The sequence below is a fragment of the Bactrocera neohumeralis genome, unplaced genomic scaffold (genome assembly GCF_024586455.1).
Source record: "Bactrocera neohumeralis isolate Rockhampton unplaced genomic scaffold, APGP_CSIRO_Bneo_wtdbg2-racon-allhic-juicebox.fasta_v2 cluster10, whole genome shotgun sequence".
Lineage (NCBI taxonomy): Eukaryota > Metazoa > Arthropoda > Insecta > Diptera > Tephritidae > Bactrocera > Bactrocera neohumeralis.
Genome location: NW_026089623.1, coordinates 13,683,339 through 13,755,427, shown reverse-complemented (window position 1 = coordinate 13,755,427; position 72,089 = coordinate 13,683,339). Strand labels below are relative to the sequence as shown.

The window sequence follows — 72,089 nt, the reverse complement described above, 5'->3', positions numbered from 1 at the left end:
TGTAAATATGTTTGTATTTTTGAGTAAATTCCCGCTCTTTTGATTAGGTTTTTAGTTTTCTTTTTTTTTGTTTTTCTTCATTTCTGCACTTTATATCACTACACTTTGTTTTTTGTCACTTCACCACTCCTGTAACACCTCGTGAATACATGTATATGGGTATTTTTGTGTCACTGCACTATTTATCTTGTTTTTGCTTTATTATGTGAGCACAAGTGTTTTTAATTATATTATACATTAAAAAATATACTTATATAAACATGTGTTTTTTTTGTTTTGTTTTTGGTGTCACTGCTCTTTTTATGTTTTCTTATTACTTTACTTTATTTTTGTTTTTGTTCACACAATTGGTTTTAATATAATTAAATCTTATATCTTTTAATGTAATGTTTTTTCTTCACGAAAATCCGAAAGTGCCTTTCGGTAAGGCTCGAAGGGCCACGATTAATTTGAATACAAAATTTCTTTAGAGTATACGCTCTTAAATAAAAATGAATTTTATTTGTATGTTAATGATAAAATTAGCTAAAATATAATATGTAACATTATAATAGTCTTGAATTTTAATGTCGATTAAAATAAATGTCGACAAGCGGTGCGGCGAGAATCCACTTTCTCGAAACGGCAGCCGGTGCGTCAATTTTTCGTTGGTAATCTTATCGAATGTATGTGACGAAGTGTTGATGGTCGAATAGTTGACGTGCGAAAGTATGTTGATATGCGACGGGTGTGTGACGAATTGTTCAAAGTACAACTGACGTATCAATTTAAAGTTCGCCAATATCCCGATTCCACTCCAACTGATCGAGTATAATAAAAACATGCACATGCGAATAAACAGATGTGCGAAGCGGTGTAAAACCGAATCAGCTGTCCAAACGAAGTTATTGCAAACGGGCGGGATGAGTCGCAAAACGAAAAGTGATAAAATGAAATGTTGAATGTTTCCCGTTTTCCATCCTTTTTGAGGAGTTTGTTAGTGTATAGGCATGGTCAGTTGTTTTGTGGTGTTCTCAGCTGTGGTGAACTAAGCTGTCTAATTAGGGTGCGCCAGTTTTTCCGGGGTTGTTTCAAATTTTTATTAGTGATCTGGCCGTTCCAGTCATTCCAATTGCAAAACGTCAAAACCTACCCAATCCAGTCAACTGTCAAAGTTCTGTAGGTGAGCAGTTCTCACATTTCCAGTGACAAGAGAGTTGGGGATCTCTTTATCTCTGGCAGAAACATCGTATTTCGCTACGAGCGGCAAGCGTTTTGTTCTCGTTTTTATACGAACAATGTTGCCATTACTCAATACGCATATGTAAACTAGTAAAACTAGTTTATATATTTATAAATAATAGTATTCGACTCTAATTTTGAGTTAGTTTAAGAAAATTTCGAACATATTAAAGACATTTTTTATAATTACTACAGTATATCGAGATTGGCAACCCTGCGTTGTGAGAGAGCAATCTGCTGACGCGTTCCTACGGGGAAAACCCCAAATCGTTGGAAATTCTATGGTGAGCGGGCGGTAGAAGCGGTGTTGGCTTATCATTCACATTGCGTTCCCATAAGATTCATTTGGGCATATGTGTTTGAAGAAACAGTGGTTCATAAACTGAAGTTATTATTAAAATTACTTTTTATTAAGAAGTTTAAAGAAATAACTTGGTTTGAAACTTTTTGATTCGAAAATTATATCTTTGTTTGGAAGTACCTACACTTGTGAATAATATTTTTCAATTAAGTCGAAATTAAACAAACATTAAATAAGAAATAGGTTATCTGGGGTCGAAACGTTACATCCGTGCACGGATCGGCAAACATACGCAGTGGCGTAGCTACAACTTCGGGCGCCCGGGGCCAAGGATGTTCTGCCGCCCCCTTTATCTACCTACCTAAATATCTTCGATATTAAGTATAGTATAAAATTTAGGAAGGCCACGCAAATTCTGAAGTTCCAAAATTCTCACAATACGGTTTTTGAGGAAACTGATAGTAAATTTACAAGACATCTTATTAAAAGCCATAAAAAACCCATTTTTTGTTTTTAATGTCAACTAAAATACAAAAATTTTGTTCATATAAATATTTTTTTTTTTTTATTTTTAATGAGATATTCCATTCATTGGTTTCTTATTTGTGTTATTAATTACTAAAAATTATAAAAAACATAAAATTTAAAAAAATTTGCTCACATTTCCATAAATTTGTCTATTACGATTGGTAATTTGCGTTCGAATGACGATTCGAACGAACGGATACTTTTATATACTCGTTCACGTTTGTCATCATGCCAGATTACGATAGAAGCGTTACGATCACGTATATAAGCGCTACGATCACGTATGTCATAATACGAAATACAGACTTTTACGTGACGAGTGATACGTTCACGGATGTAACGATTCGACCCCTGATTTAAATTTTGGTACAATAATGCGTGTAGCTACAGCAAATGAGATTAAATCAAACATGGAATTTATTATTTGAAATAAACTTAATTAAATGCTGTTATAAAAACATAATAAAAAAATTATTACTAAAATAAAATATTTATTATACTTTTTGTTATTTGTCTTACATTTTATAAATTTATAGTAATTACAAAGAAACTTAAAATTGTTAGGCAATTTTACAGTTATTACCCAAAGTGCAACTTCCAATATATGCGCGCGCTCTCATTTGTAAACATGGTGTGGCAAAATACATTGCTCTCATTTGTAAATATGGAGTGGTAAAATACATTGCTCTCACTTCCCTCTTCATGTTTGCCCCTCATCCAGCCCTCAAAATGTGCACTCGTGCCCGAATAACGAACATTTTGTTCTATATACATCAAAATTACAAAATCTTTTTGGAGATTCGCGGGTGTATATTCTTTATCTGGAGAGCCGCCTTTATTCTCTACAGAATATCAAGGGTATTCTCTTGCTCTTGAAAAACGCTTGCACGGTGCACGAATTGCAGAATTTCCACTTGCTGCAACGTCACAACAACAAACACACGCAGACAATTACTTGCAATGACTGTAAAATATTTCAGAACAAAACCCATGTTTATTTTCGTGCAATGGCACGTAAAAGTATGATTGCGACGCCGTTTTAGATATCAATTTACATAAAAACATATTAAGCCTTTAAATTGTTGAGGAAAAAGTTTTAAATAGATTTTGTAATTTCCACTTAAATTATAAAGATTTGTTACAGCTTTTGGGTAAATTTTAGAATAGCATCCGCCGGGGGATGAAATTGATATCAATGGAAAGGTGACGTTTTCCAAATCACGATATGTAGCTGCCGCTGACTTAGTATTTAAGATATTTGCATTTAATTCTTATAAAAAATTCATTACTTTGAACTTGATAATTTGTATATTGTGAATGACTTTTTCACTTACATATGTTATGCACTTTTCACTTATTAACACTTCACTATAACGTTTCCGTATATTAATTTTTTTTAATATTTATTGGAAATAAAGCTTTAATTTAATTATTTTTATGTGCTTCGCTCGGGACACACTTCCAACCTCAAGTCCTCGCTCCCATCCTCTACCATGCCCAGTACCCAGAGACTTTCAACTCTTCTACTTGAAATATGAGAAAATAAGTGAGTACGTAAAATTGTATATACATAAGTGTTATTACCTTTGTTGTATTTCCGTTTTCCAAATCTTTTATCGATCTGAACAATTTTTCCAATTTTCCCGAGTCTCTTTATGGTCTATTTGAAACAACACAACGACTTCCCGACAATAGCTGTACCAATCACAGATGGTAGCTGTTGATAAAAAAAAGCTATAAAATTATTTGTTCGCACTTCTGTTTGGCACCAACGCGAAGCGTAAGCGAGCATGAGATAAAATATTTGAGGCAATGGTAGTTTCGCATTTTCGAACCAGGTACCTTTGGCCCTCGATATAGCAGCCAGCGAACGGCAATTACATTTACGGCATCTAAACGAACCCAGCGTATTATTCCCCGCTAGAGTTGGGATCATGCGCGTTTTCTGTTTACGGCACAATTTACTGCTTAAAATTAAGCCCTCTTCTTCCGCAAATGAAATGCACTTCTTCCTTGTGCTAAACGTTTCCACGATGTTCCACATTTTTTTTAGTTCTGCAAAGGTGAAAACATTCGATGCACTTGTACTTATACCGTTCTTCGAAATCTACAGAGAATACTTAATTAAAAATTTGGAAATATTTGATAACATACCAGGTAGTTTTGTACACATTTTATTATTTTTTTCTTTTTAATTAAAAACAAGTTAAGTGAAATGGAAAAATTTAAAAATCACTGACTGAACACTTGCTTAATTGCTTCGTCAAATTTAAAAGTAAAAGGGAGGAAAAAAAGAAACTTATTTCTTATTGTTTATTTTCTTTCGTTGACAAATTCGCAGGTATGGCAATACCATTTATTTGCTAGAATGCAACCCTTTTGCTATTGTGCAAATGCAGAGAATTTAACTTAAATACACTTATTAAATTAAAGCTTTATTTCCAATAAATATTAAAAAATAATTGATATACAGAAACGTTATAGTGAAGTGTTAATAAGTGAAATGTGCATAATATAAGTGAAAAAGTCATTCACAATATAAAAATTATCAAATTAAATGTAGTTTTTTAACTTTAAATGCAAATATCGTAAAAACTACCTTAAACCACATAACGTCACCTTTCCATTGATATCGATTTCATCCCTGAAATCGGGGGATGCTATTCTAAATCCCATCCCAGTTTTTTGTTAAGAATGAATGCAAAATGTGCACCAATTCGCAATAGTCATTATCAATAAATTGGTCGACTAAGCAGTTCATATATCACTAGATTCTGCAATGTGTGCTCTCTTGGCCTTGCATATTTCGGTATAGGATTTTTGTATTTTGTGTCATCGTGCAATATTGCAAGAGCAAGAGAGTCCCCCTTATCGATACCGGTACCGATCCATGTTCGCGAAAATGTTTGATTTTTTACGATCAGTGCGCGCACATGTGTGTTGTTTTTTTTTATGGAGAGATGTAAAAAAATCATCAAAAGACACTGTTGCCCTTACAACAGTAGTGTGGGACTTTAACCCACTAAAAACAACATCTCAATAACGACACATAGCTTTGGTGAATTGCCCTGCGGAACTATCGATTAAGTATTACATCGCAGAGCAAGCTAAGCCTATTGACTATAACGTCTCAGGGTTTTTCGAATTGATTTTGGCTGTTTGCCTCGCTATATCGCAGTCGCTCTAGTCTTCGCTGCTCTTGAATAACCTTAGCGGCCCAGTGCTTCACATGGTTCCACACCTGCTTTGACCGCAGCATATGTGGCGCTATGTTATCTGGCATTATTCATTCAGAAATTTCCGTTTCTAAAAATGTGCTATCCTCCTCATATTTTGGGCAATGGAAAAATATATGTTCAGCATTCTCTTTTCCATAATCACAAGATGAGCATATTTCTACCTCATCATGGCCATATTTGTGGAGGTATTCCCTAAAACAGCCATGACCACTTAATAGTTGCGTCAAGTAAAAATCAACGTCGCCATGCTTTCTGCTAACCCAGGTTTCCACATTTGCAATCAACCTGTGCGTCCATCGTCCTTTGTGCGCTGAGTCCCACATAGATTGCCATTCTTTCAGACTCTGCTGTCTTTCTTCCTCGCGCTCTCTAGCTGTTACTGTACACTCTCTTTAACTCACTAGCCATTATTTCAGGTGGCATTATGCCTGCAATCACTCCTGCGGCTTCGTGAGACACCGTACGGAAAGGCGCTGGCAACTCTAAGCGCACTTAACCGAAACAAGGACCTTACCGGTTTCGCATACGTTTTTTGTTTTAGCGCATTAGCCCACACTGGTGCTGCATACATGACTATTGACTGAGTCACTTTTGCCAATAATAGCCTTCGGCTCTGACTTGGCCCTCCTGTATTAGCCATTATTCGACTTAAAGCCGTGTTAACTCGCGCCGCTTTTTCACAAGCCTTCTCTATGTTTGTTTTGTAGTTCATCCTCGTATCAATTATTACGCCTAAGTATTTCAGGAATGACTGTGACGTTATTTTATGCCCGTCAATGTCCAAGGTGATGACCTCCACTTTCTTCCTGCTTGTTATGAGCACTGCTTCAGTTATGAGCACTGCCAGTTAAAGCTTCGCTGTTGTTAGCCATCTCTTTATTTTTTGTGCAATATTGCTGCATAAGTCCTCGATTTGGTGCAGTTCTTTTGCCACGATTGTCACCGCTATATCATCCGCATACCCTATTATTTCCACTTCTTTCGGTGTTGGAAGTCGAAGGATTCCATCATAGAGGATGTTCCATAGGAGTGGGCCTAGCACCGATCCTTGTGGTACTCCACCAGTAACTGCATACCGCTTTACCCCTTCATCCGTATCACACAACAGTACTCAGTTCGAGAGGTAGCTACTTATGATACGCAGAAGGACCGTTGGCGTTTTAAGAGCCTCTAGTGCTTTCAGTATTTGGGCCCAACTTGCGGAGTTGAATGCATTTTTAATGTCCAGCGTGACGCCGGCAGAATATTTTTTGGAACCGTACATCCACCTAGTTCCCTCGATGGCTTTGTCTGCAATTTCGGTAACTTTTTTGATTGCGTTAATTGTCGAGCGTCTTCTGCGAAAGCCGTACTGCTTGTCAGTTAAGCCCTTTATTTTTCAAGGTGTTTTTCTAGCCGATCACTTATTATCCATTCGAGGATTTCACCCATAATATCGATCATACAGAGGGGCCTGTATGAACTTGGGTCATCTGGCGGCTTGTTTGGTTTGGGAAGCAGAACCAAACGCTGCATTTTCCATTTATTCGGGAAAACTCCATCCCTCAGGCACTTATTGAAGAAGTCCGTAAAATATTTTGGTTTGACTTTGATGGCAGTTTTTAAAGCCCTATTTGGAATGCCATCCAAACCAGGTGCTTTTGCGTTACCAAAACGTTCCGAAGCTTTTACGACTTCATTGTCATCCACAGGCAGAAAGACCGGATGCTCTAAGCTATCTAGGTCTACTGTTTGCGTTTGTTGTTTTGGAAACAGAGTCTCTACTATCTCCTTAAATAGTGTAGGGCAGGTCGGCATTTCTCGTTTGTCACCTCTAATCTTTGTCATTACCGCTTTGTACGCTGCATCCCATGGATTTTCTTCCGCTTTATCGCCGAGATCTTTAAAGCACGCAGCTTAGCTTTTCTTGATTGCTGGTCTAAGTTCTTTCCGTCTTGCTTTAAACATTTCGCGTAGTCGCTCAAATTCCAAGGTCCCTCTACTTCTTTGGTATCTCCGCCGGATTTTGTTGCAGTCACTTCTTAAAACAGCAATTTCACCATTCCACCAATATACTGGCTTTCGGGTGTGGTTGTATTTTTTCCTTACCATAGTAGTATCGCAAGCTCTGCTAACATGGTCAGTCAAAAATTTTGCTTGTTTATTCGCGTCATTTAGACTGCTTCATTTTTCGTCCATCATTATTTTAAATAAGTCTTCATCTATTGATTCGTCTTTCCATCCTCTACTTTGACCTTTTTTCGGCAACCCACTTCTCTTTTGCATTTATTACTATTGCAAGTGTCCATTATTATCGCTTGGTGGTCACTATGTGTGTATATATCACATATTTGCCACTTCGTCTTTCCTGCTAGGGATCTACTCAACAACGCAATGTCGATTATGGAACCATATCCATTTTTTTCAAATGTATTTTTGTTTCCCGTGTTTAGCAGCACCACATCAAGTACCGAGAATGCCTTGAGCAAGGCATTCCCACGTTGATTTGTTTTTCTGCTTCCCCATTCCCAGGCCTAAGCGTTGAAATCCCCTGCAATTACATAGATTCGGAGTTGTCGTTTGGGCATCTCTAACAAGTTCGTCAAGAATTTTTTCGTACGCTTCTAGCGATAAACTTGGTGGCAAGTAGCAACTATAGATGTGGGTACCACAAACTTGTGCTCTAGCATAGAACGATCGGCTAGTCAGTGTTCTTTCTTGCACCACCTTATCGCCGCAGACCCATATTGCCACTTTACCTGTGCTATCTGAGACCCATGTTCCTGTCTTTAGACTTTTGTATTGCTCGCATATTATTGCAACATCTATTTTCTTTTCGTACACTGTTTGTTTTAGCAGTTCCTGCGTTGCTTCGCAGTGGTTTAAGTTTAATTGGAGGATTTTCATTTCCTATTGCTGCTTGCTGCTAGGTAAACTGGGCATCTTTTACTGCCGATTTGATGGTTTGTATTCGGCCTTCCATTGATTTTGCAGGATACACAAAATGGTTCCTTCACACATGCTTTAGCAAAATGTCCCTTTTCTCCACACTTCATGCAGCATTTGCTTCTGTCTTCTGGGTTTGTGCACTTGCCTGCTATGTGGCCAGGCATCTATAGCATTTTTTGAGGTTCGCAGTTTCCCGTACTCTGTACACGACCCAGCCAATCTTGATTTTTCCTCAGTCTAGTAGACGCCTTGCCTCTTTCTCTGGAAGGCATAAAACTGCTGTTTGTGTTCCTGCATACGCTTTCTAATGTTTCTAATAGAACTCTTCTCCACATTGAGTTCTTTTAGCTACGACCGAATTGCTTGAACTACGTCGTCCTTTGTAGTTACACCGTCTAAGTCCCGAATTTCTATTAGTTTCTCGTGCGTTAAAACTCTTATTTCCATCTTGTTGCCTAGAACTTTACAAATTTCTTCCTTGTATCCATTGCTGTTTCCTCTTTGATCCGGTGCCAGCTCCAGCAGGATTTTTATTTGGCTGTTTTTTTAATACATGACACGTTTTCGCCCAAATTTTGGAGAGTTTCCTCTTTTTTAACCGCTTGTAATATCTCACTATAAGACATGCCCCCAGTTTTCGTGATCATCAGCGCATCCGGTTTCGGAGGGGCCTGCGAATAACTTTTTTTTGGAGACAGACGCTACCCAGTATGCCGCTCACTCTGAGTCAGACGCTTCCGGGATTTTTGTTGGTTTGACACCTATTTATGGGCGGTGGTTATTCGCCCCATCACAAAAACTTCGTCGGGCAGAGTAGCTTTTTAGGCTACACTGGGGGCCACTCAACTACCCGCCACCTGGTGACCCCACAGTAGCCCAAGCTAGCACATGTGTTGTCGTGTATGGCGCTGTGTGCGCACAAAATCTCATTTCTCTAGTGTCGCCGAACAGTGCAGATCGCGGTCGAACAGTGGCAAGTGTTAAGGGGGGAGCCTGCTTTAAAGGCTTCAAAAAATCGAATTTTTGAAGGATTTTTTTGGGAGGAAACAAATAATTGATTTAATCGAAATTTCTAGGCTTTATAGTTATATAATTGAGCACCTTTCACAAATTTTTTGGATACGAAATCTTTGATATTCTGCCTTTGGGAAGCAATTGCTCCATTGCATCTCCCATGTGCATTTTTCGGACGGCGGGAAGGATGTAGGTCGCAATTTCTATTGGAAACAAAAAATTCAAAGAGATTCATATTTTTTATGAATTTATCTTCTAGTTAAACTAAGAAAATTCCAAAGAAAGTGTAAAATTTTACAATTTTTTTTAAATTGAAAAAAAGTGGTTGTTGAACAAAAAAATTTTTTTTATGTTGTTCAAAAATATGTTCAAACTTGACTTAGTTTTGTTTAGCTTAAATAGAAAAAAAAATTTATGCCAATAATAATAAACTTTGCCCTCATTGCATACGACGTTTAGTTTTTTTTTCTTGCCCGCCAATTAAGAATAATCGTAAGAACAAAAAACCGAGAAATCACGCTTTAAAGTTTTCGCCTTTTGCCCAAGCGCTCATACATATGTATATCTGCTAAACGCTCGGTCACTATTTCCCTTCTAGCTTCGATAATATTTCGAACTCCCATCTTTAACTTTGGGACATATTCTTAGATAATATTTAAAGAGATTTAAGCAAAAAAAAAATCGATTGTTTGAAGCTTTTAAAGCAGGCTCCCCTTTAATAGAAATTTCGTATCAGAATTTATTGATCTTATAAAAAATTAATTAGCAATTTGGCAAACGAAAAGTGATAAATAAAAAAATAAAATTGAGAAAAATTAAATTTGGAATGACTTATTAACAAAATACAAAGAAATAGATAAAAATGCTACATTAGAAATAAATTCCAAGAAGTGTTCCGCTTGCATGTGCGACATGTTAACTCTGTGAAGAACATTGTAGAAATATACATACATAAATACAAGTAACAAAAGAATCATATGGTCGTCAACAGCTGAGATCACCTAATCGAAATAGTTGATTTTTCGGCACAGAGATTTTAATAAAAGGACTTAAAAATAATAAAGAGGTTGCAGTATAGGCGCGTTACCGATATTTTTTTTGGTATTAGGGTCCCCCGGAAGCCTATTTTCACCCAAATAATATATACAATACTAAACAAAACTTCTTCTTCTTCTTAATTGGCGTACACACCGCTTACGCGATTATAGCCGAGTTAACAGCAGCGCGCCAGCCGTTTCTTCTTTTCGCTACGTGGCGCCAATTGGATATTCCAAGCGAAGCCAGGTCCTTCTCCACTTGGTCCATCCAACGGCGTGGAGGTCTTCCTCTTCTTCTGCTTCCCCCGGCGGGTGCTGCGTCGAATACTTTCAGAGCTGGAGTGTTTTCATCCATCCGGACAACATGACCTAGCCAGCGTAGCCGCAGTCTTTTAACTCGCTGAACAATGTCGATGTCTTCGTATATCTCGTACAGCTCATCGTTCCATCGAATGCGGAATTCGCCGTGACTAACGCGCAAAGGACCATAAATCTTTCGCAGAACTTTTCTCTCGAAAACTCGCAACGTCGACTCATCAGTTGTTGACATCGTCCAAGTCTGAGTGACTTATAGAGTTTGGTTTTGTTTGTCGAGAGAGGACTTTGCTTCTCAATTGCCTACTCAGTCCGAAGTAGCACCTGTTGGCAAGAGCAATCCTGCGTTGGATATCTAGGCTGACATTGTTGGTGGTGTTAATACTGGTTCCTAAATAGACGAAATTATCTACAACTTCAAAGTTATGACTGTCAACAGTGACGTGAGAGCCAAGTCGCGAGTGCGACGACTGTTTGTTTGATAACAGGAGATATTTCGTTTTGCCCTCGTTCACTGCCAGACCCATTTTCTGTGCTTCCTTGTCCAGCCTGGAGAAAGCAGAACTAACGGCGCGAGTGTTGAGCCGATGATATCGATGTCATCGGCATACGCCAGCAGCTGTACACTCTTATAGAAGATGGTACCTTCTCCATTTAATTCTGCAGCTCGAACTATTTTCTCCAGAAGCAGGTTGAAGAATTCGCACTATAGGGAGTCACCTTGTCTGAAACCTCGTTTGGTATCGAACGGCTCGGAGAGGTCCTTCCCGATCCTACGGAGCTTTTGGTGTTACTCAACGTCAGTTTACACAGCCGTATTAGTTTTGCGGGGACACCAAATTCAGACTTCGCGGCATAAAGGCAGCTCCTTTTCGTGCTGTCGAAAGCAGCTTTGAAATCGACGAAGAGGTGGTGTGTGTCGATTCTTCCTTCACGGGTCTTTTCCAAGATTTGGCGCATGGTGAATATCTGGTCGGTTGTTGATTTTCCAGGTCTGAAGCCGCACTGATAAGGTCCAATCAGTTTGTTGACGCAGTACGCTCGATAGAACCTTATATGCGATGTTGAGGAGGCTAATCCCACGGTAGTTGGCGCAGATTGTGGGGTCTCCTTTTTTATGGATTGGGCATAGCACACTTAAATTCCAATAGTTGGGCATGCTTTCGTCCGACCATATTTTACAAAGAAGCTGATGCATGCTCCTTATCAGTTCTTCGCCGCCGTGTTTGAATAGTTCGGCTGGCAATCCGTCGGCCCCTACCGCTTTGTTGTTCTTCAGGCGGGTAATTGCTATTCGAACTTCTTCATGGTCGGGCAATGGAACGTCTGCTCATCGTCGTCGATTGGGGAATCTGGTTCGCCTTCCCCTGGCGTTGTGCGTTCATTGCCATTCAGCAGGCTGGAGAAGTGTTCCCTCCATAATTTAAGTATGCTCTGGGCATTGGTCACAAGATCACCTTTGGGGGTCTACAAGAGTATGCTCCGGTCTTGAAACCTTCTGTAAGCCGCCGCATTTTTTCGTAGAATTTTCGAGCATTACCCCTGTCGGCCAGCTTATCAAGCTCTTCGTACTCACGCATTTCGGCCTCTTTCTTCTTCTGTCTGCAAATGCGTCTCGCTTCCCTCTTCAACTCTCGGTATCTATCCCATCCCGCACGTGTAGTGGTCGATCGTAACGTTGTGAGGTAAGCAGCCTGTTTTCTCTCTGCAGCGACACGGCACTCCTCGTCGTACCAGTTGTTCTTTTGCACTTTCCGAAAACCAATGCTTTCGGTTGCAGCTGTACGTAAGGAATTTGAAATGCCGTCCCACAGTTCCCTTATACCGGGTTGTTGACGAGTGCTCTCATAGAGCAGGAGTGCAAGCCGAGTAGAAAATCGTTCGGCTGTCTGTTGTGATTGCAGCTTCTCGACGTCGAAACTTCCTTTTGTTTGTTGGCGTGCGTTTTTTGCTGCACAGAGGCGGGTGCGAATCTTCGCTGCAACAAGATAGTGGTCCGAGTCGATGTTAGGACCTTGGAGCGCACGCACATCTAAAACACTGGAGACGTGTCTTCCGTCTATCACAACATGATCAATCTGGTTGGCAGTTTTTCGAACCGGAGACAGCCAGGTAGCTTGATGAATCTTCTTATGCTGGAATCTAGTACTACAGATAACCATATGTCGGGCCCCGGCTTCTTTGCCCACCCTGGCGTTAAAGTCGCCAAGCACGATTTTGACATCGTGGCGGTGGCAGCCCTCATAAGTGCGCTCCAAGCACTCATAAAAGGCATCTTTGGTCACATCGTCCTTCTCTTCCGTCGGGGCGTGGGCGCAAATCAGCGATATGTTGAAGAACCTCGCTTTGATGCGGATTGTGGCTAGACGTTCATTCAGCGGAGTGAATGATAGTACTCGGCGACGGAGTCTCTCTCCCACCATGGCCACTGTAGTAAATGTCACAAGGACCTACTCGTCTCTGTCCTTGTTCCGTCCATCGCATTTCTTGGACGGCGGTGATGTCAGCCTTTATTTTTGCGAGGACATCAACCAGCTGGGCAGCGGCACCTTCCCAATTAAGGGACCGGACATTCCAGGTGCATGCCCTTAATTCGTAGTCCTTCTTTCGATTGCCATGGTCGTCATCAAAAGGGGGGTCTCTCATCCGAGGCTGCTGTTGGTTTTTCATTGGGGTGAGCTTTTTACGTGGCGGGTCCCAAACCCAGCGCACAACCCTGCGGAGGGGATGTTTCGCCTTCTCACTTTAGCTCGCTTTCAAACGGATGTTCTTAGGCTACTCAGAGGATACTTGGTCAAAGACCGGAAGTAGTAAAGTGCTTGAGTGTAAAAGAATCGTTTCTGGCCACCCCCAAGTGAATGACGATCAGAGAACTTTCCTCACTTGCGTGAACTTCTACATATGACTAAACAAAACTATTTGTATTAATTTAAACAAAAATAGATATATTCTTCAAATATTTTTAATAAAATAGAAAAGATTTACCAATATTTTGATACAATGAATAAAATTTCAACCAAAACTAGATAAATTTAATCTTTATGAATTTTAGTAATCGAAATACATTTGCAAATTTAACAAAAACGTACTTAAAATAATAAATTGGATAGCATAACACGGCAACACACTCGTGCCTTTTCTAAAAGTGCCCATACACGAGCACACAAGTGCGTTCGATCGGTATATGTGCGCTTGCGGTTTATCGTGTATGGGCTTGTTCGCGTACCGATCCATGTTCGCGAAAATGTTTGATTTTTTACGATCGGTGCGCGAACATGTGTATCGTGTATGGCGTTGTCTGCGCACAAAATCTCATTTCTCTCGTGTCGCCGAACAGTGAAGATCGCGGACAATGGCAAGTGTTAAGTGGAGAGCCTGCTTTCGAGGCTTCCATTTTTTGAGGATTTTTTTGGGAGGGAAAGAATTAATTGATTCAAGCCAAATTTCTATGTTTTATAGTTATATAATTGAGCACCTTTCACAAATTTTTTGGATACGAAATCTTTGATATTCTGCCTTTGGGAAGCAATTGCTCCATTGCATCTCCCATTTTCAATTTCTATTGGAAACAAAAAATTCAAAGAGATTAATATTTTTTATTAATTTATCTTCTAGTTAAACTAAGAAAATTCCAAGGAAAGTGTAAAATTTTAAAATTTTTTTAAAAGTTGAATAAATAGTGGCTTTGGACCAAAAAAATTTTACTTTATGCTGTTTAAAAGTATGTTAAAACTTGACTTTTCTTAAAATTTTTTTAGTTTAAATAGAAGTTAATTTTATGCCAATGATAATAAACTTTGCCCTAATTCCATATGACGTTTATTTTTTTTTCTATCCTGCCCGCCAATTTAGAATAATCGGAAAAATGAAATAACGAGAAATCACGCTACAAAGTTTTCGCTCTTTGCCCAAGGGCTCATACATACATACATATATCTGCTAGACGCTCGGTCCCTATTTCCCTTCTAGCTTCGATAATATTTCGAATTCCCATCTATAACTTTGGGACATATTCTTAGATAATTTTTAAAGAAATTTAAGCAAAAAAAAAAAATCGATTGTTTGAAGCTTCTAAAGCAGGCTCCCTCCTTAATAGAAATTTCGTATCAGAATTTATTGCTCTTATAAAAAATGAATTGGCAATTTGGCAAATGAAGAGTGATAAATATAAAAATAAAATTGAGAAAAATAAAAGTTGGAATAACTTATTAACGAAATACAAACAAATAGATAAAAGTGCTACATTAAAAATAAATTCGTAGAAATGTTCCGCTTCCCTGTCGCACATGTTAACTCTGTGAAGAACGAACGTAAAATGGATTTGTGTGTCGTGTATGGGCAAACGTATTCATACCGATCGAACGCACTTGTGTGCTCGTGTATGGGAACTTTAAGGCATTTGGCCGTTTTATTAATAGAATATTTAGGAAACCCTAACGAACTGCCTGGGCTTTTGCCCTGAGTCTTCCCTCATTCTATTGCATTCTTAATGTAATTTCTGTCATTCTATTAGCTTTCGCCTGCGTATGTATGGGAGAAAATTATAGGATTTGTTAATTGTAGGTTTATACAATGGTGAAGAAGGCACAATCCCGATTTCTTTGGCGCCGCGATTAAAAAATATATGGGGTTATAGGTACCGCAAACGCTTAGTTTAAGAGATATTCGATCTTAAAGTTCAAAAATTCGCAAAATTCGAACTTTTCAAGAAGCTATTTCACCACGTTAAACCCACTTTATTCACATTTTTCTCTTCAAATTAATTAAATTACACTATAATCTTTTAAATAAATCCACATTTTACACTTTTAGCAGGTTTTTTATTTAAAAAATCTTTATTTTAAAAATTACATTTTACGCTCGTTTGAACCTCATTTGTTTACCAAAAATTACGAAGAAATGGAACGCTGCCATGTGATGACAAGGCAATTCGCTGAAATTCCTCTTTTTCGCAAAAATTCCTCTATTCATGCATATGGATATTTTCTTTTTTAAATTTATTGAGCAAATAAGTAATATTATATACATGTATTAATAATATTATATAATAATATTATATATGTATACATTTTATTAGTAATATTATATAATAATGTTACGTAATAAAGTGTAAGGTATACAAACCAATGTATCATAAAAAACAAATTGAAATCGCTGACAGATATAATACCAAAATGTATAAATTTTATAACGAAAACTTAGGAGGATGGGGTCATATGTAGAAGTTCACGCAAGTGAGGAAAGTTCTCTGATCGCCATTCACTTGAGAGTGGCCAGAAACGATTCTTTTACGTATGACTCAAGCAGCTCACGACTTCCGGTCTTTGACCAAGTAGCCTAAGAACATCCGTTCGAAGGTGAGCTAAAGTGAGAAGGCGAAACATCCCCTGCATAGGGTTGTGCGCTGGGTTTGGGACCCGCCACGTAAAAAGCCTACCCCAATGAAAAACGACAAACAGCCTCGGATGAGAAACCCCTCTTTTGATGACGACCATGGCAAACGAAATAAGGACAACGATATCAGGGCATGCACCTGGAATGTACGGTCCCTTAATTGGGAAGGTGCCGCTGCCCAGCTGGTTGATGTCCTCGTGAAAATAAAGGCTGCCATCACCGCCGTCCAAGAAATGCGATGGACGGTACAAGGACAGAGACGAGTAGGTCCTTGTGACATTTACTACAGTGGCCATATAAAGGAGCGCAAGTTTGGATTCGTGGTGGGAGAGAGACTCCGTCGCCGAGTACTATCATTCACTCCGGTGAATGAACGTCTAGCCACAATCCGCATCAAAGCGAGGTTCTTCAACATATCGCTGATCTGCGCCCACGCTCCGACGGATGAAAAGGACGATGTGACCAAAGATGCCTTTTATGAGTGCTTGGAACGCACTTATGAGAGATGCCCCCGCCACGATGTCAAAATCGTGCTTGGCGACTTTAACGCCAGGGTGGGCAAAGAAGGTATCTTTGGCACTACGGTCGGTAAATTCAGCCTTCACGAGGAAACATCCCCAAATGGGTTGAGGCTGATCGACTTCGCCGGGGCCCGAAATATGGTTATCTGTAGTACTAGATTCCAGCACAAAAAAATTCATCAAGATACCTGGCTGTCTCCGGATCGAAAAACTACCAACCAGATCGATCATGTTGTGATAGATGGAAGACACGTCTCCAGTGTTTTAGATGTGCGTGCGCTCCGAGGTCCTAACATCGACTCGGACCAATATCTTGTTGCAGCCAAGATTCGCACCCGCCTCTGTGCAGCAAAAAGCGCACGCCAACAAACGCAATCACAACAGACTGCCGAACGACTTTCTACTCGGCTTGCACTCCTGCTCTCTGAGAGCACTCATCAACAACTCGGTATAAGGGAACTGTGGGACGGCATTTCAAACTCCTTACGTACAGCTGCAACCGAAACCCTTGGTTTTCGGAAAGGGCAAAAGAACAACTGGTACGACGAGGAGTGCCGCGTCGCGGCGGAGAGAAAACAAGCTGCCTACCTCGCAACGTTACGATCGACCACAACACGTGCGGGATGGGATAGATACCGAGAATTGAAGAGGGAAGCGAGACGCATCTGCAGACAGAAAAAGAAAGAGACCGAAATGCGTGAGTATGAAGAGCTTGATAAGCTGGCCGACAGGGGTTATGCTCGAAAATTCTACGAATAAATGCGGCGGCTTACAGAAGGTTTCAAGACCGGAGCATACTCTTGTAGAACCCCCAAAGGTGATCTAGTGACCGATGCCCAGAGCATACTTAAATTATGGAGGGAACACTTCTCCAGCCTGCTGAATGGCAGAGAATGCACAACGCCAGGAGAAGGCGAACCCGATACCCCAATCGATGACGATGGAGCAGACGTCCCATTGCCCGACTATGAAGAAGTTCGAATAGCAATTAGCCGCCTGAAGAACAACAAAGCGGTAGCGGCCGACGGATTGCCGGCCGAGCTATTCAAACACGGCGGCGAAGATCTGATAAGGAGCATGCATCAGCTTCTTTATAAAATATGGTCGGACGAAAGCATGCCCAACGATTGGAATTTAAGTGTGCTATGCCCAATCCATAAAAAAGGAGACCCCACAATCTGCGCCAACTACCGTGGGATTAGCCTCCTCAACATCGCATATAAGGTTCGATCGAGCGTATTGTGTGAAAGATTAAAGCCCACCGTCAACAAACTGATTGGACCTTATCAGTGTGGTTTTAGACCTGGAAAATCAACAACCGACCAGATATTCACCATGCGCCAAATCTTGGAAAAGACCCGTGAAAGGAGAATCGACACACACCACCTCTTCGTCGATTTCAAAGCTGCTTTCGACCGCACGAAAAGGAGCTGCCTCTATGCCGCGATGTCTGAATTTGGTATCCCCGCAAAACTAATACGGCTGTGTAAACTGACGTTGAGCAACACGAAGAGCTCCGTCAGAATCGGGAAGGACCTCTCCGAGCCGTTCGATACCAAACGAGGTTTCAGACAAGGCGATTCCCTATCGTGTGACTTTTTCAACCTGCTTCTGGAGAAAAAAATTCGAGCTGCAGAACTTAGTAGAGAAGGTACCATCTTTTATAAGAGTGTACAGCTGCTGGCGTATGCTGATGATATTGATATCACCCGCTCCGTTAGTTCTGCTTTCTCCAGGCTGGACAAGGAAGCAAAACAAATGGGTCTGGCATTGAACGAGGGCAAGACGAAATATCTCCTGTCATCAAACAAACAGTCGTCGCACTCGCGACTTGGCACTCACGTCACTGTTGACAGTCATAACTTTGAAGTTGTAGATAGTTTCGTCTATTTAGGAACCAGTATTAACACCACCAACAATGTCAGCCTGGAAATCCAACGCAGGATTGCTCTTGCCAACAGGTGCTACTTCGGACTGAGTAGGCAATTGAAAAGCAAAGTCCTCTCTCGACGAACAAAAGCCAAACTCTATAAGTCGCTCATAATTCCCGTCCTGCTATATGGTGCAGGGGTTGGACGATGTCAACAACTGATGAGTCGACGTTGCGAGTTTTCGAGAGAAAAGTTCTGCGAAAGATTTATGGTCCTTTGCGCGTTGGCCACGGCGAATATCGCATTCGATGGAACGATGAGCTGTACGAGATATACGACGACATTGACATAGTTCAGCGAATTATAAGACAGCGGCTACGCTGGCTAGGTCATGTTGTCCGAGTGGACGAAAACACTCCAGCTCTGAAAGTATTCGACGCTGTACCCGCCGGGGGAAGCAGAGGAAGAGGAAGACCTCCACTCCGTTGGAAGGACCAAGTGGAGAAGGACCTGGCTTCGCTTGGAATATCCAATTGACGCCACGTAGCGAAAAGGAGAAACGACTGGCGCGCTGTTGTTAACTCGGCTATAATCGCGTAAGCGGTGTCTACGCCAATTAAGAAGAAGAAACTTAAATTTTGTTTGAATATTGGATATAAAGTGGTTATATTATTTGGTTATCATGCAGTCATATTGAAACAAAATTTGAGTTTTGGATATAAAGTAGTTATATTTTTTCGTTATTATATCTGTCAGCGATTTCCATTTATTTTTATGATACATTGGTTTGTATTTTAGGTGACGATATATATATTATTATATTTAAAATATGAGTTTTGGATATAAAGTGGTTATATTTTACGGTTATCATGCATACATATTGAAACAAAATTTGAGTTTTGGATATAAAGTAGTTATATTAATATTATTATATTTAAAATATGAGTTTGAGTGCATAATAACCAAAAAATATAACTACTTTATATCCGAAACTCCAATGCAGAAAGGAGTCCTACGCGATATTACTTCAGTCACCCCGGGTATTCGCTCGGCCAGGGTTATTTTTTTAAGCGCGGCCGAAGGCCGCCAATGCATAAAGGAGTACTTCGCGAAAGTACTTCAGTCACATAAATCACGCATTACACATATAAATATGTAGAAAGTATTTTTTATGGTTAATATAGAAAAAAGAATCACGCGATAAAACAAACAAAGAAAAATTGTTAAAAATCCTACATATTTACTGTTTAAGATGTGGCAAGGCTCGTTTTCCTCATAATTGTAAACAATCTAATCTTTTCAAGGATGAGTGTGCTAAGTGATTTTTAAATTAATGAATTTAAGTAGAAAAAAAAAGAAAAGTGAAATGTAAGGTTATTTCAAAGCTTAGAGTGTGTATTTAAATATACGAAGTAAAAAATGTGAAAAAATTTAGTGAAACATAGAGAAATACCATGTGTTATTAGTGCAAATTTTTGAACTTTTAATCGTGAATATTTTAAAAAGTATTAGTAATTTTTAAATTATTTTTGAATATTCCTCCTCCTCTCTTCCGCCAAAGTAATCGGAATCGTGCCGTGAAGAACGAACGCAAAATGGATTTGTGTGGTGTATGGGCAAACGAATTCATACCGATCGAACGCACTTGTCTGCTCGTGTATGGGCACTTTAAGCTTTGTGTCGAGACAAGAAAAATTTTCTCATCTGAATGAGTTATTAGGAACAATAAGAGAGAAAAGTATCACATTTTGGTTATTCCAATATGTTTACATCGATTATTATCGCTTCGATACTTTTCGTAAAACTCTAGAAATTACGTTCTTTTCAACACACGCTTCCGGTGAGAGTACATGTGGGGTGTATTTGGTAATTTTAGTTTTAAGTGTTTAAAATCTCTTAACAATCATTTTTAATTCTCAAAAAGACTTTAATTATATTTTCTGTTAAACAATATTTAAGAACCCCAAATTCTATGTGTCTATTTTCGTATATCATTATAATGAATTGCTGTCATACTATATTTACAAGAACCGATTTTTTTTCATAATGTTAATCGAAGTAGAAAATTTATTGTATAGAAGAACCGATTACAAAATCTTTCTATCTAAATCCCACCATTTTGTATGTTCGTAATTGAATAAAAGTTATAGTTTGTTAGGGCTTCTACCACAATTGAAAATTGACCAAAAGATAAGCTTTTTGTAGTGCAATTGTATGAGCGGCAGTATTCCTACGAATGAACAGATGGTGAAGAGTTTTGTGTTACTGACGGAGTGAGAATACATATGTGTTGATTTCGAAACTAAAATTGTTGACATTCATTTATTTTACTAAGTTTTCCTGATTCTTTGAAGGTAACCCCTGAGTGCTAAAATGAGGACAATCAACTCCAGTCAATGTGTTAAAATACCGAAAGGGATAAAAGCTTCGGTTAAAGCGCGTATAGTAAAAATAACTGGAGCTAGAGGTTGTTTAGTCCGAAGCTTTAAACATCTTGCTTTGGATATGTATATGGTCGATAAACGTACGTTAAAAGTAGAAAAATGGTTTGGAGCAAAAAAAGAGCTGGCATCTGTACGTACTGTTTGCAGTCATATTGAAAACATGATTAAAGGTAAACAATCAATAAATAATATATTTTATATCTTATTAATATATATTCTATTTTTTAAGGTGTGACGTATGGATTCCAATATAAAATGCGTGCAGTTTATGCTCATTTTCCAATTAACTGTGTAACATCCGAAAACAATACTGTAATCGAGATACGGAATTTCCTTGGAGAAAAATATATTCGACGTGTTCAAATGGCTCCTGGGGTGACTGTAGTAAATTCTACTGCACAGAAGGATGAATTGATTGTAGAAGGAAATGACATAGAGGCTGTTTCTGGTTCAGCTGCCTTGATTCAACAGTCAACCACAGTTAAAAACAAGGACATCCGTAAATTTTTAGATGGCCTTTATGTATCAGAAAAAACTACAGTTGTGAAAAAAGAGGATTAAATACAAATAAAAGTCGCTCAAATTTGATTTCAGGTATTTGTTGTTGTAGCGTCAGAGTTCTGGCGATTTACCTGGTACAATTCTTTAACTGATTTAAGGTATGGGTGGATTTTTAAATAGCATTCCCCGAATTAAGTGTTAAAATGGGTTCTGTAGAACAGGCGCTGGCACAATTCCGATTTCTTTGGCGCTGCGATTTGAAGGTACCGTTGGAAAGAGGAAGTCCGCAAACGATTAGTTTACGAGAAATTTGACCTTAAAGTTCAAAAATTCCCAAAATTTTTAACAAGCTATTTTACCACATTAAACACTTTACTCGCATTTTTCACTTCAAATTAATTAAATTAAACTATAAACTTTTAAATAAATCCACATTTTACACTTTTAGCAGTTTTTTTACCGAAGAAATCTTTATTTTAAAAATTACATTTTACACTCGTAGTGAACATCATGTGAGTGCTAAAAATTACGACGAAATGGAGCGCTGCCATGTGATAATAAGGAAATTCGCTGAAATGCCTTTTTTCCCAAAAATTCCTCTACCCCTTCATATGAATATGTTCTTGGCACAATTACGATTACTTTGGCGCCGCAATTTGAAGGTACCGTTGAAAATAGGAAGTCCTCCTTATTAAAAGATATATAGGGCCATAGGTACCGCAAACGCTTAGTTTACGAGATATTCGACCTTAAAGTTCAAAAATTCCCAAAATTCGAACATTTCAACACGCTATTTTACCACATTAAACACACTTTACTCACATTTTTCATTTCAAATTAATTAAATTAAACTATAAACTTTTAAATAAATCCACATTTTACACTTTTAGCAGTTTTTTACCGAAGAAATCTTTATTTTAAAAATTACATTTTACACTCGTAGTGAACATCATGTGAGTGCTAAAAATTACGACGAAATGGAGCGCTGCCATGTGATAATAAGGAAATTCGCTGAAATGTTTTTTTTCCCAAAAATTCCTCTACCCATTCATGTGGATATGTTCTTTATTTAATTCAATAAACAAATAAGTAATATTATATATATTGTCACCTAATATACAAAAAAACGTATTATCAAAAATAAATGGAAAGCGCTGACAGATATAATAACCAAAATTTAACCATTTTATAACGAAACCTCAAATTATGTCGTTATGTTTCAATATCAGTGCAAGATAACCAAAAAATGTAACCGCTTTGAAAGGAAACTCAAAATATTTTTTTTTTTTTAACGCAGAAAGGAGTACTATGCGAAAGTACTTCAGTCACCCCGGGTATTCGCTCGACCAGGGTTATTTTTTTAAAGCGCGGCCAAAGGCCGCCAACGTAGAAAGGAGTACTACGCGAAAGTACTTCAGTATAGTTAATATAGAAAAAAGAATCACGCGAAAAAACAAACAAAGAAAAATTGTTAAAAATCCTACATATTTGCTGTTAAGATGTGGCAAGGCTCATTTTCCTCATAATTGCAAACAATCTAACCTTTTCAACGATGAGTGTGCTAAGTGATTTTTAAATTAATAAATTTAGGTAAAATATAGCAAAATAAAAGTGAAATGTGAATTTATTTCAATGTTTAGAGTGTATATTTAAATATACAGAGTGAAAAACGTGAACGTGAAACATAGAGCAATACCATGTATTATTAGTGCAAATTTTTGAACTTTTAATCGTGAATATTTTAAAAAATAAAAGTTATTTTTATATTATTTTTGGATATTTCTTCTCTGGAGAAGCTCCCCTATCCGCACATACTCCATTTATACGGAAATCCGGTTTTTCCCCCTCCGCCAAAGTAATCGGAATCGTGCCGACCTCACATACGTCTGTAACAGCAATATATAGTTCCGAGCCAAGCGGGAGTAGTACAAAACTCAAATAAAATATGCCCCACTACCCTAATTTCCCCTCAAGCGGATAAGCGCGTTCAAGCAGAAGCCATAGTCTTACCGCAACTTACTAACATGCTTCCAAGCTATTATATTCATAGATAGCAATCATTGGCAAAAGGTTACACACCTAAAGTTAGCAGATCCTAATTGCAACACCCCCGCTCAAATAAACCTTCTATTAGCAGCGATCTTATATCGCAAATTATGTTGAAAAATTTGCAAAAATACTTCTGGCAAAAAATTCCATTTTCGGATGGGTCGTAAGTGGACTAGTTGCGGAACCAATCACAACAATGACAACTCAAGTTGAGGAAATCTCAAGCGTGGACCTCAATTCACAATTCAGAAAATTTTGGGAGTTAGAAGAACTCCTCCCCATTTCAATTACAACACCAGAAGAAAATGGTCGGTGTGTCGTACGACTACCACTAAAATAACAATTTCCAGACACACTCGCCCTAGGTCACTCTCGCACCTCTGCAATACAGCAGTTTCTAAGTATGGAAAAACCCTATTGGAAAAGGTGATCTCAAACAATATTATGATAGTGTGTTAGAAGAATACCTCCATTTAGACCACATGGAAGAAGTAAGCCCATGCGAAAAAATTATAAAAGACAAATATTACTCATTCTATATACCACATCATGCAGTAGTAAAGCCTGAGAATAAAACAACCAAAGTTAGATTAATTTTTAATGCCTCAAGATCCACCAGCTCGTAGAATTTTTTAAATGATATTCTATTTACGGGAACCACACTCCAACCAGATTTAATGCTCCTCATATCCCAATTTATATACAAATACGTATTCAATGGGAATGTCGAAAAAATGTATCTTCAAATAGTCGTACATAAAGATGATCAAGATTTTCAGCGCGTTATTTTCCGAAAATCTGCCAATAGTCCACCACGCGTCTTTAAATTGAAAACAGTTACCTTTGGCATAAACTTTGCCCAATAAGTATCTAGCCATTCGTACACTACACGCACTGGCAGAAGACACAAAGTCAGAATTTCCTCTGGCAACACAAGTCTTAAAAACACAAACATATGTATGTAGACGATATCGATATCGAGACGATATACGAGTCCATATCACAAGTGATAAAGGTCCTTAACACCGCAGGGTTTCTCCTAAAAAATATCACAGCTAATCACCAAAATATCTTAAAAATATACCAAACGACAATTTGTTGGATACTAATTTCCTTATATTCGAAAAGGAAAGTACAACAAAAACACCGGGCATCCAATAGAATGCGATATTGGACAATAACATACACGACAGAGTTCATATCCGCATTATCCGCCATAACAAAGAGACAAATTTTATCACCAATGGCAAAACTTTTCGACCCCGCAGGATGACTTTCGCCAAGTACGATACGAGCGAAAATCCTGATTCAATAATTATAGCTAGACGGAACAGACTGGGACAAACAAGTGAAACCTGTTCGCTTAGAAAAGTGGTCCCAGTTTGCTAGTGATCTGAAATACATCTCGCAGATACAAATTCTGCGGTGGGTAAACTATTCCCTCGAATACAAATTGCAACTACACGGCTTCTGCGATGCCTCTGAAAAGACATATTGTCCCACTATCTATGTGCGCATACAAAGCGATACCGCAACTACAAGCCACCTACTAGTGCCAAAAGCAAAATGTTGCGCCTCTAAAAACACTAAGTCTCCCACGACTTGAACTCTGTGGCGCTCTGCTACTAGCTTCCATGGTGCAGACCCATTTAAACATGGCGAAATACAAATTATATCTATGGTCCGATTCCACCACACGCGTGGAAAATCTATATTTCTAATCGAACGTCGCAAATACTTGACCTAGTAGGATCAGCCACTTGGCAACACCTAGCCAGTGCCGACAGCCCTGCTGATCTAGGTGCAAGAGGATGCAAACCTCTGCTTCTCGCCACCTCCACTCTCTGGTGGAATGGCCCCCGATGGTTAACAGAATCTCCCGATTCTTGGCCACAATCGCCAATGCGCAACATAATTGATCCAGAAAATCGAAAAATCGACACCTATCACACATTATTGGATGATAATGACATTCTTGAACGATTTTCATCGTTCCTCCGAGCCCTCAGAGTAGTCGCCTATATGCTCAAATTCTTAGAGCGGCTTAAACTTAAAGTTAAAGGAGCAACTTACCTCCATTGTGATGCATTGACGCACCAGACTTACAAAAAGCAAAGGTTCAGCCGGGTTTTAAACCCATTTCTAGACACGAAAGGTCTGCTTCGTGCGAATGGTCGGCTTGCTAATTCAAGTCAACCATATAATGACCGCCACCGTATAATTATACCAGAGAGGTGTCCATTTTCCATCTTATTTATCAGATATATCCACATCCTAATGCTTCACGCTGAACATCGCCTCATGCAACATATACTCCGCCAAGAGGTGTACATTCCACGACTTAAGCCCCAAATCAAGAAGTTCATTTTCATGTGCATGGTCTGTACTATGCATAAGCAGAAAATGCGATCGCAGATTATGGCAGCACTTCCACCTGAACTCTGCAATTTTGTCCTCCCTTTCATCACTACAGGTATCGATTTACAGGGCCTTTTCTGATAAAGGCACACATGCTAAAGTCTCCTAACCTCATGAAAGGCTATGTGGCTGTTTTTGTCTGTTTCACGACAAAGGCAGTACACCTTGAGCTTTGTACGATGCGAATCTGACGGTGGAGGCTTTTCTCGCGGCATTTGCACGCTTCGTCGGACGACGAGGCTTTCCATCATAATTCAAATCTCATTTTAAAAAGATAGCTGGCAACCACAAAATTAATTCTGAAGAATTCACAACACTGTTAACTAGAATTGAAGCCGTTCTTAGCTCACTGCCTCTCGCTGCACTCTCGCAAGTTCCCTCCGACTTTACTGCCCTCACGACAGGATATTTTCCTAAAGGAGCGCCCATCCTGGCCACACCTGAGCCAAGCGTGGAATCGCTCTACTCATTAAACCGTTGGGAAAGTATTAAAATTCTCCATCATAGTTTCAATTACCGATGGAAAGATGATTATTTAAAGGACCTCCACAGAAGGTACCGATGGAAAACAACAGAAAAGGCGCCTAAACTTGGAGATTATGTCTTAATCAGATACTATTGTCTCCTCCCTGCCGAAGACGGCTTGGCCGCAGAGAGCCGCTCTACTATGGCTCCGATGATCATATTCGCTTAGTCGATCTCCTTACACCAACGGGAACACTAACCAGGCCGCTTGTTAAGCTATGCTATTTGCCAACCACCGATAAAACCGAAAAGTATACCGAAAATAACGTAACCGTAACTAATAAACAAAGAAACAAAAAATAAATAATAACAAAATCCTCCACTATCAATAAGTAACAACAAAAAACAAGAAAAGGGAGTCGATACACATGACGACTCACTGCTGTCACATTACGTGGCACCAATGCCCATATGAATATATATATATGTTAACTAAAATAACATCTTTTAACAGATACATATTGATGCCGAGATGCCAACTGCCCCCAAGTCCACAGTACGTTCGGCCGTTACTGTTCTGCGCTCGAAGGCTACACCAGTAGCAGCGCCGCGAACAACCATAGCCACTGCAGCTCCCCGAGCAGTTTCAAAGGCTCCGAATAATGACACGCATTCACAACTCCAATGCGCATATTTAAGGGGATGACCCCTCAGCAACGCCAGCAGGTCGCTCAGGCACATGGCCATTGCTTAAATTGTCTGGCGCCCACCCATCTTACGCAGGAGTGCGCAACGTGCTATCAATGCCAGATATGCATGTGGCACCATCATACGCTACTACGCCGCATCGCCGCACTCGACGGCGGGCGTCATGATGCGCCTTGCAATCGTAATGCCATCAGAGACCCCCGTGCAGGCCGGCATACCCTACGGAGGACTCACGTTCCTGGCGTCACCGCAATCCGTAATGATAAAACTACACAAGTGTGCACCAACCACAATCACTCCATCTGATTCAGCACCAACGAGAATAAAGAAGGACCGATGAACAGATCCAGTGCAGTTCGTTCTACGACACTAGCATCGATCGGTCCTACGTTTTCGCGTCCCGCTTCTATCCTCCGCCATCTTTTGCGAAACCCACCGAGTGTTTAAATAGTTTAATTTACCTTAAAATCCGTGTGCTATATTATCAATAGGTTAAATAAAACCTCTATTTGTATAAATATCCACACGGACGGATAAACCCCTTTTTTCGCTAATTTTATTCAACATTGTCAGTTTTATTATATTTCTTTGTTTGTTCACTGTCTGACTAGCTTTCGAAAATAAACGTTAGGATGGAATGGATGTAGCAAACATTTTTAAGTTTTTGAAAGCTAGTTTATATAATTTAGAAAATTGTGTTTTTAATTCGTTCCATATTTCCAGTGGATTTTCTGCTAGACTTCCAACTGGAGTGTGCAAATGTATGAATAGCTCTTCTAACATATCTAGCAAATTGTTTTTGTTTAGTTTCCAATATTTTTGGACTAACTTATGAAGATCAGTCGAAATACTAAAGGAGTTTTCAGTTTTATCAAAACTATCGGAAGAGTCCTTGTCCTTCGCCCATCGTGAGCAATATTTTTAACCCTCATAATAGTTCTTGCTTACCAATTATAAATTCTATTGCCATTGAGGGTAGTCAAATTTTTTTGTGGGCGAAAATAACCATTTGCAAAAATGGCGTCGACCAAGCAAGTACGAACTATGTATATAAGTAATGGTAGAATTAGAGGTGCATAACCATATCCATATAAAACAGCTGATTGAATCAAATTTACGGGGAACAATGTTTCCAATTAGAGGTGCGTTACCATAACAACATGCCCATAACCATAACCATAGATATCAATTGAATTTTGATTTTCGCTGTAACCATATAAAGCTCGGATTGTTTAACGTAATGCGATTTTTAAACAGCAATCAAATAATAATCTATTAATTTAAATGGATGATATTAAATGAATAGAATGTGTGCGGAATTCGCCATGCCTACATATATGACAAGAGTCATGTCGACTTCAAAAATCAAGAGACAAAAATGCGCTCTTGGAAGGAAGTCGCCGATAATTTGGAAGTTGATGGTGAGTTCAATATACTTGTAAATATTATAATATTTAATATACAATATGTTTGGACATTATAAACAGAAAGTGTTGTTATGAAGCGTTGGGGCAACTTGAGAGAACGCTTCTCAAAAGAAATTAGAATCTCACAAAATGCTTCAGGAAGTGGCGCATTCATAGGAAGGCAGTGGGCGCTATTTGAAAGTTTGCAATTTTTTAGAAGTCACATTATTCCTCGTCCGTAAGTAAAACGCATTATTACCATATCCATGTAAATAATGAGAACATTAATATTAACAGAATGCGACAAAGTGCGCCAATATTGAAACGCAGCGACGAGAACTATGACTTTATAAACATTTCGTCCGAATCTATATCACAAGATCTCTCGCCATCACCTCCAATTTCCCCTGGGCAGTTAATTCCGTCCGACCAATCAACAATAATTCTGTCCGATCAAACAACAGCAATTCCGTCCGATCAGTCAATTCCGTCTAGTCAGCCATCAGCAAATCCGTCATTAACATCGCGACCACGAAAGCGAAGAGGCAGACAGCTTGACGAGGTGGACACTGCCATCCTCGGAACAGTGAAAACTTTCCAGGAGGTATGTGAACTAAGAGCGCGTCGGGAAGAGTTTGAGGCGGAGATAGGCGGTTTTGGGCGAATGATAGGGTTAGTTCGTAAACGCAGTAACTTGGTTGCACTGCATATTTGCAGGGGCAACGCGTTCGTCAAAAAAACCTGCGGCAATACTGCTCTTCGTCAAAAGTTTTTTAATGCATGCAGTTGGCAGCACTTCGGCAAATTGTCGCAGACATTGCAGTAATTTTTTTGAAACTGCGTAGAACCAAAGGCGAAATGGAAGAGTGAGTAAAATGATTTCTAATTCTACATATGTCTTTAATTATTATATGATTATATAATAATAATAGGCCTTATCTACATTTAGATCCCACGAATTTCCAGCAAATTATATAAAAATTTTAATACGAACAAGGCTGGACATGGAGTCGGAGTTCCAGGAAGGAAGGAAAAAAAAATCATTCCTGTGGGGGAGAATTCTTGAAATAATTAAAGAAAAAGTTCCAGAATTTAATTTATCACGGGATCAGATTTCCCGTAAATTTGTGACTCTCTTCTGCACATATAAAAGAATTAAAAAGCGAAATAGCTTAACAGGGCGTGCTGCAAGTGCTTGGGAGTTTTTTGAAGAATTTGACGATGTGTATGGAACCAGACATTCCATTAGTACGCCACCTGAGAATTTGCATTCGTCTTTGTCACTGCCAAGTACAAGGAATGCTTCCAATGTAATGGAAGATATTGAGGTTTCGAATGACTCTCCAGGAACCTCGAACAACACAACATCGACCAATCTCGGCAGAAGGCGTAGGACAACCAGTGCCAATGAGTCTCTGGAATTCCTTGAGGAAGAAGCTAAAAATGAAAACGGAAAGGCACGTTCAGATTATAGAGCTTGAACGGGAAAAGATGCAAATAGAGCGCGAGATAATACAAACCATGGCTAGCCTTAGAGATATGCTTCAAAAGTTTTTAGATAAGATGATAGTATTTAGTCTTAAATATGAATATGGCTGTAAAACAGAGTAATTGGAGTTTTTTTTTAATTTAACTTACGAATAATTTTAAGTTGTTAATTAGTACACAAATAAAACACAATGGATTCCACTCATAAGTATTTTACTTATATTTATTTAAGAACAAAACAACGTTGTCAAATTGCGCCTTATAGCAATTCCATCTAAATCGTCATTTTCTTGAGGTGCCATGGAAGTACTAAGGTGATTTTCATTTTCTTCATTTATGACGTTATTATTTTCTGGTAATCCAACAAGATATTTCGAAGGGTTTCCTCTATTTATAATAAAGTTGTGCAATATTGTACAGGCAAATATTACCATTGATGCTTTTTTGACTGACCTCAAGTTTATATAATTTAGTATTTAAAACTTTTGTTTCAAAATTCCATACGACTGCTCGATAAAAACACGAGTTGAGCTTAAGCAGTAATTAAAGTTTCTTTCTTCCGATCTTAAATGCCCATTATCTCTGTAAGGTGTGAGCAGGAATTTTGATAAAGGATAGGCAGAATCTCCTAAAATGACTGCATTTTCAGCAAGTTCCACTTCACCGGAAATAATTCCTTTATAAATAGGGCTAGTTTTCCATACATGAGTATCATGGCAACTGCCTGGACATCCAATAAATACATCCAGAAAGCGAAATTTACTGTCACATATGGCCTAAACATAAGAGTTAGCAGAAATTTTGTGTTGATAAAACTGAAGCTTAAATACACAAACCTGCAAAATAATGAAAAAGGATTGCATCGGCTCCTTTCGAAATGTTCCATTACTTGCCTTTGTTTAACAGCAGAAGGCCATGTTATTTCATTTTTTAATGAAGAAACCATTTTAATAAGATTAAAAAATATTTTATGCGTGGTTCCCTTCGCAACACCAAACCGGTCACTAAGCTCGCGAAACGTGACGTTGCTGTTACCCAATTTCCACAGCGTTACATAAAGGCACATTTCAAGGGAATGCCCCAACCGGCCGCGCAATGACCTGGTCCAATATGGTTGGATAGAGTTTCGCAATATCTAAAACACAAAGTAGCACATTACATACATATCAAATTCAACAACTAAAAGTTAAGCTTACCATAAAAGTTGATCGCGCCATCCGAAAATGCGATTGAAATACATCCTCTGGATAGTTTTTTATTATATTCAGGTAATTGCTCACTTTTGGTACGGACCGCCTTTTCTTTTTTAAATCACTTTTTAGTAAAAGATTTCTTCTCTTTACTTGTTTAATCCTTTTTTTATTGTGATTCAATAAAATATTCTCACTCTGAAAGTGTAAACACAATGGCTACAACAGACTGCAAACTACATCTGTCAAATATTAAAATACACACGTTCTTATGGGCAGTGTTATTTTGACAGCTGCACGACTACACGACTGCAGGCCGACAGTTGTCGTTCTCGCTAACTTCAATTTGCTCCTATTTTTGCCAACGACAGTAGGACGACAGTAGGACGACAGTAGAGTTGACAGTAGAATGGAAGATAGAAAGAGGAGGTAGAGTGGTGATGCCACTAATATGTAAAATGTAAAATTATTCACAGCTCTAACAAGCTTGAAGTTATTTTACAAATAAAAGCATGAAATAGCTATATTATAGCTCTATTATATCATTTGTAATATCAAGTGATAATTTAAAGCAAAAATATTTACCTATTTACTTATTTTTTGCATAAAAAATTTCACTTTGAACAAAATATTTAAATTTCATTGAAGTGAAAGGTATTAGTATGGCCACAACGAAATTGTGTACATGCAAAATGGACAACTGCGTTGTTTTGTGTACATGCCGGCCATTGTGTTTTTGAAATTTGAGCGATTAGTCTACTTGCGGTAAGTATTATTTTAATTGTATAATATTTTTACATTTATTGTATGTAATTAGGTTTAGAAAATATATTTCAGATTTCAGCATGGATTTGGATGAAGTGTTAATAGAGGAAGTGCGCAATTGCCCCCTTATTTTTGATGTCTCGCACAGAGACTATAAAAATTTAAGAAAAAAAGAAATGACATGGAAACAAATTTCAACAAACACAAGGTTGAGCGGTAAGGCAAATTATAAATGAAATATATAAAATTCTAATATTAATTTCATATCCAGAAACAGAATGCAAAAAGAGATGGAAGAGTCTCCGAGACTCTTACAAGCGATGTAAACGCATGGAGCAAGTCGCTTCCGGGAGTGGCCAACAAACTCCTCGGAGAAAATGGCGTTATCTGGAAGCAATGTCATTTATGGAAAAAATTCCAAATTCAAGGCGGTAAGTAAATATCCTTACGTAACGAAAATTATTTTTTTAATAATGTTTTTTACAGTACTATTAGCAGCATAAGCGAAGATTTCGAAAGTGTCCAAGACAATATAATTATAGAGCATCTTCGGATGGACGTGGACAAAAGGTATATTTTATTTCTTTGTTTTGTTTTGAAAAATTTATTCATTAGTTTCCAATTCATTTTCGCAGAAAAAGAACGGGGATGCGTTCGCAAAATTCCTTGAAACGGCAGGCGCGAGCATATGCACAATGATTAACGAATCACGATCGCGTAAAACCAATTCAACCGCACAACATTTTGCATCCTTGGCTACAAAAATTTCGGAAGCCGGTCTTCCGCCAGAAATGGTGACAAATATCGAGGCAAAAGTGTAAGCACTAGTGTTTGAGGAAATCAGCAATTTCTATTTGGGGTATTTGGGGTAGATTAATTGAAAATGTGATATATAGACTGATGATAGACTGAAAATATTTTTAGTTCAATTTATGTAGAAAATTTTTTTTTTAAGTATCTAGTATTTTAAAAATACAAGCGCATCCATTGTTTCATCGTTTAAACTAGATCTGATTTTAGTGCAAATGCGGCCAGACACTGAAAAACAACGCTCGCATTCGACACTAGTTGGTGGTATTGTCTTTAAAAAATTACAAGCAACCTCCAGATTGCTGCCAAGCCCGCCACCCCCAAGAAGTAAATTTATTTCCTTTGGTACCGCTTCCTCTACTGATAATGAGACATCTCTTTTTAAAACGCGAGATTCTTTGACAGTTTCTTGCAACCTTTGCTTCAACGTTTTTTCCTTTTCATTTTCGATTATTTTTAAATCAATATCGCGATTCTCAACATCATTAGTATTGTACTTCTTGACAATTTCTACAATAGTGTTTGTCATTTCTTCTAAATTCGGTTCATTTGTGGTACTTACAAAATTTCCCGTTATTAATAGTTTCAATATATTCGTGTATATTGTGCGCCTTTCAGAAACGCGTTTTTTAATTGATTCAAAAAGATTGAAAGCTATTGATAAGTCCACATTTTTAACTTCGTCCAGCATAAAATGTATCACTGCATCAACAGAAGAGAGGTTCATGTCACGGCGACACAAAGCTTCTATAGCTAACTCTGCCGGCTTTAAAACTTTAATAATGCTTTTAATAATATTAAATTCAAAATCTTTCAAGCAATCTGCCTTAAGGTCGACCATCGCTTTTTTCAAGCAAGACTCCAGCATATGAAACCGTTCGATCATTTTTAGTAAACTGTTCCACCGAGTCTGACAATCTAGGATGAGCTGCAACTCTTTGTTGAACTCCATTTTCACATATTTTTGTAAAATTTCATTCTTTTTGGGAGATTTTCGAAATGACCGTACAACGCTCCGAATTTTGTCTATAATTTTTTTGATATCAAATTCGTCTGTAAGTTCTCCACGTTCTTCATTATCAGCTAACTAAAAATACCATAAAAATTAGATTTTCATATTTAAAAAATAAATAAATATGTCTACCTGTATGCAATCAGTTTGATCTCTCGTATCTTCTTCGGAATCATCATCTTCACATATAGAAATTTCATTTGGCTCAATTCTTATTTGTCTTTTGTACATCACATCAAGGATACCGAGCTGTATTCCATGTGCCAGGCACAGCTGTTGATGTGGACCTATGCGTTTGCCAATTTTCAACATAGTTGAGGCACCATCAGTGATAATAGAAATAATATCAGTTGCTAAACTCAAGTCATAATCTACCAAACGAGATTCAATCATATCAATGCAGTTTTCAGAAGTTGCGGCACCTTTTATTCGGACGAGTCCCAAGTTCCATATGTTTTTTTGACCATGCAGTATTAAATTCAAGTAGCGTTTATTGGCCACAGAAGTCCATTCGTCGAATGAAATGCTAAATCTATTATTTTTCACTTTCAAATCGATTATTTCTTTTTTCACTCTTTCGTGACATTCTTCAAAATATTCCATTACATATTTTCTGATTGTGGTGTCAGATTTGGGAACTTTAAATTTTCTGGCTTCCATACCTTTTCTGATTTGTTTTGATTGCGCAATGGTTGAAAATGCTAATCCATCCACAGCTACCAAACTGGCCATAATAGCACGAATATTTTCTTCATTTTTTGGTGAAAAATGTGAAGTAATTTTTGCCACTTTCTTGGGAACAGCAATTGTAGGAGTTGCTTCGCGGCACAACTTTATGCCATGAACCTAAAATTATCAATTTCTCTATAATCTTATTTTCATTGCGGATTTATAATTTTTACCTTTAAATGTTCGTGTAATCCTTTTGTTGAACCACCCTTTGTTTTGAGGACTGCATTACATTTTATGCACTTGGCTTCCTCTGAACTTGTTGATATTAGAAAATAAAACCATGTTGACGATTTGTCGTCTCCTTTTTTTGTGTGCTTTATAAATGATGCTAAGTGAATGAAAAATTGTTATTTTAACAATTATAATTAAAATATTTAGTACTTACATTCCATTTTTACAATTTATACAATAAGCACAAGTGTAAGTTTGTAAAATGCAGTGCGGTTGATCGTATGCTTGGCACATGCTACAGCTTGCCAATTAACAGCTGATCAAACCAGTGCTGTAACTTTGATCAAACAGTGTTGTAAAGTACTAAATTCTTACTAATTGTTTTTTGGCAATGTTCATCTATTGTAAATACAACTTTGCTTATGAAAAAATAATAATTAATAGTGTTTAAAAAAAGGACAAAAATCCCGAATATCCCGGGAAATTAATTTTAAATCCCGGGAGGAGTTTTAAGTCCGGGATCCCGGGATTTCGGGAGCCCGGGAGCCCGGGAGTGGGAGCTCTAATGTGAACTAATCCCTCAATTATGAGAAGAGTTTTTTAAACTTTTATTATATATTACTTTTTGTTCTTTTAATCAGAACGGTTGAATTTTTGAACCTGAAGTACAAAGGATATAATCCATATAACTTTCTATATAATAATTATTTGTGTTTATTTAATTAATTTTTTGTTGTCGTTGTTATTGTTAATCAATATGTATGAAATACACGTAAATTTACATCTTCAACATTTTTTTTTTGAATTTAATATGTATGTTTATAAGTGTTTTATTCTGTATGGTTTTGAAAAGGTACTGCACCATTGTTCATAAAATAATTGGTGAGGTGTTCTCTGTGGTTATACGCACTGTTTCGACCCCTGCGTCTAAAAGTTTGTGCTGACCGCAATGGTCCCCCACAAGATCTTAATTCGTTTCTCGTATTTACACAACTTTTTATAATTATAATACATGGATCCTGAATTTGGAGGGCATTTTATCGCATTGTTTTTTCCGTCGATCGCACCTACACAGTTTGGCATGTTCCACATTTGCGCAAAGTCGGTCGTGATGTCTTTATACTGTTGTTGCGTGGATTCACTCAGATAAATTGGTGAAAGCATTTCCCAAATGGCCTCAGATGTCTCCAGCACTATGTTTCTCACCGTGGTATTTCCGATTTTGTAGCTCCATGCTAATTTTTTGAAAGGAGTTCCGTATGCTAAGTACCTAACAATCACCTTAATAAATATAACAAATGGAGTAATAATCAAATAAACTTACAGAAGTGTGAGGGACAAACGCTCTTCGGCATGGATTTGTTCCTTGAATTTACACATTGAAGGTGCCATTAACTTCAAAAAAGTATAATACAACATTCTATTCAATCTTGTATGGGCAAACAGTTCTTGTTCATCCATATCTTTATCGTTTTAGAACCTATTAACATTAATAGGATGGACACGCCATCGCCCTGCTCGCTTGAATTGCTTTTTTTTAGCACATAATGCTGTAATATTAAGAAATAATTTATCAATTTCTTCGACACTGCTCATTTTATTTAGATTGTTTGGCACTTTTGAAATGAAAACAAAAATTCCGAATGAAAGATCAGCTGATTATGGTCATGGCACCAATAATCGAATGTTATTTTATCTGTCAGCGATTTCAATTTATTTTTTATGATACATTGGTTTGTATTTTAGGTGACGATATATATATTATTATATTTAAAATATGAGTTTTGGATATAAAGTGGTTATATTTTACGGTTATCATGCACTCATATTGAAACAAAATTTGAGTTTTCGTACTGTACTGTAACCTTACACTTTATTACGTAACATTATTATATAATATTGTTATATAATATTACTAATACATGTATATAGTATTACTTATTTGCTTAATAAATTTAAAAAAGAAAATATCCATATGCATGAATAGAGGAATTTTTGCGAAAAAGAGGAATTTCAGCGAATTGCCTTGTCATCACATGGCAGCGCTCCATTTCTTCGTAATTTTTGGTAAACAAATGAGGTTCAAACGAGTGTAAAATGTTTTAAATGTTTTAAAATAAAGATTTTTTAAATAAAAAACCTGCTAAAAGTGTAAAATGTGGATTTATTTAAAAGATTATAGTGTAATTTAATTAATTTGAAGAGAAAAATGTGAATGAAGTGGGTTTAACGTGGTGAAATAGCTTCTTGAAAAGTTCGAATTTTGCGAATTTTTGAACTTTAAGGTCGAATATCTCGTAAACTAAGCGTTTGCGGTACCTATAACTCTATATATTTTTTAATCAGGGGGACTTCCTCTTTCCAACGGTACCTTCAAATCGCGGCGCCAAAGAAATCGGAATTGTGCCGATTTGTTAACGGTAGGAATTTTGAATTGAGCATATTTACAAAGTTTGGCGACTTTTTAATTTTTTATTACCAATTTTTCGACTAAATTTTCTTTTAGGCTACATCAACAATGGCATCTCATGCTAAAGTAGCTGTTGATGATGTCGTAGCAGTTATTAAAAAGCATATCGACCATTTTACAGAGAGAAGTAATTTTCCAATTTCTTGGTATATAATATGGAAAACCATGAGCAATGAGTTGAAAAATAAATGGACACCATAAATGTATATGTGAATGTCATTAACAATAGGAGAAAGGTACTTGCTATTGCCTGTGATGAATTGGAAATTCCTTTTCATGAAGAGGTGAAAAATGTTTCACTTCACAAATCAACGTTCGAAGACTCAGTGACTGATCCCTTTAATGAGTCGTTTGAACTGCACGAGGAAAGTGCGGATTTAAACGAATTCAAAGTGCTCGTCACTGCAGCTGAATGGGTGAGCATACAAGGAGATGAAAAAACTTATAATGATGGACGTACTTATATTACTCTTCGTTCAGGTATCAGAGATCGTTAAAAATATTGCTCTTTAAACTATTAATGGCTTTTTCAAAATTCAATTATTTTTGTGACAATATTAATGCCGAATAATGTTTTGATTTTTTCATTTTCCAATCTAATGAAAATTTAAACTCACTTATGATCTATTAAATTATAAATGAAAAATTTGTTATTCCAATTTTTTCATTATTTTCAATGGAAAATAAGATTCTTAAAAGTAAAATCATTTCGATAATGAGAAATAGGGAAGCCACATTTAAATTGAACTTTGAGTGGAAACTCATTATTGGGGATTTTTCCTTAATATTAAAATCAATGAGTATAATATGAAATTTGCAAAAGCGAGTCCAATGCGTTACGTACCAGCAAACTTTAATTAAGATTCAGGAGACGATTTTAATGAACGCCAATTCTTGCCTTTTTCATTAATTAATAAGGCGATAATGAACATTTTCCTTTTTAATTAGCTACTATCAAAATAATAATAAATAATCTCTATCATTCATTGAAACAATTACATAATTGTGGAAAGTGATTTGTATCGCATTATTAATTGAATGAAAAATAAAAAGTAAAAATTTCCATCAATTATAATTATTGTCACAAATATGAAGAATTTTTGATTGTTCTATTATCTTCCATTAACCATTTATTTGAAAATAAAAAAAAAATGATTGTTAGACATTGTGACGATATATAATTAATTATTGGAATTATTTATTTCCTAACCTCCCTTAGGTACATGGACAGATGAATTTTTCGAGATCATTCAACGTCAAACTAATCTCCCATGCTGCCTCAATTTCGACAAGCACAAAATTTCACGATCGGGCAAAGCTACCCATTATGTGATCGTCACTGATCACTGTGCTAGCAAACAATGCAATAATCCTTTATATTGTTATCTGGATGAAGAACCCGAAGAAGGAGATTTTTTTATGACTATTAGGATTATTGAAGGTAAAATTATTATTTGTAGGTAAAAAATAATCCTTGAATTTTCATTGTAGACCTCCTTGTATGCTCATCCATTCAGCTGCAGTGACGAGCACTTTGAATTCGTCTAAATCCGCACTTTCCTCATGCAGTTCAAACGACTCATTAACCTTCCTATACTCGCGTGTTGGTCTGTGAGACCGACGAAACACATTTTCGTAATTATTTTTATGCAGATAAATCCTAAGAAGTTGAGTTCCTTGCTAGCGGATTTGTGGTTAACTTCGTTTTAGTACACGCCGCGCGTACGGGCGAAACACATGTGTTGTAGCATTCATCACCAATCGCTCCACGAGACCGACGCGAGTATAGATGTAACTTTTTGTGTAAGTATTAACATAATTTATTTCGTGCATTTGTATATTTTTACGGACTTTGATTACTTTATAAAGTACATATAGTGAAATATATGTATGTATGTTGCTCTATATTATATTTTGACCAATTTTATCATTCTTTTTTATGTTTTAATTCATATCAAAATGGACGATGATCAAATCAGATTGCTGCTGGAAGAATTGAGTTCTAGCTCAAGCTATGAAGACGAAAATGACAGTGAGGTGGAAGATAACGTGGAGGTACAAGAAGAGACATACGATACCGAGCAAGACGATGACAATGATGAGATATCTGAGGAAGAACATAATGAACGATCCCATGATTTTTACTTAGGAAAAGATGGACAGACAAGGTGGAATAAATCTCCTGCCTCAAATCCAACAAGGCGAGGTGCTAGAAACATAGTTACTCAACTTCCAGGCGCTAGAGGAGAAGCTAGAAATTTGAAGGAACCAGCTGAGCTGTGGCGGCTTTTTTTTCGGAGGGCACTATCAACCTGATAGTAAAGTACACTAATGAACAAATTAATCTTATGAAGCTTAATTTCACAAGAGAGAGAAACTGCGCCGATACAGACAATATTGAAATTGAAGCTTTTTTAGGCCTTTTACTGTTTGCTGGAGTCAGAAGGAACGCTCGTGTAAATGCCAAAGATTTTTTCAGAACTGACGGGTCATCCCCGGAGATATTTCGATTGACTATGGGATTATTAAGGAAGGGCTAAGTGTAAGTCCAATCATATAGAGTAAAGTCAGCCGGATGTTCGAAAATCCTGATATTAATTATTTAGGGGCTAGGCCAAGTTTTCGCTCAAATTTATCTATTTTAGGCACAAAGATACACTCTTATGCGTATTTTATTCTTCCTCTCTCTCTTATTTTCATTGGGATAACGCACATATTGAGCGATATATGCGGTACAAAGTCACCTGGAAGTTCGAAAATCTTTATATTAGGTATATGGGGGCTATGATACGATTCAATCCATTTTTGACATACAGACATTCAGTCATAAGAGAAGGATTGAGCGACATTTTCGATCAAAAGGGGCTTGAACAGTTTTAGCTGTATTTGAACAATTTTTTTTCACAAGGTGACACACACTAAAGGCATTATTCGTGGAAAGTTTAAATCCATTATATTAATTGCTTCTTCATTTGTGTACTGGGAAGTAAAAGAATCAAGTGAAATTTAAAATTGTGCTATGTGGGAAGTAGGTGTGTTAATTCTTCGATTATACTCATTTTCACAGGGTGACATAGGTTTTAAATTTTGTCGAAATCGGTCAGTCGGGTCCTGAAATATTGGATTTCTCCAAAAAGTGGGCGGTGCCAAACCCATCGTTTAATTTTTACCCCAACCCCTAAAAATTCTTGTTATACCAACCCGTCGGCAAAATTTTATGTTTCTGGAGCTTTTAGTACTTTTGAACAGAACCGTTATATAAGGAGTGAAGTGTAGTTCTTTTAGTATTTGTGCTGAGCGAATTTTGTTGTTGTAACTTTAGTGGTTTAAGAGATAAGTACATTAAACATATTAGGGGGCGGGCCCTGCCTACTTTTTAAAAATTTTTTATCCACAGGTGCCTCTTGCTACTGTGATCTTTTGTACCAATTTACAGCTTTATATCATAATTTATTGCTTAGTTATGGCACTTTATGTGTTTTCGGTTTGTGGGCGTGGCAGTGGTCCGACTACGTTCATCTACGAACTGGATTTTTTTATACTAAAGAACCTGTATACCAAGTTTCATCCAGATACATATCTCAATTTTTACTGACTGACAGTGTACCGGATTCAACTTTTCTCGTCATCCTGATTTATTTATATGTCTATGTATAAGTATATAACCCTCATACATATATCTCGATTAGTTTTAGGTGATACGTAATTATTCTTTTGCAGATGCGGTAGGCAGGATGTTTGTTCTTTCTTAAAAGTAAATTTTCCGATTACCAGTTCCTGGTAAGTATTCTTTTACAGATGTGAGAGACAGAATATTTTTTATTATTTCAATTGTAATTGTTCAATTCGGTTTGGTATCGTTTACAATCCCCAGAAATTTAGCTTTGGAGGACACAGATTTTTTGTACCACTGAGGTAAAGGTCTACATATGATCCAGCTTTCACCCCATCTCAATTGAATTGAAAATATTCCATTCAGCGCTACCAACCATTTGGACATCCAAATACGTAAATGAGATCCTGTTGAGTAAACCTTGACAGCAATAATCTTCAATTTGAGGCCTTCAAACACGTCGCTGATTTTAGCGACATTACCCGTCAAGAATTCCAAGGAGATTCGGTTTGTGCACTTGATGACCCTACAGTCCCCAATCATTTCTGAAGAGTTATGCGTCAGGTGGATTATCGAGCAACAACCCTAAGATTAAGTTCACTAATCTACACTAACTTCTTCTGTATAGTGTTTGGAATAGTGCAAAACTCTAAGCTATAGTTTTACTACAATTTACTAAGATATTTCATATATTGGGGGCGCAATTAAGTTTCCGCTTTTTGTCAATATTTGGCTCCAATAATTAGTGGTGATCGATTTTGATATATCCAAAACGTGACAAACATAATCTAGACATTTGAAAAAGAAACTGCAGTTCCCCTATATAGCAATAGTACATATGACCGATTTCACACCAAATAATCGTTATTTGTGGGAAGTGTTGATTTTCTTCTTTCAGTCAAATAAATTGGAAGCTGAAGCACACAGAAAACTGCCCAAAGTTTATGGAGGGGCTACCCCTAGTGAAACAACGTGCCGTGATTGGTTCGATATTAACAACAGTCCGTGTGAATGATGGCTATGAAAAAAGAGACATTACTCGATAACATTGGAAGTCAAAGACAAACTTTTGTTCCTTTTGACCTAAATACCAAGATACACAAAAAGTCTTTCTGCTGTCTCAATACAAGAAAAAGTTGATGGTTCCCGATGAGAAATACATTGAATTATTCACTTGCAATTATTTCCTTACAATAAAATTCCATTTTCATAAAAAAAAGCTTCGCGAATATTGATTTTTATGTGGATACATTGTTCGGCTCTTAATTTGTATACTCAAAAGTGAAACAATCGGATGGAATTTACAATAGCGTTGTATGGAAAGATGGGCGACATCCATCGTCTTATTTAAAAACCGTCTCCTATAAAACCGTGTTGTACCATCTCGAGTCATGTTTTTTGCGTATTTACTTAATTATTTAACGTGCTTTTAAGTACTGTGTAGTTTTAAGAGTACCGGTTTATTGGAAGTGAGCGAGGTTACCGTCCGATTTCATCCATTTGTATAAAGTCGATAGGGATACTTAAGGATTTATCATGAGCGAATTTGGTTATTGCATTTTCAACATTTTTAGCTCCTAAGTGACCCTTTCTATTACAATGCCCTGTGTCAAATCACAGTTGTATAGTGTTTAGTTATGGCACTTTAAAGGCACGGCAGTGAAACAGTAGCATGTGAATAAGGCCAACCCAACACCCCAATCGATGACGAAGTTATAGATGTTTCATTGCCCGACTAAGATGAGGTTCAAATAGCAATTACCCGCCTGAAGAATAACAACGTGATAAAGGCTGATGGATTACCGGCCGAGTTTTTCAAATACGGCGACGAAGAATTGACAAGCAAGATATGGTCAGATGAAAGCATACTCGAGCGTAATGTGTGAAAGACTGAAGCCCACTTTCAACAAACTGATTTGACCTTAACAGTGTGGCCTTAGACCTAAAAAATTTACTATCGACCAGATATTCACCAAGCACTAAGTCCTTGAAAAACCCGTTAAAGGAAGATCAGCGCACACCACTTCGTCATCGATTTTAAAACCGCCTTCGACACTACAAAAAGGAACTGCCTCTATACCGCTATGTCTGAATTTAGTATTCCCGCTAATACGGCTGTGTAAGCTGACGTTGAGTAGGACCAAAAGCTCCATCAGGATCGAGAAGGACATCTCCGAAAGGGTTGATACCAAGCGTAGGGACCTATCGTGCAAGTTCTTTAACCTTTCTGCTGAAAAAAATAATACGAGCTGCGGAGCTCAATAGAGAGGATACAATCTTCTTTAAGAGTGTACAATTGCTGGCCTACCCCGATGACATTAATATCGAATTGGTGCCAAAAGCGAAAAGAAGAAACGACTGGGGTGGTGTTACTAACTCGACTATTACCTCGTAGGCAGTGTCTACGCTAGTAAAGAAGAAGAAAGTCTGAGCAATGTTAAAGATTAATGTAACCAACGCAGGTCTCTTTCTATCACAATAAACACAGTATAGTCTACTTTCCAGCTGACTTTAAACTGTTTACGTTGATCAAAATGTGAAATGAAATTATACAGACAAGTTTTCTTAAAAGATTGGAGTCGCAAGTGAGGAAAGTTCTCTAACTGCAAATCACTTGGGAGTGGCCAGAAACAATTATTTTACATATGGCTTAAGCAGCTCACGACTTCTGGTCATAGATCAAGTCTTTTCTGGGTAGCCAAAAAACATCGGTTTGAACGCGTGCTAAAGTAAGAAGGCGAAACAGAAACAGAAGGTTGATGTCCTCGTTAGAATAAAGGCTGACATCACTGCCGTCAAAGAAATTCTATGGATGGGACAAGAACTGAGGTGAGTAAGTCCTTGTGACATTTACTACAATGACCATAAGGGCGCAAATTCGGTGTGAGATTCTCGATGGGAGAGAAACTCCGTCGCCGAATGCTGACATCGACCCCCTTGGATGAACGTTAAGTCAGAATCCGCATCAAAGCGAAGCTCTTAAACATATCGCTGATTTGCGCCCACGCCCTGTCGAAGAGAATGACGAGGTGATCAAAGATGAATTCTATCACCACTTGGAGCGCACCTATGACAGCTGCCCCTGCCATTAAGTCAAAATCATGCTTGGCGACTTTAACGACAGGGTGGTCAAAAAAGGTATCTTTGGCACAACAGTCGGTAAATTCAGCCCGAAAATATGTTTAGCTGTAGTACTAGATTCCAGCATAAGAAAATACCTTCAATCTACCTAGCTGTCTCCGGCTCGAAAGGCTACCAACCAGATCGATTATGTACGCTCCGAGGTTCTAACATTGACTCGGACCACTATCTTTTTGCAGTCAAGATTCGCACCCGTCTCTCTGCAGCAAAAAACTCACATCAACAAACACAAGGAATGGAACGCCCTATACCGAATATAGCGGTCGAAGAAAATCAGTCCTATTATTTGCCGTACAAACCCTGTATATAAGTTAGCACCCCATACATTCAAAAAGTATCATATGATGCACTAATATCATATGATACAAAGTAATATAATATGACACCACTAAATCGCTGAGAGTGCGACACGTGTAGTGGCAACCTGTGGGAAGCGCTGCGTCAGCGAAGTGCCAACCTGTGGGAAGCGCAGCGTCAGCAAACTCCGTACCCGTTGCAGCGGCAAACATAGGTCTAGAGTTAAGTATAATTAATTGTTAATTTTAGTTCTTAAGTGGAATTCAATAAAGGAGCATAGCTCCCAGAAAACATTTTTTTTAGTAAAAATAACGAAACGTTTTTTAACTGGCGCCCGAGCAGGGACCAGCGCGCGTAAATAGTAACAGCCTGAAAACAAAAAGTAAGGCTTCGCGAGTGGCGAACGGTAGTGATTGTGAATAAAAAAGAAAAGCCTGAAAATAAAAAAGTAAGGCTCCGTGAGTTAAAAAAAAAAGTGTGTAACAACGGAAAATACAATAAATACTGTGCTAACGAGCGGCTACAACGCACAACGTGGGATTTTTAAACGCCGAGGGACCTCAGTACTGTTAAAGAAAAGGGACAACCCCGGAGCGCATCACAACATCCTATGGAAAGCTGGCAACACCTAATGTAAGATTTATAAAATATTATATTTTAAGACTATTATAAAGAATACGGAATTTGAATTGAAAGAAAATAATTATTCGACACAAAAAAAGAAAAAAAAGAAATTACAAAGAATATTATTATTATAAAGAATACGGAATTTGAATTGAAAGAAAATAATTATTCGACACAAAAAGAAAAAAAGAAATTATAAAGAATATTATTATTATAAAGAATACGAAACTTGAATTGAAAGAAATTAATTATCCGATACAAAAAGGAAAAAAAAGCCTTAAATTAACGTAAGCTTTGCAAAAAGATTCTAATATTGTCAAAGAAAGTACTATTACAACGAAATTTTTTTTTAAAAACTAATTAACTTAAAAGAAAAGATTATCATAATGCCGGATACAGCTGAAGAGCTAATTGAACAATTAAATCAAATGAGGATAGACTATGGGCAAACCACCCATCCTACAAATCCTTCCAACCATCCTTTAAACCCTCCCACCCCTAACCCAACTTCCATAACGACAATAGTTCGAGAAGTACTCGAACGAATGAGTACTCAGAATATTACTGACTTTACCGAACCCGACCACAGTGTGACACTGAACGCGAATAACATAAACGAACTAGATAAAATTCCGGACATGGTTAAATGCCTTAGGGAATTTTCAGGACGACCAGGTGAATTTAACTCCTGGAGGAAGAGCGTAGACAGAATTTTTAAAGCTTATGAGGGAGTCAAGAATACTCCTAAATACTTTGCGATACTCCATACGATAAGGCACAAAATAATTGGCGATGCCGACACCGCATTAGAATCATACAATACTCCACTCGATTGGAGTCAAATTCGAAAATGCCTTCTGATGCATTATTCGGATAAAAGGGACATAGGTACCCTCGAGTACCAGATGACCACTCTGGTTCAACGCTACGACGACATAGCAACCTTCTACCAAAAAGTTTACCAACACCTTTCACTTATATTAGACAAAATTTCATGTCTCGAGCTAAGTGACGAATCCATACGGACTATGACAAACTCATATAGGGATAAAGCCCTTGACACATTTATTAGAGGACTTAATGGTGACTTACCTCGTCTTCTCAGCATGAGAGAACCGACGACCTTGCCCTAAGCAATACAATTATGTCAAAAACTTGACAATATGACATATAGAATAAATCATGCGAACAACACACACAAACCCAATATCCAACCACCACCACGACCTCCCCGAAATAACAATTTTAATAATTTCAATAACAACTTTAATAATTTCAATAACAACAGAGCTTTTTACCCCGAATTAACGTATTCCCATTCCCCCAGACGAAATTTCGACCAACAGGCATTCGGTCGCCAAACAAACCGATATCCCCAACATTTTCGCAACTATATGCAAAATAACCAAGGATTCATTCCGAGGTTCAGCAATTACCCGAACAACCCCCATATTGCTAGAGAAAATACCTCCTTTAATAACAGACCGAACCTACCACCTAAACCACCGACCCCAATGGAAGTAGACCAGTCCATACGGTCAAGACAAATTAATTATCAAAATAGGCCCAATATATTCCAGGACAATCGACCACCGAAACGTCCTATTTCTGCACAACTGACTCACCCTCCAAGCAAAATACAAAGAAATTTTTTTACTAACGCAGTCGAATTAGACCCGAACGGGATATATGATGACAATTCCTATAGCAATTATGATAATGCAGGTAAAAATGAGCCTGATACTATTAATTTTTTAGATTAGCGCCGTCTTCGCTGCCTTATTACGAATTTAGAACAAGGCGCGGAGACACAATAGATTTTCTTATTGATACCGGATCCAATAAGAATTACATTCAATCCACTAGAATTAGGAATCCAATTCTGAACGAAAAGCCCTTTACAGTAAAATCAGTTGCCGGGACAATCGAAATTACCCACCACACCTTTGTCGACATTTTTGGACCAACAGTAGGGAAAATAAAATTTTTCATATTGCCAACTTTAAGGTCGTTTCACGGCATAGTAGGCAACGATACACTTAAAGAATTAAAAGCAATTATTCATACCGACAAAAATTTAATGACGATTTGTCAAAGTATAAATATAAGGTTAAAGCAAAGAATATCACACGAAGTGAATAATGTGGCAATCAATATTCCACACCTCTCTTTACAACAACAAAATAAAGTTAATAATATTATTGATAAATGCCCAAACCTTTTTTTCTGAATCCTGATGAAAAACTCACCTACACCACTCTCGTAAAAGGTGAAATCCGGACAACAACCGAAACCCCCGTCTACTCCAAGCCATACCCGTATCCGATGGCATTAAAATACGAAATCGAACGCCAAATCGAAGAACTCCTAGATAATGGAATAATAAGGAGATCGAAATCTCCATACAACTCCCCAATATGGATAGTTAACAAAAAGTCAGATGCCTCCGGTGAAAAAAAGTATAGAATGGTCGTTGATTATCGTAAACTTAATTCGGTTACGATCCCCAATAAATATCCCATACCAGAAATTAATGAAGTCCTTGCAAATCTGGGAAACAATAAACTATTTACTGTTATTGACTTAAAAAGTGGGTTCCATCAGATTCCACTTCGCGAGTCAGACATTGAAAAAACCGCATTTTCCGTAAACAACGGAAAATATGAATTCCTCCGCTTACCCTTCGGTCTAAAAAACGCTCCGGCCACATTCCAAAGAGCACTAGACGACATCCTACGACAACATATAGGAGTAAGATGCTACGTTTACATTGACGATGTAATTATATTTGGAAAAAATGAAGAAGAGCATTTTAAAAATATAGAGTTAGTATTCCAAACATTAGAAAAGGCAAATATGAAAATCCAATTAGACAAATGCACATTCGCTAAAGTGGAAGTAGAATTTTTAGGATATGTAATCAGTTCAAATGGGATAAAAACAAACCCCGAAAAAGTAGAAGCGGTAGCTAAATTTCCAGTTCCACAAACTCTCAAAGAATTAAGATCCTTCCTAGGTATGTCAGGTTATTACCGACGATTTATCCAGGATTACGCAAAAGTAGCTAAACCATTAACAGCACTATTAAGAGGAGAAGCTGGTCATGTCTCCAAACGGAATTCGAAGAAAATAGAAGTAGAATTAGACAACGAGGCCTTAGAAGCATTTAATAAAATAAAAAATACTTTAGTATCCAAGGATATAGTTTTAGCGCACCCAAATTTCGATAAAGATTTTGAACTAACGACCGACGCCTCAGATTTCGCATTAGGTGCCGTGCTATCGCAAGACGGTAGACCAATTACTTTCATATCGAGAACTTTAAGCAAAGCCGAAGAGCATTATGCTACCAATGAGAAAGAAATGCTTGGTATAATATGGTCACTTAATTCACTTAGAAATTACCTCTACGGTTCAAAAAAGTTAAAATTATCACCGATCATCAACCTCTTACCTATGCCTTAAGCCATAAGAATACTAATAGTAAAATGAAGCGATGGAAAGCCATTTTAGAAGAATATAACTATGAACTAACTTACAAACCTGGTAAAACAAATGTCGTTGCAGACGCCCTTTCAAGGATACCAATTCAAATAAATTCACTCACACCTACGATCCATAGCGATGAAAGCTCAAGCCACAATTTAATCCCTTGTACAGAAGTTCCAATTAATGTTTTCAAAAATCAAATTTTTTTCAAGATCGATGAAATATCCTCATATCAATTTAAAATAATTTTTCCAACAGTTCATAGACATATAATTACAGAACCAGAGTACAACGAAAAGCTATTGATTTCTTACCTGAAACGATACCTTAACCCATCTGTTATAAATGGAATTCATACAGAAGAAAGGATAATGGGTATGATGCAAAATATCTATCCTTTTCATTTTAGTAACATTAAAAGGGGATATACCCAAAAACTAGTTGAAGATATTAGTAACGAACAAGAACAGGAGAACGTCATATTAAAACAACATTTAAGAGCGCAGAGGAATGCCACTGAAAATAAAACACAAATCCTCGAAACAAAATATTTTCCAGGTATGCTAAATAAAATAAAACGAATAATAGCCAACTGCACCGTTTGTAAAGAAAATAAGTATGAGAGACATCCCAATCAACCGAAAATTGCAGAAACTCCATTACCAACATATCCAGGACACCCAGTCCATATCGATATATTTTTAACAGAGGGAAAAATAGTCATGCCAGCTTTAGATAAATTTACAAAATACGCAATAACAAAAAGCCTAAATAGCAGAGCAATAGAAGACGTCAGAAAACCTTTAAGAGATATTATATTTTTTTTTCGGAGTACCAAAATTAATAGTTATCGACAATGAGCCATCTTTAAACTCAGCTTCTTTAAAATTTATGATGAAAGACGAATTAGGAATAGAAGTTTACGCTACTCCTCCATACAAAAGCCAAGCTAACGGACAAGTGGAAAGGTTCCACTCTACATTAATCGAAATAATGCGTTGTATAAAAGAAAACGGTGGACACAGAAATTTTGAAGAGCTTTTAGAAAGAGCAGTATCTGAGTATAATCATTCAGTTCAAAATAGAAGTTTAGGAACTAAGTTAAGTAAACCCTACAGTAAGGAAATAGTTAAGGAAGATAGAAATAGTACCGTGTTAACAGAAAAAGGACAAATAATTCACAAAGGAAGAATACGTAACTAAATATGTACGATATTTTTTTCAGAATACTACTACCGCTATGCCTGGCGGAAGTACAGATCCTCGACTACTCGAACTCCCAATTAATAACAATAGAAAAGGGAACGGCTAGACTACAAAGAGGAACATTTAGGATAATACATGAAATTGACATAGAAAAATATACGGACACACTTGACCACATAGAATCGACTATCAAAACCGAATCTATCCGCAAAAACCCTAATTACCCCTTCATATTCCACTTGATAACACAGATAAGAGCCCAACTTAACAATCTCAAAGTAGAACAAAAAATAAAAAGATCATTAAATTTCCTGGGTAGCGCATGGAAATGGATTGCAGGAAGTCCTGACCATGAAGACTACGAAATAATTTCAAATAAAATAAATAATGTATTACAAAATAACAATAATCAGGTATTAATTAACAAACCTTACAATTGGCAAAATTAGCGAAATAACCAATATTACAAATAATATAATTAAAACCATGCAAAATGAAAAAAGTTTAGAAATTGAAGCATTTTTACAGCTAAAATATAAATTAGAAATAATTAAAGAAGAAATTTTAAATATTGCATACGCAATACATTGGGCAAAAGCCAACATAATAAACTCTTTTATTTTATCAAATGAAGAAATAAATATTGTGAAAGAAGTAATAGACAATGACAATATTCCATATGTAAATTTAGACGAAGCACTCGAATTTTCCGAAATAAAAATTGCAACTAATGGCAAAATTATAATTTATATTGTTAGCCTCCCAACCGTAGATAACCAAAATTGTAAAACATTAGATATTAGAGCAGTAAAAAATAACGGGAGGATCAATAAGATAAATTTTAATACAATTTTAAACTGCGAAAAGGGAATTTATGGAATAGAAAATTATTGTAAGAAATACAATTCCCTACAAATATGCTTAAGTAATAATGTAGTAGATTTAAGTAATGATACTTGTATAAATAATCTTTTAAAAAGTCGTTTGCCAAACTGCACGGAGGTCAACAACCAGCATATCCCAACTATAGAGGAAATGGGACCTGGAATTTTACTTTCAAATAAATACAACGGAGAAATTTTAATAAACAACGAATCTACATTTCTAAACGGGACTTTCATCATTTTGTATACCAACGTAACTATTGCTATCAACGGGAAAAAGTTCTATAGCGAAGAAAGAACAGCAAGTAAACCACTACCAGCCATCCTACAACCGTCATCCGCACCACTCAAGATAGAAGAATTCCTCTCGCTGGAAATGCTGAAACAGCTTAACTTCAACAATACAAAGGAAGTAAGTCTGTTAGAAGCAGCAAACAGAGTTAAATTCGGAACCAGCATCACTCTAATCGTAATTTTAATAATCATCGCCTTAATTTTCGGGAAGAATCTTCTGATGAAACAAAAAGAAGAGGAACCCAATAAACTGTCACAAACCGCAATAGAAGGACTCAACCAAATTTTTAATACACCTAAAGGTTCAAACGAGGACGTTTGAATTTCAAGGGGGACTAGTTAGCACCCCATACATTCAAAAAGTATCATATGATGCACTAATATCATATGATACAAAGTAATATAATATGACACCACTAAATCGCTGAGAGTGCGACACGTGTAGTGGCAACCTGTGGGAAGCGCTGCGTCAGCGAAGTGCCAACCTGTGGGAAGCGCAGCGTCAGCAAACTCCGTACCCGTTGCAGCGGCAGGTCTAGAGTTAAGTATAATTAATTGTTAATTTTAGTTCTTAAGTGGAATTCAATAAAGGAGCATAGCTCCCAGAAAACATTTTTTTTAGTAAAAATAACGAAACGTTTTTTAACTTACACACCCCACACATTGTATATTCAGCATTACGTCTATAATAGGTCCAATATCATACGTTCAGTTAGTTTTGTTAACATAGCTTACATATTATAAAGCAAACCGCAAATTTGATAATATTTTCTATATTATGTACTGGAGTTAGATGGAAAAGAAAATTTGAAATATGCGAAGAAGGCGTGGTTGGCCGATATCGATTATTTTCACACTGCGATAGCAATGCCAATAATGTTAACTTTTTTTTGTTGTTCATGGGATCAGAGTCCCATATTTTTGAACACTAATTCTTATGTAAAATTGAACGAGGAATCGAATGAAAAAGTCAATTTTCAAAAAATAATTGGGGGAAAAGCACAAAAAACGGGATTTTTGGAAAAAAATGTTTTTTTTGGATTTTGAAAATATTTTTATCAGAAAGCTGAGATTTTTTTACATAAAATTGGATAACTTCCAAATTTTTTTTACTCAATTTTGAGGTCGTTAAAAAATAAAAGATATAGTAATTTTTTTGTTTGATCTCAATTTGAATTGCGCGCCAAAAAGCAATGGAGCAACTTTGACCACTAAAAAGTTTACAGATATTCTTATTTTGGTCTATATTATGATATTCTAAAGTTTCGTCAAAATCGAAGAACCACGGGTACAAAACCATGTCGCCAATTGATGGAATGGCCCATATGTATACTATATATGTATATCTCATGCACTGACAGAAACATGTAGTTGCTTAGAAAAACGGAAATCACTATACGTGTGTAGTATATGGGGGTTGGGGTAGCATAGACCCCATTTTATCTATACTGCTATCATGTCACATACTAAACAAAACTTTCCTGGAGATCATTGAGGTATAATGAAACAATAGACGATATACTTACCGATATATATGGAGTAAAGTCAGTCGGATGTTTGAAAGTCCTGATGTTTGTTATATGAGGGCTAGCTAAGTTTTCGCCCAAATTGATCTGTTATCGGCACAAGGATACACTATTATGAGTAAAACATGCTCTTTCATTGTTTTTTATTTAGTTACTTAAGTCTATGAACATTAAATCTTACAGACTAGTAGAAAATAATGATTTAAATTAGAATTCCAAATTAATTAAATTACAATTATACAAATAAATACTTTAAACTAAAAAAACAGAAGTAATGGTTTTAATGAGTGAGAAAAATCAAGAAAAACTTTCCCGGAAATCGAGTAAAATTTTCGCACAGCACGCTTTTAGGATCTTTGGAACGCGTTCAATCTTATTAATTGATGATAGGCCTCTTAATGAACACTGCATACTGAAATAAAAAAATGTATACAATAACCTTTACGTATAGGGGTCGGAAAAATTTGAAGCATTTTGACGGACAAGGCTAAGCACAGAGAATGATTTAGAAGTGATATATTTGATGTGATTAATGAAAGAAAATCTATTGTCAAAGATTACCCCAAGATCTTTGATGTCAGTTACTTATCTTAGAACTCAATTTGAAATATTGTAACTTGAAGGCAAGATGCTACGTCCCCTTCCGTACGAGATTTGAGAACATTTACCGAGATTCAGATAAAGCTTAGATTTTAACACCAATCATAAAAACTATCAATACCACATTGAAGTTTGAATAAATCTTCTGAGTTTTTGATTATTGCGAAAATGTTTAAATCATCTGCATATATGTAGCAAAAAGTTAGTAAAAGAGAAAAAACAGGAAATGTCATAATAACAATAAGCAGAGAAGTGGATCTAAAACGTTTCCTTGTGGCACTCCCGAAGACGCAATGAATGAACCGGATTACACCCCATCGACACTAACAACATATCGTCTATTGTGCAAATATGTATGACTTAATGCACTGCAAGAAGACAGAGTGAAAACCTAAAGATGATAATTTTTATTATCAGAATATTGTGTGAAACTTTATCAAAGGCCTTAGAGAAATCTCTGTAAACACAATTCACTTGAAATCCAGCGGAGAAGGCAAAATGAAATATTCGCTAAAACCGCTAAATTTGAGACAAACCCATCCTGATTGACGTCAATTATTAATTTTACTGCGAAAAATAATTTATTTTTAATTTTCATCGGGTACATAATTTGATTTGAATAATTCCCCAGCGTAAATCAGAAGTAATGGCCGAGCACGCTCTTCTAGATTTTACAAAGTTCCAAAAAGACTTAGGGTTTTACTTAATGTTAGAATCCGTACTATCAATAAACCTTTTATAGAGAAATGTATCCAAATCATTAAACCGTTTTGTGTAGTGCTGAAATTGGACAAAAGAAACATGAGATTTAGTTGAAGATAATTTTCTGTAGTATTTATTTCTAAGAGATAACTCACATATTGGACGATATATGCGTTATAAAGTTACCTGGAAGCTCGAAAATCTTTATATTAGGTATATGGGGGCTCAAGGAAATATTGATCCGATTCAACCCATTTTTGGCATACAGACATACTATTATAAGAGAAAGATTATCTCTTAATTTCAGTTATATACATCACACATTGACTCACATTTTCGATCAAAAGTCAACTATAGGTACCGGGGTCTAAATTTTCGGTACCTAGGGGGTTGAACAGTTCTTATTGTGTTTAAACAATTTTTGATCATAAAGTGGCACACACTAAATACATTATTCATGCAAAGTTGTATCCCGTTATATTAATTGCTTCTTGTTTTATGTACTGGAAACTGAACGAATCAAGTGCCTCTTGTTACTGGGATCCTCTGTACCAAATTAAAGCTTTATATCTTAATTTAGTGCTAAGTTATGGCACTTTATATGTTTTCGGTTAATGGCAATTTGTGAGTGTGGTCCGCATAAACCTATCTACGAACTCGGATTTTTTTTTTCAGTAAGGAACCCGTGCACAAATTTCATCGAGATATCTCAACCAATTTTTACTCAAGGTACAGTTTTCATGGACGAACAGACAGACAGTCAAACGGATTTCAACTTTTCTCGTCATTCTGATATATATAACCCTATTTCTATCTCGTTTAGTTTTAGGTGATACATACAACCGTTAGGTAAGCAAAACTATAATACTCTATAGGAATTGTTTGCAAAAGTATAATAAAATTTAAATAACGCTGTCACACGTGAAATTGCAGCAATATCGGGCGATTTAGCTTGAAAACCGTGGAAAATTGGGTTCAGCGTCTGGACTTTTATAAGTGTGTCCGTGGTGGCCATGAAGATCGAGCTCCATTCTTAATAGCGTCGAATGTACTTTCACTGAAATAAAGAATTTCATTGATATCATAAACCGTTTTTTTTTACTAAAAAAAAAACTTTTGTAGCGCTCTTATCGAAAAACCCGTTACTAGCAGTTGCACAAATTGTGTTTGTGAATAAAACCTAATTTGGCTGTTTTATTTCATAGCTGAACAAATCGTACTTCTTCTTCTTTACTGGCGAAGACCCCACTTAAGCGGTTATATCCGAGTTAACAACGCGCCGTCGATTCTTCTTCAATGTGCCGCCAAATGGAGACTATATAGTATATGTATTTATATAAGCAGCAGAAAACGCACAACAACAAACACAAGGAATGTTTGACGTCGAAAAGCTGCAATCACAACTGAATTGTTCACTTTATACTATTGCAACCAAGGGAAGTACTGTAATACTAGATGCCAGCATAAGAAAATTCATCAAGTCACCTGGCTGTCTCCGGGTCGAAAAACCATCAACCAGATCGATCATGTTGTTTTGTTTTAGATGTGTATGCGCTTTGAGGTCGTAACATCGATTCGCACCAACAAACACAAGGAAGTTTCGACGACGAGAAGCTGCAATCACAACAGACAGCAAAACGATTTTCTACTCGACTCGCACTCCTGCTCTCTGAGAGCTCTCGTCATTGTGAGACGGCATTTCTAACTCCTTATACTATGTTCGGACCGACAACGAAAACATGTTTTCGTGGGAAAAACAGGTTTTTGCACGAAAACTTGTGTTTTCGTCCATGTAAAATCTGTCAAACGAAAGCTCAGTTTTCGCTGAAAACTACCTGAAAACTTATATTCCACTCATTTTAATCGGTGCCTGCTCTAGTTTAATTAATTTTATTGGAGGAATATTTTGTCGCCTCTAAATTGTCACTTTATATTTGCTTACATTCTATATACAAACACAGCTGTCAGTTGATATTGACATATTAGGGGGATTCTCTTGCTTTTGCAAAACCCTTGCACGGTGCACGAATTGCAGAATTTTCCTCTTGGTGCAACGGAACAACAAACAACACACGCAGAAAATTATTAGCAATGGCTGTAAAATATGTCATACCGAAACCCATGTTTATTTTCGTGCCGTCATATATTATGGTGCTCTCTTAGCCTTGCATATTTCGGTATAGGATTTTTGCATTTTGTGTCATCGTGCAATCTTGCAAGAGCAAGAGAATCCTCCTATTGATAGTTGTCAGTGAAAACTCATCGAAAACACACATTGCCGGTCCGAACGACTTAGATTCCACAACCCACAAATGTGTTTTCAAAATGTTTCAGTGTTGGTCCGAACTTAGGATTACGTACAGCTGCAAACGAAACCATTGGTTTTCGGAAAATGCATAAAAACAGCTGGTACGACAAAAAGTGTCGTGTCGCAGCGGAGAGAAAACAGGCTGCCTACCTCGCAACGTTACGATCGACCACAACACGTGCGGGATGAGAGAGATAACAAGAGTTGAAGAGGGGAGCGAGACGCATTTGCAGACAGAAAAAGAAAGAGCCCGAAATGCGCGAGTACGAAGAGCTTGATAAGCTGGCCGACAGGGGTAATGCTCGAAAATTCTACGAAAATGCGGTGGCTTACAGAAGGTTTCAAGACCGGAGCATACTCTTGCAGAACCCAAAGGTGATCTAGTCACCGATGCCCAGAGCATACTTAAATTATAGAGGGAACACTTCTCCAGCCGTGAACGCACAACACCAGGAGAAGGAGAACCCGATTCCCCAATCGATGACGATGGAGCAGATGTTCCATTGCCCGACCATGAAGAAGTTCGAATAGCAATTACCCGCCTGAAGAACAACAAAGCGGCGGGGGACGATGGATTACCGGCCGAACTATTCAAACACGGCGGCGAAGAACTGATAAGGAGCATGCATCAGCTTCTTTGTAAAATACGGTCGGACGAAAGCATGCCCAGCGATTTGAATTTAGAGGATTAAGCCTCCTCAACAACGCATATAAGATTCTATCGAGCGTTTTGTGTGAAAGATTAAAGCCCATCGTCAACAAACTGATTGGACCTTATCAGTGTGGCTTTAGACCTGGCAAATCAACAACCGACCAGATATTCACCGTGCGCCAAATCTTGGAAAAGACCCGTGAAAGAAGAATCGACACACACCACCTCTTCGTCGATTTCAAAGCTGCTTTCGACAGCACGAAAAGGAGCTGCCTTTATGCCGCGATGTCTGAATTTGGTATCCCCGTAAAACTAATACGGCTGTGTAAACTGACGTTGAGCAACACGAAGAGCTCCGTCAGAATCGGGAAGGACCTCTCCGAGCCGTTCGATACCAAACGAGGTTTCAGACAATGCGATTCCCTATCGTGCGACTTCTTCAACCTGCTTCTGGAGAAAATAGTTCGAGCTGCAGAGCTAAACAGAGAAGGTACCATCTTCTATAAGAGTGTACAGCTGCTAGCGTATGCCGATGATATTAATACATCAAACAAAAAGTCGTCGCACTCGCGACTTGGCTCTCACGTCACTGTTGACAGTCATAACTTTGAAGTTGTAGATAATTTCGTCTATTTAGGAACCAGCATTAACACCACCAATAATTTCAGCCTGGAAATCCAACGCAGGATTGCTCTTGCCAACAGGTGCTACTTCGGACTGAGTAGGCAATTGAAAAGTAAAGTCCTCTCTCGACGAACAAAAGCTAAACTCTATAAGTCGCTCATAATTCCCGTCCCGCTATATGGTGCAGAGTCTTGGGCGATGAAAGCAACCGATGAGTCGACGTTACGAGTTTTCGAAAGAAAAATTCTGCGAAAGATTTATGGTCCTTTGCGCGTTAGCCACGGCGAATACCGCATTCGATGGAACGATGAGCTGTACGAAATATACGACGACATCGACATAGTTCAGCAAATTAAAAGACAGCGGCTACGCTGGCTAGGTTATGTTGTCCGGATGGACGAAAACACTCCAGCTCTGAAAGTATTCGACGCAGTACCCGCCGGGGGAAGCAGAGGAAGAGAAAGACCTCCACTCCGTTGGAAGGACCAAGTCGAGAAGGACCTGGCTTCGCTTGGAATATCCAAATGGCGCCACGTAGCGAAAAGAAGAAGCGACTGGCGCGCTGTTGTTAACTCGGCTATAATCGCGTAAGCGGTGTCTACGCCAATTAAGAAGAAGAAGATACGTTAAAGTTATTGTATACATTTTTTTATTTCAGTATGCAGTGTTCATTAAGAGGCCAATCATCAATTAATAAGATTGAACGCGTTCCAAAGATTTTTCTTAAATTTTCCCTCCGCTCTTTAAAGTTTATTGACTGAATACATCTCTTTTATTGCTTTTACATCTTAAATCATTGGAAAATCGACAGTTCATTCGCCTTTCATTTATTTTCAATGTAACTATTGGATTATTATTTATGAAAAATAAATTTCAATACTCTTCGGCGTTGTCTCAGATCTATTTCCCCATTTTATTATAAAAAAGAGAATACTAGATTTGTGAATTATGCTCCTCTAAAGCGTGCTGTGCCAAAATTTTACTCGATTTCCGGGAAAGTTTTTCTTGATTTTTCTCACTCATTAAAACCATTAATTCTGTTTTTTTAGTTTAAAGTATCTATTTGTATAATTGTAATTTGGAATTCTAATTTAAATCATAATTTTCTATTAGTCTGTAAGATTTAATGTTTATAGACTTAAGTAACTAAATAAAAAACAATGAAAGAGCATGTTTTACTCACAATGGTGTATAATTGTGCCGATAATAGATCAATTTGGGCGAAAACTTAGATAGCCCTCATATAACTAACATCAGGATTTTCGAACATCCGATTGACTTTGCTCCATATATAACGGTAAGTATATCGTTGATCTTTTTACATCTTAACTTAGCCCTTCCTTACTTGTTCTTACTTTTAATAGTTTATTGCAGTTTATTGTACTGTTGCAACATGTTGGTACGGAGTAAAATAGTTTTGTTCACCTAACGATTGTTTCTAGCAGCTAAAACTAATCGAGACCGATATGGAGCCAAGTATTCCTTGGAACAAAAGATGGACGTGTTAATACCGAATACCGAATATACGTGTGTATACACGGTTTGTACGGCAAATAATAGGACTGATTTTCTTCGACCGCTATATTCGGTATAGGGCGTTCCATTCCTTGTGTTTGTTGATGTGCGTTTTTTGCTGCAAAAAGATAGTGGTCCGAGTCCATGTTAGGACCTCGGAGCGTACATGATCGATCTAGTTGGTAGCCTTTCGATCCGGAGACAGCTAGGTAGATTGATGCATTTTCTTATGCTGGAATCTAGTACTGGAGATAAACATATTTTCGGGCTGAATTTACCGACTGTTGTGCCAAAGATACCTTTTTTGACCACCCTGTCGTTAAAGTCGCCAAGCATGATGTAGACGTAATGGCAGGGGCAGCTGTCATAGGTGCGCTCCTAGTGGTGATATAATTCATCTTTGATCACCTCGTCATTCTCTTCGACAGGGCGTGGGCGCAAATCAGCGATATGTTTAAGAGCTTCGCTTTGCAACGGATTGTGGCTTAACGTTCATCCAAGGGGGTCGATGTCAGCATTCGGCGACGGAGTTTCTCTCCCATCGAGAATCTCACACCGAATTTGCGCCCTTATGGTCATTGTAGTAAATGTCACAAGGACTTACTCACCTCAGTTCTTGTTCTATCCATAGAATTTCTTTGACGGCAGTGATGTCAGCCTTTATTCTAACGAGGACATCAACCAGCTGGACAGGGGCACCTTCCCAATTATGGAACCGAACATTCAAAGTGCATGCCCTCAAATCATCAAAAGGGGACACTTTTCTTAGGCTGTCGTTTCTTTTTCCTTGGTAGGATTTTTACATGGCAGGTAAGCGGGCAACCCTGGGGAGGTTTTCGCCTTCTTACTTTAGCTCGCGTTCAAACCGATGTTTTTTGGCTACCCAGAAAAGACTTGATCTATGACCAGGAGTCGTGAGCTGCTTAAGCCATACGTAAAATAATTGTTTCTGGCCACTCCCAAGTGATTTGCAGTTAGAGAACTTTCCTCACTTGCGACTCCAACCAACCTTTTAAGAAAACTTGTCCGTATAATTTCATTTCACATTTTGATCAACGGAAACAGTTTAAAGGCAGCTGGAAAGTAGACTATACTGTGTTTATTGTGATAGAAAGAGACCTGCGTTGGTTACATTAATCTTTAACATTGCTCAGACTTTCTTCTTCTTTACTGGCGTAGACACTGCCTACGAGGTAATAGTCGAGTTAGTAACACCACCCCAGTCGTTTCTTCTTTTCGCTTTTGGCACCAATTCGATATTAATATCATCGGGGTAGGCCAGCAATTGTACACTCTTAAAGAAGATTGTATCCTCTCTATTGAGCTCCGCAGCTCGTATTATTTTTTTCAGCAGCAAGTTAAAGAACTTGCACTATAGGTCCCTACGCTTGGTATCAACCCTTTCGGAGATGTCCTTCTCGATCCTGATGGAGCTTTTGGTCCTACTCAACGTCAGCTTACACAGCCGTATTAGCGGGAATACTAAATTCAGACATAGCGGTATAGAGGCAGTTCCTTTTTGTAGTGTCGAAGGCGGTTTTAAAATCGATGACGAAGTGGTGTGCGCTGATCTTCCTTTAACGGGTTTTTCCAGGACTTAGTGCTTGGTGAATATCTGGTCGATAGTAAATTTTTTAGGTCTAAGGCCACACTGTTAAGGTCAAATCAGTTTGTTGAAAGTGGGCTTCAGTCTTTCACACATTACGCTCGAGTATGCTTTCATCTGACCATATCTTGCTTGTCAATTCTTCGTCGCCGTATTTGAAAAACTCGGCCGGTAATCCATCAGCCTTTATCACGTTGTTATTCTTCAGGCGGGTAATTGCTATTTGAACCTCATCTTAGTCGGGCAATGAAACATCTATAACATCGTCATCGATTGGGGTGTTGGGTTGGCCTTATTCACATGCTACTGTTTCACTGCCGTGCCTTTAAAGTGCCATAACTAAACACTATACAACTGTGATTTGACACAGGGCATTGTAATAGAAAGGGTCACTTAGGAGCTAAAAATGTTGAAAATGCAATAACCAAATTCGCTCATGATAAATCCTTAAGTATCCCTACGGACTTTATACAAATGGATGAAATCGGACGGTAACCTTGCTCACTTCCAATAAACCGGTACTCTTAAAACTACACAGTACTTAAAAGCACGTTAAATAATTAAGTAAATACGCAAAAAACATGACTCGAGATGGTACAACACGGTTTTATAGGAGACGGTTTTTAAATAAGACGATGGATGTCGCCCATCTTTCCATACAACGCTATTGTAAATTCCATCCGATTGTTTCACTTTTGAGTATACAAATTAAGAGCCGAACAATGTATCCACATAAAAATCAATATTCGCGAAGCTTTTTTTTATGAAAATGGAATTTTATTGTAAGGAAATAATTGCAAGTGAATAATTCAATGTATTTCTCATCGGGAACCATCAACTCTTTCCTGTATTGAGACAGCAGAAAGACTTTTTGTGTATCTTGGTATTTAGGTCAAAAGGAACAAAAGTTTGACTTTGACTTCCAATGTTATCGAGTAATGTCTCTTTTTTCATAGCCATCATTCAATCGGACTGTTGTTAATATCGAACCAATCACGGCACGTTGTTTCACTAGGGGTAGCCCCACCATAATCTTTGGGCAGTTTCCTGTATGCTTCAGCTTCCAATTTATTTGACTGAAAGAAGAAAATCAACACTTCCCACAAATAACGATTATTTGGTGAGAAATCGGTCATATGTACTATTGCTATATAGGGGAACTGCAGTTTCTTTTTCAAATGTCTAGATTATGTTTGTCACGTTTTGGATATATCAAAATCGATCACCACTAATTATTGGAGCCAAATATTGACAAAAAGCGGAAACTTAATTGCGCCCCCAATATATGAAATATCTTAGTAAATTGTAGTAAAACTATAGCTTAGAGTTTTGCACTATTCCAAACACTATACAGAAGAAGTTAGTGTAGATTAGTGAACTTAATCTTAGGGTTGTTGCTCGATAATCCACCTGACGCATAACTCTTCAGAAATGATTGGGGACTGTAGGGTCATCAAGTGCACAAACCGAATCTCCTTGGAATTCTTGACGGGTAATGTCGCTAAAATCAGCGACGTGTTTGAAGGCCTCAAATTGAAGATTATTGCTGTCAAGGTTTACTCAACAGGATCTCATTTACGTATTTGGATGTCCAAATGGTTGGTAGCGCTGAATGGAATATTTTCAATTCAATTGAGATGGGGGGAAAGCTGGATCATATGTAGCTTTACCTCAGTGGTACAAAAAATCTGTGTCCTCCAAAGCTAAATTTCTGGGGATTGTAAACGATACCAAACCGAATTGAACAATTACAATTGAAATAATAAAAAATATTCTGTCTCTCACATCTGTAAAAGAATACTTACCAGGAACTGGTAATTGAAAATTTACTTTTAAGAAAGAACAAACATCCTGCCTACCGCATCTGCAAAATAATACTTAGCAAGAACAGGGACCCTAAACCAAAAATAGTTATGTGGATGTATATGGCCGCCATTGGACTAAATTTTGACATACGAAGTACTCGGGAGGATGACGAATCCGAAGTGGACTACGGAGTAAGGCAGTTGTTTACTAAAATCAAACTCCAAGCAGAGGTACTAAGTATAAAGGGTATTAAAAGCAACTATATACAGATATAGAATTGCTGACCTTGTCCACGCCTCTTATTAACTCCAGCCTAGTGAAGACCGATATTCATTGATGCTTTTTTCCTATTACAACCAGTTGCTACAGAGTATTATAGTTTTGTTCACATAACGGCTGTACGTATCACCTAAAACTAATCGAAATAGATATATGGTTATATAAACATATATGTATAAATAAATCAGGATGACGAGAAAAGTTGAAATCCGGTCTGAGTCTGTCGGTAAAGAGAAAGCAAAGTGCATTGTTACAATCGACACATGCAGGATGGGATAAGCTGAAATGCGTGAGTGTGAAGAGCTTGACAAGCTGGCTGACAGGGGAAATGCTCGAAAATTCTATGACAAATTGCGGCAGCTAACAGAAGATTTTAAGACAGAAGCCATACACTTTTGTAGAACCCCCAAAAGTCATCTATGCCCAGAGCATACTAAAATTATAGAGGGAACACTTCTCCAACCTACTGAAATCGAACAGGCGCCAGGAGAAGGCGAACCCGACGAACAAAAACCAAACTCTTAAAGTCGATTATTATTCCCGTCCTGCTATATGGTGCAGAAGCTTGAACGATGTTAACAAATGATGAGTCGACGTTGGGAGTTTTCGAGAGAAAAGTTCTGCGAAAATTTATGGTCCTTGGCAACAGCGAATATCGCGTTCGATGGAACGATGAGCTGTACGCGATATATGACGACATTGACATAGTTCAGCAAATTAAAAGACAGCGGCTACGTTGGCTAGGTCATTGTTGTCCGAATGGACGAAAATCCTCCAGCTCTGAAAGTACTCGACGAAGTATCCGCCGGGGGAAGCAGAGGAAGAGGAAGACCTCCTTTTCGTTGGAAGGAGCAAGTGGAGAAGGACCTGGATTCGCTTGGAATATCCAATTGGCATGTAGTGAAAAGAAGAAACGACTGTCGCGTTGTTGTTAACTCGGATATAATCGCGTAAGCGGTGTCTGCGCCAGAAAAGAAGAAGAAGGGGCGTGAACAGGTTTTATTGGATTTAAACAATATTTGGTCGTAAGAGGGCACCCACGAAAGCCAAAGACGTGCAAAGTTGCGACTTGTTATATTAATTGCTTCTCGATTTGTGTACTGACATCTGAACGAACCAAATATAATTGAAAATTTTGGTATATGAAAAGTAGGCGTTGTTGTTGTCCGATTTCGTCCATTTTAACAATGTAACATGAGAATATAAGAAGAATGCCACGTACCACATTTTGTCGAAATCGGTTAGTGCGGTTTAAGATATGGCGTTTTACCACCGTCCAATTTTTATACCAGCTCATGAGACTCTCTTATACGATCTCGGTGGTAAAATTTAATGCCTCTGGCATAATTAGTTATTGATTTATCGCGCTTTTAGTAGTTTTTAACAGTACCGTTATTTGGAGAGTGGGCTGGCAATCCTCCGATTTTATCCATTTTTTCATTGTCGGTAGAAATTTTTATACTCGTAAGATTTGTACTCAGGTAATTTAGTTTTTTATAATTTAAGTGGTTTAGAAGATATCTACATCAAACTTGTTAGAGGGCGGGGCCACGCCCACTTTTTCAAAAAAATTGAAAAAAATTTGAATTTGAAAAATTTTTATATTACCCCATATCTATAGCGATTAGTTTTGGTGATACGTACAACCGTTAGGCGAACAAAACTATAATACTCTGTAGCAACTGGTTGCAAGAATATATAATTAAATTATGTAATTATTTTATTGAATTATATAAAGTAAATTAATTGAAGTTTTTTTATGAGAAAAAAAAAATGGTGAGCTTCCAAAAAAAAAATGACGATTTTACTTAAAAAAAATTGATTATTTTATATAATTGATCGTGTTAAATGTTTTTCGTGTATTTTTTCGAAAAGTTCATTCAAAAACAAAAATTTAAAACAAAGGTCCCCAAAAGTCAATTCCTACAAAAGTTATGGCTATTTGAAAATAAAAAAGCCATTTTTTTTTAAATTCATAACTTTTTTGAAGTTGGACAAAAAATTTTGAAAAAAGTCTCAAAAATGTTTTTCAAAGGTTAGAAAAGGATGAATAAGTTTCAGCAAAATCTAAAGGGGTCGGGTTCAAAAGTGGTCGATTTAGTATGGAATACCCCATATGTAAAAGAGAAAGAGGAGTTATGCAATATCGTCTTATTACAGATATATTGCAATTCAATTTGATCATAAGGAGTCATGAAATTTACCGTAAAACTTTCACTGCTGGCCTATTTACAATCTGTGGTAATTCGTGGGTGTGTGTGCCGGAGGAGGCATCGATGTTGTCAACACGTTAGACTTCGAATTCCTTGGAATGGTGGTAGCAATTGGTAAAAATCATACAAAACAAATTACATAATTAAGCTGTTTTTAAACAATAACAAATCAAATAAACACTCAAATAATTAATTTTCGTGGGGAAAAAAGTGAACATCAGCTGTTTCTTTTACACGTTACTTGTGCGTATATTAATTTAGCTTCCCTGTTCTAAGAATTTCCAACTGTAATCATCGCTGCCATACTGATCAAATAAAAGTAAAAAAAAATCTTCTAATTCAAGCTTTATTATCGACCAAACTACAGGTTGCTAATATCCAGTAGAGAGATCATTAGAGAATAAAAATGGCTGAACTTCTTCATGAGGTGACGCCGAGAAACAATCTCAGCTCATTTAGAGTAAATAAAATAAGAGCATTAGAAAAAACTAACTCACCTATAAGTCAGAGGCTTAAAACTTTGGAAGCGATGTGCAATCAGTTGCATAAAAATAACATAGCGTTAAAAAAAGAAACCGAAGAACTAAAAACTAGTAAAAGCAAACATGTGAGTATTGAAGCAAAACATTCTAGTATGAATGTTACTCAAATATAGGAAACTGATGAAGATAAGCTAGCTAAAGAGACTAAGTGGATGTTTTAATTTCTTATTTTTCCATACTCTTGCCGTTGGGAAAAGTACGAAATGCAAGCAAAGTTGTTACAGTTCAGTAATAATTTTTACCTTTATTTATATTGCTAGAAACTTTATTTATTAATTATTTAAAAAAAAATTGTTGATGTTCGCAGAATATATATATTGTATATATGTATGTACGAAAGGGTAGAACTCGGGATAAATGAAACTTTCGTTCGACGGCGTATCTCAAAAAGAAGTGAAGTTCTCGTTTCTCCGTCCCTTTTGTTCCCCTTTTGTTGTGGTGTAAAATGCAATGGTATCGTAGTTGGTGTGTGATATGGATTGTAGGTGATGTCGAGGTGAGTGTGGTGAATGTAGCGGGTTAGTGATGTATATTTTAATGTGGTTTATGTAACGTATTATTGATGCGGGATCTGTGGTTAGGTGTTTGGTGTTGATATGGCGCTTGACTACATGCTGTGTGGGTCAGGGGACTGAGTCTCATTTAGCCTCCTGGCCGGTGAATAAGTCGTTGCAGTTGCTGGAGCGTGGCTACAACGGTTCTGAGGCCTGAGATGTGGTGCGGACGCGGCCTTTGTTGCTGGCGTCATGTCGACGTCCCACTTTGTGGCCGCCAGATACGGGATAATTCATTGGCGGTCATCGTACTGCGTCGCGTTGCGGCCACCAGAATGTTGACCGATGTCATGTCTAGTGGTTCGGTGCAGCATGATATAATGAGGCCACATACATATCTCGCACAGGTTCCCCGATGTACACTCCTGGGTGTTATGGGTAGGTGCCAGACAATTAAGGCAGTCGCTGTGTGCCCTTTAAATATGGCGCAATGCGTCAACCGGTGAGGTCGACGACATATTGGGCACCGAATGGGCCGCGGATCTGCTGCTGCTATGTGCGCTGACGGCAGTGCTCGCGCTCCACAACAAGGACCCATTGCTGTGGTAGTAGTTGTGGTTCGGGGCGTTGCAAGTGGCTCGCAGCCGCATAAGTGGCTCGTCATGCTGATCGACCATTTAGGATGTTTTGTTAGTTAGTTTTAAATATGTATTTTATCCGGTTTATTTGAGGGTTTTATCGGTTTCGTTTCGATGGTATCGGCGGTCGGCAAAAAGCATAGTTTAACGAGCGGTCTTGTTAACTTTCCTGGTTCTGTACGGAGATCGACTACGCGAATATGACCATCGGAGCCTTGGTAAAGCTTCTCTATGCTGTCAAGCCGCCATTCGGTAAGGGAGAGACATTCGTCATGAATAAGGACACAATCTCCAACCTTTGGCGCATTTTCTGTAGTTCTAATGGTACCTCTTGTGGAGATCTTTGATATAGTCTTCTTACCATCGGCGACTGAAATCATGATAGAGAATTTTAATTCTTTGCCATCTATTTAGTAAGGATAGCGACTCCACGCCTGGCTCACCTGTGGCCAGAATGGGTGCTCCTTTTAGAAAATGCCCTGGAGTTACGGCTGTGAAATCGGAGGGGTCTTACGAGAGAGCCGTGAGGGGCCGTGATTTCAGAACGGCTTCGATTTTAGTTAATAATGTCGTGAATTCTTCATAATTAAATTTGTAGCTGCCAGCTAGCTTCTTGAAATGAGATTTGAAGCTCTTTACAGCTGATGCCCACAAACCACCCATATGAGGAGCGGTTGGGTGTATAAACTGCCAATTCATACCATGGGAGCGTACTTTTGTACGATGGTAGGTGATACCTGTTTAAGGAAATCCACAAACTGTTTTTCTCTGGCTCGTTGAGCTACGAATGTTTTGCCATTATCGCTCATGATTCATGATGGGAAGCCACGTCAATCGTCGAAGCAAGCAAATTGCGCGAGAAAAGCCTCTGTCGTCAGATTAGTACATATGTACATAGCTCAAGGTGTACTGCCTTTGTCGTGAAACATACAAAGACAGCCACATAGCCTTTTATGAGAGTGTAAGACCTTAGCATGGACGCCTTTATTTGAAAAGGCCCAGCAAAATCGACATCTGTGGTGGTGGAAGGCAGAGTGAAATTGCAGCGTTCAGGGGGAAGTGCTGCCATAATCTGCGATGGTATTTTTTGCTTATGCATAGTACAGATCTTGCACATGAAAATGTCAGGTGACACTTGTTTAAAGAAATCCACAAACTGTTTTTCTGTCGCTCGTTGAGCTCCAATGAATGTTTGCCATTATCGCTCATGATTTAGGATGGGAAACCACGTCAAGCGACAAAGCAAGCAAATGCCGCGAGAAAAGCCTCTGTCGCCAGATTAGTACATACACAGCTCAAGGTGTACTGCCTTTGTCGTGAAACATACAAAGACAGCCACATAGCCTTTCATGACAGTGTGAGCCCCTAGCATGGACGCCTTTATTTGAAAAGGCCCAGCAATATCGACACCTGTGGTGGTGAAAGGCAGAGTGAAATTGCAGCGTTCAGGGGGAAGTGCTGCCATAATCTGCGATCGCATTTTTTGCTTATGCATAGTGCAGATCTTGCACATGAAAATGCATTTTTTGTTTTTGTTTTGTTCGGCGTGCAGCATTAATAAATGGATATATACCAGGAATAATGTGGCAATGAAGACTTCGCAGGTATTATAATGGGGTGAGGTTAGTTGTATGTTAGGCTTGAGTTAACAAGCCAACCGTTGGCACGAAGCAGACCTTTCATTTCTAGAAATGGATTTCGAACTAAGAGTGAGCTCTTTTTGCCAATCGGCTTCGAATCTCTTAGTAAACACATGTCGCGGCTGAAGTAGCGCGTTTGGGTGGATGCGATAAGAGCGACCTTTGCTTTTTGTAAGTTTTGGTGCGTCAATGCATCACAATGGGGGTAAGTTTCTCTTTTAACTTTAAGCTTAAGCCGCTGTAAGAATTTTAGCATATAGGCGACTACCCTGAGGGCTCGGGGGAACGATGAAAGCCATTCAAGAATTTTATTATCATCCAATATTTTGTGATAGGTGTCGATTTTTCGATTTTCTAGGTCAATTATGTAGCGCATTGGCGATTGTGGCCAAGAATCGGGAGATTCTGTTAACCATCGGGGGCCACTCCACCAGAGGGTGGAGGTGGCGAGATGCAGAGGTTTGCATCCTCTTGTACCTAGATCAGCAGGATTGTCAGCACTGCTGGACTCAGTAGTGTGTGAAAACTGTGCCGTTATCACAATCCATTGGGTGACTAGTGTTTTTGTTGTACTTTGCTTTTCAAATATAAGGAAATTAGTATCCAACAAATTCTCATTTGGTATATTTTTTAGGTTAATTGGGTGATTTGCTGTGATCTTTTTTAAGGGCAACCTTGCGGTGTTGAGGGCATTTATTACCTGATAATTACTCGTATGCTTGTGGAAGACGGTGGCTTCCAGACAGAATATCGTCAAAATATGTTTGTGTTTTTACACTTGTGTTTTCTGGATTTTTGGTAAATTCATTAATACTTGTATGGTCACTTGTTTGTCGATCAATATTCTTTCATTCTCGTATCGTTCTTTTAAAGCTTCCCAAGCCAAATTGAAATTATTGTCATTAAGAGCGAACTGTTTTACTATGACGCCTGCTTGACCTTTGTTTTGGTGGCGGAGGTGATACAATTTTTGTGCTTGTGATTATTTAGAATGATTTATGTACACGGCCGTAAACATGTCCCGGAAGGACGGCCATTGTTCATAATCTCCATGAAATATTTCTGTGTCGCATGCTGGCACTTTGAGGTGAATGCCTGAACTTGCCTCTTGGTCTTGTGTTTGTGGCAGCTCAAAACTCTGTTGTGGAGTAGGTGCAATTGACTTTGTTAATTTTAATTGACCAGAGATCATGGCTTTTGTCTCTTCATACTATGCTTTTTATATTTAATTGTCCCACGTGGTATATGTATATTAGGCCGGGTCGATTTGTGGGGAGGCAAAAAAATCGCCCATTGCTCTATGAAAATCATATTCTAGGGATCAAAATAAGAAACTTTGCCGAAGGAACCATACCTCTGAAACGAATTCTGATGTCCCCCAATTTGGGTCGAACTTTTGGGTAGGGGCAAATTTTGAAAGAGAATTGAAATTACCATTTCATTCTTATTACCTCTGAAAGTGAGGAGAACTAAAGCAATAACCACTATGGTATTTCAAAAAAAATAATAAGTGATGTGATCATTCCATATCAAAAAGTTTACAATGAATCTTCTACACCGCAAGATGAAGCAACTACATCAACAACTATCTGAAAACCCAATGAGTCATATACCTAAGCATGATGTTACTGTTTTTGGTGTGTCTACTGATTTGACTGATCTTAATTTACCAACCCATCTGGATATCTTGAGATATTATTTTTACTTAAGCGAACGTGCTAAAACAGAACAAAAAAGTTTTCCCATAAATCATTCACTATTCAAGTACAAGATAAGTTGATTGGAATTTGGGAAAAACTTGGTATGGAAATAATGCTGAAAAAAAGTGTATGTAATAAATTGAATAAATTGCTTGACAAGTATCAAGAGCAAATCAAGAGAAGAAACAACACCCAACAATTTACAGAGTATGTAAAATCTCTGGAAACAATTTTTTACATTGGAACATGTAAATGCGATTTGAAGGCAGCTCCATGTGCATGCGGCTGGGTTCCCGAACGCCTCAAAGGGTTCATGCACGATCAACATAACCAGAGAAGACTAACAATGAATGCATTTATGATGGAAACTGAAGAGCAAGGAGCAACGTCTATGTCATCAATGCCAACATACCAAGATCCCGATGATTCAACATACGCACCGCCACCGGTTCAAGAAGATATGGCTAGAAGCACAAGTTCACAATACACAGAGAGATACGATTGTTTTAACTTTGCCTTGGTATGTGACGGATTTGGTGTGCCTGACCGAGTAGCATCAGCATTGGGAACCGCTCTTTTGCAAGATTTTAAAATTAAAGATAAGCATGGGAAACCTCTCATCATGGATAAATCGAAAGTTCGCAGAGAAAAAGAGAAATGCAGACAAGAAATACTTCGCAAACGGTTAGATGATACCAATTTGTTTGCGTTTTCATTCGATGGCAGAAAAGATGATACTTTAACGATAGATAAAATTGATGAGAAGTATCATACTAGGATGGTAAAAGAACCTCATCTTGTTATTTTGAGAGAACCCAATTCTGAATTGATTGGTTACGTAAGACTGGAACATGAAACCTCTGAATACAAAACAACCAAATTAAATGGTTTTTTCAACGATAAAAATATATCACTGGATACTTTAATTGGAATATGCACTGACGGTGAGCCAACAAACACTGGCCCACACGGTGGAATTATACGACGATTCGAATTGCTGTTAAAAAGACCATTGCATTGGTTTGTTTGCCTTCCACACTTCAACGAACTACCGTTTCGGCATTTGTTTGAAGCTTTGGATAAATCAACCAGCACTGGACCAAGATCGGCAACTGGAAAACTGAGCCGTCAATTCGAAACTTGTGAAACTCTTCCGGTAAGTTATTGCTATCACTCATTTATTATAATTGTCAACCATTATTAATTATTTTATTATTATATATTTTTAGGTGGTGGACGGCTTCCAGAAAATTGAGTTGCAAAATATGCCCCCTGCTCCAGAAAAAAAAGAATTTTCCACCGATTCGAAGTACTTATACGACATGGCCCATGCAATTTCTAGCGGCGTGGTTCCGGTGGATCTGGCTAACATCAAACCAGGGAAAATTGTACATTCTCGGTGGCTCACCAAGGCCGCTAGATTATTGCGATTATATGTGACAACGGAAAATCCAGATGCAAATTTAAGAATTCTGGTTGAATTTATAATTAAATGTTATGTGCCAATGTACTTCAATATCAAGTATTACAGCTCTGTCGTGTACGGTAGTGCATTATTTTTCAAGTTCATTGGTTGGTCACGATTTCTAGAACCTCGCTTACGCAAAATTGTCAATCAAGTAATTAATGATAATTCATATTATGCGCATTCAGAAAATATCTTGTTATCAATGTTGTTTGATGATAGGAAAGAAAAGCGCGACTGTGCCATCAAGAAAATTCTACGCTATCGAACCGATGTTGACGAGCCATTGGAACTTAGAGTTTATAAAAAACCAGATATAAACTTTAATTGCACAAGTTATAACGAAATGATCAATTTGAATGATATAAATATCGTATTTGAACCACCATTCACGCGAAGCATTCCGTACGATACATTGAAAGAATATTTAAATCAAGATGATCCACCGTTTAATGATCCAAAAATTCCATCACACATACGAGGAACGGAACGACATGTTCAATTGCTAGCTAGCGTTTCCAAACGGGTTATACCGGAAAATGTAGAGGCTGTTATGGCGACGACATTAGAGAGCCGTGCGAAATTGCTCAGACTTGAAAGTAAAAAAGACTTCAAACAATAATTTTTTTAGTTACTTTTCTATAACTCACTTAAATTAATTTTTTCATTTACATATGTTCTGACTAAATAAATTTCTTAAGAGAAAAAATACATATTATTATAAATTATTTAGCTGATTTTTTCATGTAAAGGCCAAAAATGGTGATTTTTTTGAAATTATTGTATTGGGATCCCCCCAGGGGAGTTCCAGGGGGTGTGCCACTAGCATGGGTGGATCGGCCGTCCAAAGTTAGTGGGGGTCGGTCATACTTTTATACTCGATTGGAGCACTCTAAATGGGTCAAAGTGGGATTTTTCAAAATTTGCCCCTACCCAAAAGTTCGACCCAAATTGGGGGACATCAAAATTCGTTTTAGAGGTATGGTTCCTTCGGCAAAGTTTCTTATTTTGATCCCTAGAATATGATTTTTATAGAGCAATGGGCGATTTTTAAATCGACCCGCCGTAATGTATATGTATTTGAGTATTCGGAATATAAATAAATAATGTTGTGTTCGCGTTGTTTTGTTGTTGTAGGCGCGATACGAATAGAAGAGAGTTCACAATGTACCAGTTTTTACCTCTTTATACTTGTTCATGTAAATATGTTGTTAAATATGTAACTTCGTATAA

At 37.7% G+C, this 72,089-nt stretch overlaps 3 protein-coding genes and 3 long non-coding RNA genes across 8 annotated transcripts; 4 read left to right on the top strand and 2 right to left on the bottom strand.

Moving 5' to 3' along the window:
- Positions 1–20,132: 20,132 nt before the first annotated feature.
- LOC126765359 (60S ribosomal protein L9) lies at positions 20,133–21,401 on the top strand. The gene is made up of 3 exons (XM_050483085.1): positions 20,133–20,235; positions 20,724–20,983; positions 21,043–21,401. The coding sequence occupies exons 2-3, from the start codon at positions 20,743–20,745 to the stop codon at positions 21,372–21,374; spliced, it is 573 nt and encodes a 190-aa protein (XP_050339042.1). The 5' UTR covers positions 20,133–20,235; positions 20,724–20,742; the 3' UTR covers positions 21,375–21,401.
- A 4,019-nt stretch (positions 21,402–25,420) lies between these two features.
- Positions 25,421–30,056, top strand: LOC126765425 (uncharacterized). The gene is made up of 4 exons (XR_007668375.1): positions 25,421–28,375; positions 28,442–28,598; positions 28,658–29,226; positions 29,310–30,056. It is a non-coding gene; the product is annotated as an uncharacterized LOC126765425 (long non-coding RNA).
- LOC126765433 (uncharacterized) lies at positions 30,045–31,525 on the bottom strand. The gene is made up of 3 exons (XR_007668387.1): positions 31,045–31,525; positions 30,685–30,983; positions 30,045–30,624 (listed from the first exon to the last, which is right to left on the bottom strand). It is a non-coding gene; the product is annotated as an uncharacterized LOC126765433 (long non-coding RNA).
- Positions 31,526–31,650: 125 nt separating this feature from the next.
- Positions 31,651–32,794, top strand: LOC126765362 (transcription factor Adf-1-like). 3 transcript variants are annotated; one of them, XM_050483088.1, is made up of 5 exons: positions 31,651–31,803; positions 31,862–32,019; positions 32,081–32,234; positions 32,290–32,373; positions 32,439–32,794. In XM_050483088.1, the coding sequence occupies exons 1-5, from the start codon at positions 31,724–31,726 to the stop codon at positions 32,500–32,502; spliced, it is 540 nt and encodes a 179-aa protein (XP_050339045.1). In that variant the 5' UTR covers positions 31,651–31,723; the 3' UTR covers positions 32,503–32,794. The 3 variants fall into 3 exon arrangements, with proteins under 3 accessions (XP_050339045.1, XP_050339044.1, XP_050339046.1); XM_050483087.1 differs by having other exon boundaries at positions 31,654–31,803; positions 32,075–32,234; XM_050483089.1 differs by having other exon boundaries at positions 31,656–31,803; positions 31,876–32,019; positions 32,075–32,234.
- Positions 32,762–36,146, bottom strand: LOC126765534 (uncharacterized). The gene is made up of 5 exons (XM_050483149.1): positions 35,853–36,146; positions 34,743–35,798; positions 34,528–34,685; positions 33,758–34,471; positions 32,762–33,700 (listed from the first exon to the last, which is right to left on the bottom strand). The coding sequence occupies exons 2-5, from the start codon at positions 34,747–34,749 to the stop codon at positions 32,762–32,764; spliced, it is 1,818 nt and encodes a 605-aa protein (XP_050339106.1). The 5' UTR covers positions 34,750–35,798; positions 35,853–36,146.
- A 2,076-nt stretch (positions 36,147–38,222) lies between these two features.
- LOC126765486 (uncharacterized) lies at positions 38,223–41,790 on the top strand. Its single transcript, XR_007668454.1, has 4 exons — positions 38,223–38,439; positions 38,490–38,801; positions 38,978–39,540; positions 40,719–41,790. It is a non-coding gene; the product is annotated as an uncharacterized LOC126765486 (long non-coding RNA).
- The last annotated feature ends 30,299 nt before the right edge of the window (positions 41,791–72,089 follow it).

Bases quoted from the DNA above. Each gene is read 5' to 3' on its own strand.
- LOC126765359 (XM_050483085.1), top strand. From the start codon at position 20,743: ATGAGGACAATCAACTCCAGTCAATGTGTTAAAATACCGAAAGGGATA. The intron at 20,984-21,042 runs GTAAACAATCAA...CTATTTTTTAAG, and splicing joins TATTGAAAACATGATTAAAG to GTGTGACGTATGGATTCCAA.
- LOC126765362 (XM_050483087.1), top strand. From the start codon at position 31,724: ATGCAAAATGGACAACTGCGTTGTTTTGTGTACATGCCGGCCATTGTG. The intron at 32,020-32,074 runs GTAAGGCAAATT...TTTCATATCCAG, and splicing joins AACAAACACAAGGTTGAGCG to AAACAGAATGCAAAAAGAGA. The intron at 32,374-32,438 runs GTATATTTTATT...TCATTTTCGCAG, and splicing joins CGGATGGACGTGGACAAAAG to AAAAAGAACGGGGATGCGTT.
- LOC126765534 (XM_050483149.1), bottom strand. The intron at 34,472-34,527 runs GTAAAAATTATA...TGATAATTTTAG, and splicing joins GATTACACGAACATTTAAAG to GTTCATGGCATAAAGTTGTG. The intron at 33,701-33,757 runs GTAGACATATTT...TGGTATTTTTAG, and splicing joins ATCAAACTGATTGCATACAG to TTAGCTGATAATGAAGAACG.